The following is a 71,791-nucleotide window of genomic DNA, read 5'->3' as shown; positions in this document are numbered from 1 at the left end:
CTTGTTGAATGTTGGGGACAGTAGGGCGGTTTTAGCTCGGAAATCGGAACAAAATGTTCGGCGGAACTTGGATCGGATTAGTGAGGATGAGCCTTCATTTGATTCATCAAATGCTTATGAAAGTTACAGTTTAAAATATTTGACTGCACTTCAGCTCACCATGGATCACAGCACACATGTGAAAGAGGTAAATACATTACCTAATTGGAGTGCATTTTGTGCTTAATTATCTGTTTTTATGGTTAATTTTGAGACTAATTAAAGTCCTTTAAGTTGCAGGAAGTACAAAGAATAAAGAAAGAACATCCAGACGATGCTTCTGCGATAACAAATGACAGAGTGAAAGGTTATTTGAAGGTCACTCGAGCGTTTGGAGCTGGCTTTCTCAAACAGGTACATTTTGACTTTATGCTTAACAAGAATACATGACACTGGTTCATTACTTGCTTAAGCAAGTCAGAGTGTTACTACATTTGGTTTAGTAGAAGTAATTTAGACATACATGTCACATGTATGAGAACTGTTTGTGGTCACAGAAATGCAATTATTCGTCCTGTCACATAACTTAATTATTTGTTCTGTTGCAGCCAAAGTGGAATGATGCACTGCTAGAGAGGTTTAGACTCAAATATGTTGGGACTGCCCCCTACCTCACCTGCAATCCATCCCTCTACCACCACAAACTCAGCCCGAGAGACCGGCTCTTAATATTGTCTTCTGATGGACTCTACCAGTACTTCACTAATGAAGAAGCCGTCTCTGAAGTAGAATTGTTCATCTCTTCATTTCCCGATGGAGATCCTGCGCAACATCTCATCGAAGAAGTGTTGTTTCGAGCAGCAAAGAAAGCTGGTGATTAAAGCATTTTTCTCTCGATGAACAACAATTCAAAGCTGCAACTCTTTTATTGAAACCTTGAACTTAATGTGTATATTGGGGTTTTGCAGGAATGGCATTCCATGAGCTGCTAGATATCCCACAAGGGGAACGCCGACGGTACCATGACGATGTTTCCATCATTGTGATTTCGTTGGAAGGAAGAATATGGAGATCATCAGTGTAAATAAACGTGAAAGCTGCAAATAAGATTTCTTCAACATGTCTGAGTGGCCATGGCGCGAGCTGTAAACTCAATTCTATGTTCTAACCCTTGCCAATCCAAAGAATATTCGTGTTCGGCTTGCATTTAATTGTTGAACTATTAAAAAAAAAATCATAATGACATATTAATCAAATATTAACGACATTATCGATCAAATATCAACAAACACTTTAAAAAATGATCATTTAAACAATTGAGATTTATTTCATTATTTCATCCAATAGTTTTATAACAAGGGATAGTAGTAGCCAACAAAATCAACATAGATTTCATCAATCTTTTTCTGTTCATGATTCCCTGACAAAGGAAAGAAAACAGAGTTGTTGGGGACAAGAAGTTGAAGAAAATGTTGATCCTCTCATGGACACGAAAAGTCAACATCATACACAGTAAGAATCTTAGGATTAGGAAAGATGGAGCAGTTGATGTGAATTAAGATTCTTAATCATGTTTGTTTAGTTCAAATCCAAATCTAGAACTTGTACATACATCATAATCAACACCTTTCTGAGCTATTCCAAAGACCTGGAAAAGAAGAAGCGTATTGGGTTAGGTATTTGGCTGAATATATGACTCTCCTCCATCTCCCGCCGTTTCTGGTTAGGTAAAAATATAAAAGATTTATGTGGTTTCCCCCCCCCCCTTTAGATAGAGATTCAAAACTCTGTTATGCTATCGCATGTGGTGTTGAGAGATTTTTTACTGTGTTCAGAACACAAGGTGGTACACCATGTATTAGTATACAAGTAATGAAATACTTATGTTAAAAAATTAAGGTGAAACATAAAATTCTCATCCATTCATATAATAACAGTGGTGTACCACCCGTGGATAATGAAATTGACCATACTTGGCTCAGACCATTCATCTTTTAATGATGATGAACCCTTATTTTACTGTACAATCAAAATTGTTTATTTTCTTTATCACCATCTTAATATACCTCTAGAAAATTTCATTCAATTTGTAAACCGTTTAGTTATTCATTTGTGTTGAATAAATCGATAGTTATGGTAACAAGTATCATTTTTATTACTATATATCAATTTATTTGATTCATACGGATGATTAGACAGTCCCCAGGTCAAATGATTTTTTAAATGGTTTTAAATGATACTAATAGTTTTGAATATAATATTTATACGGTGAAATAACGTTCCATGGTTATTGAATGAAGAAGGTTGAACCAAGTGTTGTTTAAGTGAAAATAGTATTTAACACATCAAAATTGAAAATTCCTTGAGGGACAACGTCAATGTAACAAATAAAGAAAAATACATTAAAACGCACTATTGGCTCATTCGTCATCCTACTGTTAAGCTAATTTCTATAATTTGACGTGACACCGTCCGATCGAGAAAAACACTTTTAAAAATCAGATTTACTAAAAATGCTATCGTTTGTCAAATAAAAAAAAAATATCGATCTTAAAAAAATATTATAGGTCTATAAGAGTGTTTGTCAGTTTCACAGTCTAAGATTTTAGTTTTGATTATCTGCCAATTCCTATAAAAAATCTTTCAACTATGTTTAAAGAAAAAAGATTAATACAAATCTTCTGGAGAGAAGTAGAAGTCGTTTGTTTAGTTTTCTTGTTGTTGTTTTTTTTTTAAATTAAAAAATAGAATAATTGGTGGTTAGTCACGGTTATCTATATTTTTTGAGCCCAGAAAGGTTATTGAAAATTTCATTATGTCCGTAACCATAATCAAACAAACTCACGAACTTAGGAGCCACAATTCGCGCCCTTGCTGTGGTTAGTTTTCTTGTTTGAATTGCATGAAAATGACAGCACACGTGGAGATGAAAACCATGGCGAATGACAGACAAAAAAAAATAACCTTTTACGCGTTTTTTCTCTTATTATTTATGTTGCATTCTGACTTTGCTTACTTTCAAAATTCTAAAGTGGTCCTTTTCAAATAGTCCAGATCACGGAATTACGATAATTCACCAAAACTTTTGTGAAATTAAATTAGCAGTTAATTTAACACTTTGAATTTGAGCAAGTCAGTGGATAGGTTTATAAATAAATGATATAGTTTGGTTTTGAAGAACTAAAGTCAGAGATACAAACTGAATTATTTTATCAGTACGGTGTTTTTTTTTTCTCTTTTTTTTTTTTTTTTGGGCTGGACGTTTATATTCTACTTTCTTGTCAAGCTGCTATAGTCTGTCGGTGAATTGCCTTAACGGATAGGTTCTATTTTGAGTAAATTTGCATTGAGAGAATGTTGGATTATTACTACAAAACAAAGTGTCATTAGCAAGGGTTAAACGCTGTAGAAAAAGTCATTTTTCCGTCGCAAATACCTATTTTTGACGAGAAAAAGCTCGGAAATTGTCCCATTGGAAATACTTGTTCCGACCAGCTGTAAAAAATAATTCATTTTTAAAGCACATGACTCATTGTTAACAGTTATATATATATGTCAGAAATGAATAATCAAAATGGCAAACTTGTTTTATTTTCGAAATGGAATTGTGGTCACAAATACTTAGAGCAAGTCCACCCCTAAAGACTTTGTGCCAGCACCCAGCGCATTTATCCACTCAAGTGAATAGTAATAGACCACAGTGAACAGTAATAGGCCAAAGCATCTCCACCCCTTAAAATACGCTGGCACCCAGCCTATCTAATATTATATTATTTTATTCATATCAATTAATTTTTTATCATTTAATTTATTTTTTCTTTTTTCTTCTTTCTTGCTTTCCCTCTCCGGTCCTTTCTTTCTCTCTCCCTCTCTCTTTCCCTCTCTCTCTATCTATTTTCTCTCCCTCTCTCTCTTTTCCAGCTCATTCCCGTGAGCTCTCCTTCTTCTTCCTCTTCAAAATCTTCAACAAATCAAACACAAAATATCTCTGCAATCAATGAAGCCGAGAGCTTGAGCTCTCCTCATATCTTTCTCCCCTAGATCTCTCTACAATATCTCTGCAATCAATGGTTGTTTCATGAATTGAATCCCACAAACCCCAAATGGAGGTTGAAAATTAAATGGGTTTTTAATTTTCTAGGTGAAATCTCCATCGACGGCCCCAATTCTCTCGACCATCCGGCCGGAGAGGGCGTCGAAGGCCCCCAAACGCCATCCCCACCGCCCTTTGCTCTGAATCCTACAAATTGGCCTTCTTCAAAACCTCCTTGACCCGACCTGGCGCGGAAAAAAAAAAAAAAAAAGGTGGTTGATGTCACACTGGCGTCAGATAGGCCGGTCTATGGGTCTGTCAAGAATGAGCTGGTCTGTTGCCTGGCTTGGGTTGGGTGCCAGGCAATTGGGCGGGCTGGAGTGAATTGACAGGGTGCCAGCCTGATTTTTTGGCTAGGTGCTGGGCAAATCCACCTCCGGTGGAACTGCTCTTATATAGTTGTCGAATTAATTTTCAAATGACAACATATGTGTTTTAAACAATTGTGTCAGAAAATGTTTTTCCAACAAAATAATCTTTATTTACGAGAGTGGACAATCATCGCGATTACAATTACCGACCATATGTTTTTCATGTCCTTTGCTCTTCGCATCCTCCTTCAATGCTTCTTATGTATCTTGGGCGCTGAATCTAAATTAGCCTAAACAAGATGATGGTTTTGCTAATTCTAAGATCTCCTTCCCTCCAAAATGCAAAAAATCTGGGCCGTACACTGTGTTCAGTGTAAACGTACATGTTAGCATCATTAATTAGTGCCATTAATTTATCTACTCTAATTTGTGTTTACTATTTCCTTGGAAATATTTAGAAATTGGCAGGTTCATCCATTTTGTTGTGTGAAAACTTCTGTTATGATTAGAGATTTTGCTTATGAGTTAAGTACTTAAATGTTTTTTGAAGATTTTCAAAATAAATATTTCTAAACCTTTACCTGTTAGTTATTGGTTATCCTTAGTGAGACAATGACTCCTGTGAAATTATCTCTCTTGCGTGAGTTGGTTTAGAATAGGAATGTAAATATTGTGTAAATATTAGAGTCTTTTATTAGGAAGGATATTTCTTATGTTCTTTTTTAGTTTACCTTGGAGAACAAGGATTGTATGTATTATATTCCCAGTTATGCAATACATAAAAATTAAGGCGTAAAATTCTATTTGGTATCAGAGCCAAGCTGTTGTAACCCTAGAAACTGTAAAACTTTTTTTCCTTCCGCTGTTGTGTCGGTCGAATTGGTTCCTACGCAGTTGTTGCAGAAATCGGTTCAGGCCGTGTATCCTAGTATTGTAGGCTGTGATCTTGCTGCTGCTTCAAAGTACAAATTGTGCCGTGTGGATTTTTCCTATTTTATATCGTGATTGGTTGTTGCTGCTGACCAAAATAAAAGGGGATTTTGATGCTGCTTGTTGCATGATTGCAGCATGTAAAGGTACTGACCAAATAATAAAATAAAAAAGGGATTTGCTCAACTCTGGCTACTTGCTGCCTTGGGCAGTGGGTGATAACCTTTAGCACGACAATTACGTGGTCTTCCCTTTCCCCGTGGTCGTGTGGTCTTGTCTGTATTTCCGTGAGTGGAGTTTCAGAAGCTATAATCAAGCCTCAGAAGCAGTAATTATCGTGCCTTCTTGCTACAATTATCGTGTATTGGGATAATTGTCGAGTATTTGTGGTTGCCTTGTAATACTGTTTTTTGTGTTATTACAATGGTAAATATTGGTTGGATTTTGGATTCCGGTGCAACGGATCATATGACGTATGATAAAACCTTATTTCAATCTATGACACGTCCTCATAGAGAGTATGTGGCAACTACCAATGGTTCTAATGCTGCTGTTGTTGGAGCAGGAACAGTGTCTCTTACATCCTCTATTTCCTTATATAATTGTTTATTGGTTCCGTCATTGTCCCATCACTTATTATCTGCACCTCAAGTCATTGAACAATTGGATTGTGTTGTATTAATGTATCCTTCATTTTGCTTGCTTTAGGATATTCAGAAAAAGGAGATCATTGGATGTGGCACTAAGAGAGAGGGGCTATATTATGTGGATGACGTGGTTCCTGGAAGAGCTAATTTGGTTCGTGCATCACATAATAGTAATCTACATAAGGTATTGTTATTGCATCGTCGTTTGGAGGCATGCATCGTTTGGTTATTTGAAACATATATTACCTGATTTGTTCAGTTGTATTGAAGACTTAGAATTGAAATGTGGAGTATGTATTTTAGCCAAAAGTCATCGTGCTTCATTCCCTCCAAGTATGAATAGAACATTTTCTCCGTTTGCGCTAGTACACTCTGATGTGTGGGGGCTTTCCTCTATTAGTACTACTTCGGGAATTAAATGGTTTATTACATTTGTTGATGATTGCACTTGTATGACATGAGTTTATCTGTTGAAACATAAAAGTGATGTTAGTATGATTATTCGATCTTTCTTTCATATGGTGGCTATACAATATTCTTTCGTTATTAAGAACTCTGAGCTTTTTTTTTTTTTTTTTTTTCTTTCCGAGATCAAGGAATTCTCCATGAGACCATTTGTCCTTATACCCCGCAACAAAATGGGGTGGCTGAAAGGAAAAACTGTCATATTTTAGAAACTGCTCGTGCATTGCTTATTGGCGCGTCCGTACCTAAGAGTTTTTGGCCGGACGCTGTTACATATGCTGTGTATGTCATCAATCGCATGCCATTTTGGGTTGTAGAATTTCGTACTCCACTCTAAGTTTTGACAGAACATGTTCCGGTTGTCTCTACCAACACTCTTACTCCTCGAGTGTTTGGTTGTGTTGTTTACGTTCATATCCATAAGATTCATCATAGTAAATTGGATCCTTGTGCTCTTCGGTGTGTTTTTCTTGGCTTTGCATCCCAACAGAAAGGTTATAAATGCTATCACCTTGAAACCTGCCACATGTATGTCACCATGGTGTGTTTGGGTGGTTGGATGTCCAAGACGTGCGTCCTTTAGGGGGAGATGACAATACTGTGCCAAGGGAAGAATCAGGGTCTCAGTTGCTTCCTTCTGAAGATGATATAGATGGGCAGTTTGCACCGAGAACCCCTGTGCTGTAGGTGGTGTTCAGCCAGCTGCTACAGAGGTCGAGCTAGTCTCACCACAAGCATCTGCCGAAGCTAACAGCCATGAGATTTATGCCGAAGCTTCCCCCTCTCTCCAGCTCGATCATGGCATCGTCCAATACTTCTTCTCTGAATATCCCTGAGGTAAAGTGATGCTCATGTAACTAATGATGTTATAAGTACATATAAACTGCCACCAAGGCAAAATTGTCGTATACCTTCTGACAGGTTCTCTCCAGAAGGAAAAGTAAAGTATCCCATAGAAAATTATGTGTCGTGTGAAAACCTTTCACTTAAACGTCAAGCTTGGGTAAACAATATGGAGTCAATTCAAGTGCCAACTCGAGTAGAGAAAGCTTTGAAGAGTCGAGAATGGGTGGAAGCAATGGATGAAGAGATGAAGGCACTGCAGAAAAATAATACATGGGAAGTAGTGGAGTTGTCGAAAGGGAAGAAGCCAGTTGGGTGCCGATGAGTTTTTACAGTTAAATACAAAACTGACGGTTCACTCGATAGGTATAAGGCGCGGTTGGTAGCAAAAGGATATACTCAAACGTATGGTGTTGATTACCGAGAAACTTTTTCTCCAGTAGCTAAGATGAATACGATACGAGTTCTTATCTCATTAGTTGTAAATTTGAATTGGCCATTGAAACAGTTTAATGTAAAAAATGAATTTCTTCATGGACATTTGGAGGAGGAAGTGTATAAGGATTTTCCTCCAGGATATGATAATGGATGAAAAACGGGAGTGTGCCGATTGCGGAAGTCTCTTTATGGGCTAAAGCAGTCACCTCATGCATGGTTTGGAAGATTCACTCAGACCATGAGAAAGAATGGTTATTATCAGAGTCATTCTGATCATACTCTATTTGTGAAACGGAGGAACGGTAAAGTAACAGCTTTAATTATTTATGTGGATGATATGATAATAACTGGGGATGATTAAGATGAGATTGTCAAATTACCTTGCGGCCGAGTTCGAGATGAAAAGTTTGGGTGACTTAAAGTATTTTCTAGGAGTTGAGGTTGCTCGTTCGTCCAAATGTATTTTCTTGTCTCAAAGGAAGTATGTTCTTGATTTGTTAAAGGAAACAGGTATGCTTGGGTGTAAATCTGTGGATACGCCTATTATGGAGAAACATCACTTAGAGATTTATTTATATCAAGAACCAGTGGATAAAGGCAGATATCAGAGGCTGGTAGGAAGACTAATTTATTTAGCTCATACCCGCCCAGATATAGCCTATGCAGGGAGTGTGGTGAGTCAATTTATGCACTCACCAAGTGTGGATCATATGACTGCTGTTATGCGTATCTTGACGTATTTAAAGTCGGCCCTAGGGAAATGAATCTTGTATAAAAATTCTAGTCATCTAAAAATTGAGGGGTTCACTGATGCTGATTGGGCAGGTGATGTGACTGATAGGTGTTCTACTTCTGGATATTTTATGTTCGTTGGTGGAAATTTGGTTACTTGGAGAAGCAAGAAACAAAAATGTGGTGTCTAGGTTTTCTGCAGAGGCCGAATTCAGAGGTATGACGCATGGAGTGTGTTAAGTTCTTTGGTTACGTAAGTTGCTTTGGGGCCTTGGTTTCAAACCAAATGAGGCTATAGAGTTGTATTGTGACAATAAGTTGGCATAAGAAATTGCAGAGAATCCAGTAAAACATGACAGAACGAATCATGTGGAGGTTGATCGACATTTCATTAAGGAAAATTCATTATAGCAAATTCATTAGCTGCACTTCGGTATAGTGCAACATCCACTATAGCAAATTCATTAGCTTCTGTTTCTTCCTCACATGCAACTTTTCTTGACTGCATCATCTTTGAGACCAATGACCAGCTTCGTGGCTAGGATTTTGGCCCTGCGATGAAGGACAATAATGATCCAAAAGATGTGAGAGTGATTGCCTTGACATCTCCTAACTTGCTAACAATGGCAACGGTCTCATTGTCCTTGTTGAGGGATGAGCCTTTGAGATTCTTCATCGCCTTTTGGATTGCCTTTTTCACCATCTTCCTAGACCTCAAGTATTTCCTGACCTCACTTGTGAGTGCTCCAGATTCATCTCCTCACCTTCTTATGATCGATTGAAGATCCTGTACTCATTCCTTGGTTTGTGACAGTGCATCCTTGATAGTGCCACAAATATCTAATAGTTTGAGAGAGCCATCTAAAAGTTCATTAGCGCATTTCTCGTTCTGCTCTTATGCCAAGGCTTGTTGGGTGAGGGGCAACTGAAGCAACTTCTCGACGCAATCATGCAAGTCTTGGAGGCTGCCTAGCTTGTGGCTGATTGATGATAATGATGTGGAGATGTCCTAGGAAGACCTCAATCTACACATATGTTCGTCAATTTGAGGGGAAGCTGTTAGATCAAGTGTGGAAAGCCATTTTTTCTTTGTTTGTTGCGAGAAGAGAGAATAGAAGACCTTGAAAGTTTTGGTTAAGGAACAACTGAGATTGATGTGTTCCTTTCCATTTGCATTTGCTTAATATATAGTGTTGGTTGAGGGAAGGGGAAATGGAATCTCATCCGCTTCAGTCACCAGCCATACGCAACATGATTTCGATTTGGATCTATATGATGTTCCCCAGGCAATGTCTAAGCAATGTCTCTCCCAGCACTAGCATACCAGCTCATGAACAGATTCATTTTTCATATTTAATCCAAGAGTATGCTATTAAAATCGAACAATCATTCAATAATTACAAATGAAAATGCATGCCATTGCACGATTAACATTGATCATGTGTCTGCGAATACATTAAGAGCCAAAAACTATGCATCTGCACCATCATTCTCATCAGCTACAAACTATAGTTTTCTGATTAATATATGTGATTACCATATTCATATTCTTTTCATGGTTGCAGGAGAAGGAGCAGGCTAGATCTGCAATATCGATTAATTTATGACAATGCATTGTGCTTGCATATGGTAAAATAATGTTATGTCGCAGACTCGATGAATCGGATTGTCTTCTAAGTAGAAGAAAACCAGAACAATAATCGGAGTCTTCCATGCGAGCATCATTTAAAATTTCGTCCTAATAGATTTGTTATTTTAATTCATTTTCTAATATTCTCCTGGAGATAAGTAGAGATAGGGTTAGGTTTGACATCCATTTGAATTCTCCAGAAAACTTGATGTGGGAAAAATATTGTATCTGGAGCGAATTGTGGAGAAAATCTAAAACGTATATAATACATGTACAAGTGTGAGCCTAAAGAATTATGGATGACCAATCCGGTACTAATCGAATTTTCTAATCTCGTCAACATGTTGAGAAGGAAGCTTTGGTTTTGATCAAATGCCGAAAAAGGTGTTTGTTTAAATCTTCTAGATCATGTATGCAGGACTCCAAAATTTTCAGTTGGTGTTGTCCATTCTCAATAATTTTATCAGATTCTTGGAGACAAACAAATGAGTATGAGACATTTTCAAATTCATTTGCATTTGTATCTTCTTCTTTGCATACTGACCATCTCGTCGACTTTGACTATGTTTTCGAACCTCAGATAAAACAAAAAGTGGATTAGAACACCGTCTGAGTAAATGCTTCCACCTCTTTCAATTGGGATTTTGAGGGATTCTCTGAAATTCAATGTGTATTCAATCAAGATTTTAAGATAGTTTATTAAAATCCTTAGAAATCTGGAGGTATTCAATTAAGATTTTAAAGGAGTTTATAACATTCCATGTGTATTCAATTAGAATTTGATTTTAAAGAATTTGAAAAAGTTATGGAATTTGAGGGAATTTGAGAGATTTCGTAGTGTATTTTAAGTATCCACAAATCTTACCTCTCCCCATGAGATTTTGAGAGAATTGAGTCAAAATTTTACATGGAATCTCACAAATCAGTTAAACTCCGTAATAATTTATGGATTTATAAATCCATTGAAATTTCTCAAATTCTCAGTTAAATAACCCCCCTAATTTATGTGGACGACGAAGAGGCGGTTTCAAAAGTCCTATCAGTCTCCATAACTGCTCATCAAACTGTGAAACCAAAGCGTGTTTTGTAGAGGGAAAGCTATTTGAGCGCGCATGGCCACTTGGTTTCATCGCAACCATTTTTTCTTGTTGAAACGTACAATTCAATCTAGTGATTACCTTCGTTGCATAGTAGGAGACAGGAAGAATCTCTTCCTTATTAGATCTCAGTTATGTCCTTGTTGTGTTTCCCTACAACCAATTCTCCAACCCACCACCCATTTGTTTAATCAGTTCTTCCACATTTTATATTGCAGAGCGATCCACAAAATATGTGGTGGACAAGCATAGCTGGTGATAGGTTGCTGATCTGGTGGTGGGGAGACATCGCATAAACATCGCTCATATAGTTTCAGGATCCAGATCGAAATCATGTTGCTACTCAGTTGGGTCAGCTGTAGATAATACGCCTTGCTCGTCTCCTAAACTTTGTAATATATATTGAGTAGAGCCAAAGGTAAGGAAAGCAAACTCAAAGCCCTAATTGAACGTTAAACTTCAAATTAATAGGCCTTGTCTTTTCCTACATAACAAAATGGCTGCCTACCACACTCACTCAAACAGCTTGCCTTCACGATCACACCTTTTTGTTACAGAATTCAACGAGCAGTTATGTAGATTAAAGGCTTCACCATCATCATCCATAAGCCATAGACTTAGTGGGCTTCAAGATTTGAACGAGTGCGTCAAAAGGTTTCTAGTTTTGCCATACTCTCAATAAGGCTTGGCCCAGGATTGTGGAGACAAATAGATTAATGAACTGCTAGATGCATCTTTGGGGCTCTTGGATGTGTGTGGAATCATTAAGGATGCCTTGTCGCAAACAAAAGAACGTAAACATGAACTTCAGTCGATTATGCATGGAAGATGAGGAGATGACATGAGCTTCATGGCTGAGGATAGGAATACCTTACCTCTGGAAATTAAGACCAGAGACAAAAACAACGAGAATACTCCAGCAGCTGTCAACATGTTAAAAGAATCAGATGTAGTCTCTGTAACTGAGTTTGAATCTTTCTTGTCGTCTAATGCTGGATCGAAATCAAAGTCAAGCCATTGGTTTTCCAAGCTAGTGCAGCCCAAAAGAGTAGCTTGTGAGGAAGTTGCGGATACAAATGAACTCGAGAAAGTTCAATGTTTGCTTGAAGAATTGGAGGCAAAAATTCAAGATATATCGAAGAAGGAATCGAGGGACTATTTATGCATTTAATCAAAACCAGAGTCTCTCTTCTCAACATATTCAACCATTAGGCATGAAAAATATGATGCAGTACAGTAGGATCCAATTTTGTAGAGATTAAACATACTTGTATATGAATTCAGATCCAAAAGCAACACAAAATATAAATGCTCTTTTTCAATTCTTTCTCCATCCTTTTTTTGTAGAGTGATAGCGTTAGTGGGTTAAATAGTTAATTGTTAGAAGGAAGAGAATCGGTGAGGATTGAACCCGCACCAGTTACTCGTCAATTCTTTCTCCATCCTTTCATTACTCCTTACCAGTTACCAACTTACCAACATAAAACAAACCAAAAAAAATAAAAAAATAAATAAAAAATTCACTTCGTGTCCTCTCTCTCCCTCATCTCTCTGCTACATGTCGATCCATCCATTTCTAAAATTTCCCAGGCACTTCTCTCTCTTCCCCTATCTTCCCCATCTCTCTGGTGACCCTCCCATTTCTAAAATTCTCTAGGCATCTCTCTCTCGTCCTCATCTTTTCCCCATCTTCCTCTGCAGTCGACCTACCCCTGATCGCGAGACCACCATCATCCCTGTTCTTTGGTCTTCATCAGGAACGCAAGGCTTGTCAAGTAAGGGCTTGAAGACAACACCTATGGGCAACCATCACCATCGCAAGGGCCGCAAACACTGATACTGTTCTCATCTTTGGAGTTTAAGGCTATTACCGGTATAAAAGTTAGATTCCTGATGAAAACCATTTCCAGGAATCCAAATACCTCCTACTCGAGAATCAAACTCTGGCCATTTCAGGAGTTGAATTCCTGAATTTATGCGGGTCCCATAATTATTTTGATTCCCGATGGTTTGGTAAACACTGGAATGGTTGAGGATATGTGCAATTCCGGTTCCACCATTTCATTCCCCTTTGGTAAACATGCCCTTGGTTCCCCATCACCAGAGAAATAGAAAAACAATTATTATGACAAAGTACATAAAGGATAAAATCATACAATTGGGACGAGAAAAAGAAAGTTACTAGGATTGCAAGCGTGAGAATCTGGAATTAAAGCAATACAAACATAGTAACAGCACAAACTTGTCTAAGAACTATCACTACTATGTATATATGTCAAGGGAAGTGAGCAAACAAGCAAAGTAGGAAGAAGGCCATTAAGCACACAACTTTAGTCATTCACAACAAAAAATTATAGAGAGTACGTATCAAAAGTAGTAAGTACAAAATTGAAATTGATATTAATAATATTGAATATCACAAAACAAGTAAAGTACATATACAAATGAACTTAAAACAATCGATAAAACTCTTATCAGATTGGTTTCAAGGGCGTCGGATTAGGTTAAAGATGCTTCCTTGTAAAGAGTTTCAACCAAAGGGACTAACTTATCTTAAGGTTGGTAAATCGAAACTATGCAAAGGATGGTAGCAGAGCAAATTCTAATTGATCTTAGCGTCTAAGGAGATAATCCTAAAGTTCTAAGGTCTTGGTTTCAAGTGATCTTTTGGTAAGGCAAAGGGGATGAAACAAGTAAAGGCAGAGCTTTTGTTTGAAAGCTTGCAATATGTTTGTTGAATAATTTGAGTGTCCATTGTTCTTCAGCTCCTTCAATGCTTCTTATGTATCTCCTTGAAGCCGACCTAGGTTTACTTTCCAGAAAGTAATGCACCATCAAGAAAGTAATCCAAATTTGAGGCGGTGAATCCAGATTAGCCTAACCACGACCGTGCTTATGAGTTAAGTACTTAAATGTATTTTGAAGATTTTCCAAATAAATATTTCTAAACCATTACCTGTAATTATTATCCTTCGTGAGACAATGTGGAATCCCAAGTGCCCTCAATCATTCATTTTCGTAACTCCTGTGAAATTAATTACCTCTTAGTTAATTCTTTTTATCTTGTAATTGAACAACAAAGTTCTTTTTTGCACTAATTTCGAATGGATATTATGAAAAGAGAACTATTGAAATGAGCAAAAGGAGAAGTGGAAATTTGAGAGGAAGAGTATATCATTTTGTATATTTTGATTGTATATAAGTATGTATGTTTTTCAGGTACAAAATCGTAAAAACCTAAACATCTAGTGATTTAAGATGTTGAGGAGGGAGACTCTTGTTTTGATGAGTTGCCTAAATAGGCACTCAAGTCCTTCGTCCTGATCTTGAATGCATGACTCCAGCTTCTCAAGCTGGCTCTGCGAGTTATCTGCACTTCGGTGTAGTGCATCATCCACTATAGCAAATTCATTGGCTTCTGTTTCTTCCTCACAGGGAACTATTTTTTACTGCATCATCTTTGAGACCAATGACCAGCTTCGTGGCTGGGATTTTGGCCCTGTGATTAAGGACAACAATGATTCAAAAGATGTGAGAGTGATCGCCTCGACATCTCTCAACTTGCTAACAATGGCAATGGTCTTATTGTCCTTGTTGAGGGATGAACCTTTGAGATTCTTCATTGCCTTTTGGATTGCCTTTTTCACCATCTTCCTGGAGCTCAAGTATTTCTTGACCTCACCTGTGAGCGCTCCAAATTCAGCTCATCGCCTTCTTATGATCGATTGAAGATCCTATATGCATTCCTTGGTTTGTGACAGGGCATCCTTGATAGTGCCACATATATCTAATAGTCTGAGAGAGCTATTTAAAAGTTCATTAGCGCATTTCTCGTTCTGCTCTTATGCCAAGGCTTGTTGGGTGAGAGGCAACTGAAGCAACTTCTCCACACTATTATGCAAGTCTTGAAGGTCGCTTAGTTTGTGGTTGATTGATGATGATGATGTGGAGGTGCCCTCGGAAGACCTTAATCTACACAAATGTTCGTCAATTTCTTGAATGATTAGGTGTCGCCTACAGGGGAAGCTGTTAGATCGAGTGTGGAAAGCCATTTCTTCTTTGTTTGTTGTGAGAAGAGAGAATAGAAGACCTTGAAAGTTTTGGTTAATGAACAATTCAGATTGATGTGTTCCTTTCCATCTGCATCTGCTTGATATATAGTGTTGGTTAAGGGAAGGGGAATGGAATCTCATCCACTTCAGTCACCAGCGAGACATAACATGATTTCGATTTGGATCTATATACTGTTCCCCGGGCAATGTCTAAGCAATGTCTCTCGCCACACCAATATACCAATTCATGAGCTGAATCATACTTCATTTAATCTCAGATTACACTATTAAAATTGAACAATAATTGAATAATTACAAATTAAAATACATGCCATTACACGATTAGCATTGACCATGTGTCCACGATTAGCATCTGCACCATCCTTCTTAGCGGCAACAAACTATAATATTCTGATCAATGTATATGATTACAATATTCATCTTATTTTTATGGTTGCAGGAAGAGGAGCAGGCAAGTCTGCAATATCTATTGTTTATGACCATGCATTGTGCTTGCATATTGTAAAATAATGTTATGTCGCAGACTCGATGAATCGGAGTGTTCCCTAAGCAGAACGAAAACCAGCATAATAATCAGAGTCTGCCATGCGATCATCGATTGTATTCTACGGATGATTAATAAATCTCTGGTGTGCATTCTTTTGTTTGGATCAAGGTATCCTCGGCTATGCCATGTCTTAGTTATCCAAACCTTTAAGGCCATTTGGTTTCTGGCTTATTTATGTGGATGACAAAAAGGCGGTTTCAAAAGTCTTATCAGTCTGCACAACTGCTCATCAAACTGTGAAACCAAAGCGTGGTTTGTAGAGGGAAAGTTATTTGAGCGCGCATGGCAACTCAGTTTCATCGCAGCCATTTTTTTCTATTTGGAGAAGAGAAGGCTTTGCAGTTGAATGTACAATTCAGTCTAGCTAGTGATTTACATTCATTGCGTGGCATCTGCTTAATAATTAATATATACAACATGATGATGACTGACTACTCAAATATCATAGTAGGAGACATGAAGAATCTCTTCCTTATTATATCTCAGTTATGTCCTTGCTGTGTTTCCCTACAACCAATTCTCCAACTCACCACCCATTTGTTTAATATGTTCTTCCACATTTTATATTGCAGAGTGATCCACAAGATATGCGATGGACAAGTATAATTGGTGATAGGTTGTCGATCTCGTGGTAGGGAGACATTGATAAACATCACTCATATAGTTTTAGGATCCAAATCGAAATCACATTGCTACTTAGTTGGGTCAGCTGTGGGTAGGACGTGTTGCTCATCTCCTAAAGTTTGTAATATATATTGAGCAGATGCCGAAGGTAAGGAAAGCAAACTGAAGCCCCATTTGAACTAAACTTTCAAAGTAAAAGGCCTTGTTTTTCCAACCTAACAAAATGGCTGCCCACCACACTCGCTCAAACAGCTTGCCTTCACGATCACACCCTTTCATTCTAGAATTCGATGAGCAGTTATGAGGATTAAAGGCTTCACCATCATCATCCATAAGCCACAGACTCAATGGGTTTCAAGATTTGCTCGAGTGCGTCGAAAGGTTTCTTCTTTTGCCACTCTCTCAACAAGCCTTGGCCCAAGAGTGTGGAGACAAATGGATTAATGAACTGCTAGATGGATCTTTGAGGCTCTTGGCTGAGTGTGGAATCATTAAGGATGCCTTGTCGCAAACAAAAGAACGAACACATGAACTTGAGTCGATTATGCGCAGAAGACGAGGAGATGACTTGAGCTTCATGACCTCTAGAAAGGATGTCAAGAAGGCGATGAACAAGGCCTTGAAGGTCAAGGAAAGCAGGTCCACAGACAAAAACAACGAGATTACTCCAGCAGCGGTCAACATGTTGAAAGAATCAAATGCAGTCTCCATAGCTGTGTTTGAAACCTTGTTGTCATTTATTGCTGTATCGAAATCAAAGTCCAACCATTGGTTCTCCAAGTTGGTGCAGCCCAAAAGAGTAGCTTGCGAGGAAGTTGAGGATACAAATGAACTTGAGAAGGTGGATGTTGCATTGAACTCTCTTATTAGTGACAAGTCAAGGAAATTTGATTACACAATCGAACTCGAGAATGTTCAATGTTTTCTCCAAGAATTGGAGGCAAAAATTCAAGATATCGAAGAAGGAATCGAGGGACTATTTAGGCGTTTAATCAAAGCCAGAGTCGCTCTTCTCAACATATTCAACCATTAGGCATGAAAAATATCATGCAGTTCAGTAGGATTCAATTTTGTACAGATTAGACAAACATACTTGTATATGAATTTAGATCCAAAAGCAATATACTTCTTTTAACACAAAATACATCTACTCTTTGTAAATTCTTTCTCCATTCTTTTTGTGTGTAGCAATAGCGTTAGTGGGTTAAATAATTAGTTGTTAGAGAGAGAAGAATCGGTGGGGATCTAACCCACACCAGTTAGTCGTCAATTCTTTCTCCATCCTTTTGTTAGTTTTCAGTGTACTCATTGTTCATGTTTGTTAAAATTGCATAAATAAACTACAATAAAAAGTAATCAAAACCCCATAAAAATAATACAAAACAAAATAAACATTGCAGTAATTTCAAAGTTTAAAGCACGAATGTTGAAGGTATATAAATTGCTGGTTGGTGGAAATTGTATAAAATTTCTGCAAGTTGTTGATCAAATTCATTGTAAAATCTCACATAAATGGTGATGACGTATAACATTTTCTATTAACTTTGAGCACAATACATAGTTAATAGCTGATCTATTATGTCACCTAGTCTAATCGCCCTCCCATTTCATTGTATATATACTTAAGAAGACACTAAAGAAGAAGTGTCGCCTTTTCGTGGATACATAAGGTGTCAATACATTCGTGCCCTTTGTTTATTTTATCACCATTGTTAATGAAACGTACATTTAACACGGTTTGCCTTCGTAGTAGCTCAGAAAAATTCTACGAAAAAGTAGTAAAGTTCTTAATAAATTTGAGAGTTTTAACGAAACAATCCTGATACTATTCATTTTTAACGAAAAATCATATTTTTATCTTTTTCTGATATTATTCACTACTTTTTTATTTGTCATTTTTATTAAAACTAAAACTTTTTTGGACTTTTTGTTAGTTTTCCTAATAGATTTACAAAAGGTCCTACAAAATAAGCATTGAACAGAAAAAAACAGTTTTGTAATTCAAACCACCACAAAATTACTAAAGAATCAATGTAATGTGGTGTTGGAAAATTTAATAACAATATTATTATATTAAATTTATTAATTGAATGGAAATTAGAAGTGGAGTCTTTTGGTAGAAAGATATGTCTACTTAAATGAAGTGTTGCAACTTTTGACTTTTCATGAATATTCACATGCTTTCCAAAGAGGTACATTCTATAAATAGGAAGCCCCCTATAATCATTTAAGAACTTTTATTAAATATTAGAGAGTCTGATTGAGTTCATATGAGAGAGTTTTCAACACAATCGTGGTTCATGGAGCCTTGTGGTTTGGAGTGCTACTATTACAAAGACGTGGTCGTTGTATCTTGGAAGACATGCACCGATCAACCATGAGCACCGTAGTAGGGCGTAAACTTGTTTTAAGGACAAATTGTCTAACACTTGCCTCGACCGTATTTTCAGGTTTTTCTAATCCATTATGTCATGTTCGTTTAACATTAGTTACTTATGTGCATGCATTACTTTGATATATAATTGCATGAATTATTTCTTGTTTTTCCATATGATTTAATATAGCAATTAGACCGTATTTTTCCAACAATCTTAAGACAAGTTTACAATTTGATTGTTATGTTTGTTTGAGAATTAAATGATGCATGATATAATAAGGCTTGGTCCTAGAGGCATAATTTCTTCTTGTTTAATTTTGTGAGAGAATGGTATGGTATCTAATCTTTGCAAAAAAACTATGATTTTGTTTCCATATAGTCATGTCAAATTTATTTGGTTTGGTTGCTACATTAATTGGTGCATGATTCGGCTGTAGACAATATTTTCCGATCACATATTATTTCGAAGAACGACAATTATGTGTTAATTCTTGTGTTTGATATATTTGTTTGTTGAACTCAAATCTATATGTTCATATTAAATTGGACATGTCTTTTCTCACTTGGTGCATGGCGGCACGACCGTTTTCATATTAAATTATGAGTTACAAAATGCAAACTTTAAAAATTTGATCATTTTATTGTGATTAAATTCGTACTCTGTATAGGAATCTTATCAATTGGAAATCTGGGTATTAAAATCCAGTACATTCTTCTATACAAGTCTCACCATTTGACAACGGGACCTCTTGATTACAAGTGGAGGGATGAACAAATTCTGGTTCAAGAATGGATGAACCATTTTGACACAGCAAAATTGGTTTGCAGAATCTGGAAATATTGTATTTTTCAAATAAAAGAGTTTGGCATTTAAATCAAAGACCAAAGATTGTCTGAGGGGATGCAATTGTTAGACTTGCATACGTCAAAATCTGAGTGACTCTTAATGAAGAGTCGTGACTCAAAACACAAGTGGTGGTTAGCGAAAGGATGCAACCATTTGACAATTCCATATACATGTTCCCATAGGAATTTGGGAAAAATTATGTGTGCGTTAGTGCGAAGTTTCGGAATAAAAGCATATTTACGGGGGACGGTGGTGTCTCGACATGCTGATGCAAATTCATGTACTGTAAGAATTGCTAGGATTGGTATGCTATCAAACTTCACTTATTCATTCTTCTAACGTAGTGCAAATAGTGAAATAATACAAAACGTTGAAGAATTGCATCAAGCTTTTCTCCACAATAGTGTGGTGGTTTAATCTTGTATCTTTTCATATATTTTAAAAGGTTATATGGACATGATTCATTCATGTGTACAGTCGTCCAAATTTAAAAGAAGTGAGCTATATTGTGGACACTAAAAGTATTTGAGTAAGTGTAGAAAGGCATTTGTCCTTTTTAGGACTAACCTGTATTAAATACACTACAAATGTATTTGAAATGTGTTTACAAGGCATTATCCATGAGAACTTGGAGAGTTCAAAGTGCTAAGAAACATGAAGGTGCCTCTTGTTGTGCTAGGATAGCACCAAACCCGTTGGAACCAACTCAAGCTAACCCACAGGAAATTTATCAAATGAAAATGCAAGAACAAAATATAAAAGACACCAAGATTTTAACGAGGTTCCTCAACAGTCAGTGTAACTGGAGTACGTCCTCGGAGCAGTAGGAGCTCACCCAATAATCCACTATCAACCAAATGGGAGTTTACAAAGTGTTGGCAATCTCACAACCCAAATAACCCAATACACCCAATAGCTCTCACACACCACAGAAACAAATAGAGAAAGAAATATAAGGTATAATTTCTTCTCTACACATATAGCTCAAAGCTATTACACAACAATAACTATGATGGATGATTGCTAATAAAAAAGAAGAGCACATTCTTCTTCTTTTCAACAAAGGGTTGTTGCACCCTTTCTAATTTTCTGATGCTCTGCAGCTTGCACTCATTTTCTCTGCAGCTCTCTTCTCTCTTCTGCTCAAAACTGAAATTGAGCTCTCCTTTTCTTCTCTATCTACCGAAACAAAACAATGACTTATTATTTAAACCAAGCCATCACTTTCGGCTAATAAAAAACCACAAAAGAAGAAAAAACATCATCATGATGCCTCCTCATCATGATGTCTTTATAATTTTATAACCAAAAGTTTTTTCTTTTCCTTTTTTTAATAGCCGAAAGTAATTGTTGTTTGGCCATAATTTAACAATCTCCACCTTGGCCAAATTTCGAAAACACCATGATAAGCCAACCAACACAATCAACACAAAAAAATCACTCCCAAACACTAGTACGAGAACAACTCATACCGAGCCAAATGCTCCAAAACTCCTACTGCTCAACGCCTTCTTTATATAGGCATAATGTGAGCCAAGTTCAAACAATGAACAAACTTGGCTACACCAACAACCTTAGTCAACATATCAGCGGGGTTGTCTTTAGTTGGAATCTTCTGGAGAATGATTTCCCCTTCACCAACAATTTCACGAACAAAGTGATAACGCACATCTATGTGCTTGGTCCTCGCATGATGAACCTGATACTTAGCCAAATAAATGGCACTCTGACTATCACAATGTACCTCCACCTGCTTCTGATCAACCCCCAAATCTGTAATCAGCCCATGTATCCAAATGGCCTCCTTTATAGCTTCAGCAACTGCCATATATTCAGCCTCTGTAGTAGACAAGGCAACAGACGACTGCAAAATAGACCTCCAACAAACTGGCCCTTTAGCCATAGTAAACACATAGCCTGTAGTAGACTTCCTTCCATCCAGATCACCTGCATAATCTGAATCAACATAACCAACTGCAAAATGACCAATACCAGAGTCATCTCTCTCAAAGCATAAACCAACATCTCGAGTACCATGGAGATATCTCAATATCCACTTAGCTGCTTGCCAGTGCTCTTTACCTGGATTATGCATATATCGACTCACCATGCCAACTGCATGAGCAATATCCGGTCTAGAGCATACCATTGCATACATCAAACTACCAACCAAATTTGCATATGGTATATTTTTCATTTGCAGCTTCTCTTTATCATTTTTAGGACATTGTAGAGAACTTAATTTAAAATGAGGAGCCAAAGGGGTACTAACCGGTTTGGTTGAATCATGAACTCCAAACTTCCGAATCAATTTCTCAAGGTATTGTCTTTGATTCAAACTAACCAAACCCTTCTCTCTATCTCTAGTGATCTCCATGCCAAGGATCTTCTTCGCTTCACCAAGATCCTTCATCTCAAACTCATTCTTCATTTGCTTCTTCAATTTTTCAATCTCTTCAACATTCTTTGAGGCAATCAACATATCATCAACATATATCAACAAATAAATGAAAGACCCATCTTGCAACTTCTTGAAGTACACACAATGATCATATTGACTTCTAGAATAATTTTGGCCTCTCATAAATTTATCAAACCTCAAATACCATTGCCTTGGAGATTGCTTCAAGCCATAAAGTGATTTCTTCAATTTGCAAAACAAATTTTCCTTCCCTTTCACTATATACCCATCCGGTTGACACATATAAATCTCTTCATTCAAATCACCATGTAGGAAAGCCGTCTTCACATCAAGTTGCACAAGCTCAAGATCATACTGTGCAACAAGAGCTAACATAATGCGAATTGAGGAGTGCTTCACAACCGGAGAAAAGATTTCATTGTAGTCAATGCCCTCCTTTTGTGCATACCCTTTAGCAACTAATCTTGCTTTGAATCTCACATTGCTTTTCTCATCAGCATCTTCCTTCTTGGCATACACCCATTTGCAACCGATAGCTTTCTTGCCCTTAGGCAATTTAGCTAACTCCCAAGTCTTGTTCTTCAAGAGAGAATTCATCTCATCACCCATGGCATTGCACCACCTCTTCTTCTCCTCACTCTCAATGGCTTCTTCGAAATTAGATGGAATATCATCAGTGATAATAGGAAGAGCAAAACAAACATAGTCACTATACCGAGCTGGCTTGGTAATTTGTCTCTTTCCTCTGTTTTTGGCAATAGACTCTTGAGGTGAAACTTGCTCTTCAACTTGAATAGAATCTTCAAGTTCAACTTCTTCAACATCCTCATGGTCTCCCACTTCTTCACTTGTAGTGGCTTCGACATCAGCGGAAATAGGATTTGAAGTACCAGATGCAACTTTCTCAAGCTCCACCTGTTGGACATCTTTCACATTCTTCTCAGAGACTTTGTACATACTTTCTTCATCAAATGTCACATCTCTACTAATTACCAGTTTCTTCATCTCTGGACACCACAACCTGTAACCTTTGACACCACTACTAAAACCAAGAAAGATAGCCTTTTTGGCTCTAGGATCAAGTTTATTTTCAGTTACATGAAAATAAGCAGGTGAACCAAAAATACGAATATGATCATAATCAGAAGAAGGTTTTCCAGTCCATACCTCCATTGGTGTCTTACCCTGAATAGCAGCTGAAGGTAACCGGTTGATGATGTGACATGCATAATTAACTGCTTCTGCCCAAAATGACTTGCTTAAACCCGACTGGGACAACATACATCTAACCTTCTCAAGCAAGGTTCGATTCAATCTTTCTGCAACTCCATTTTGTTGTGGAGTTCCCCGAACACTGAAATGTCTCACAATTCCTTCCTCTTTGCAAACTTTAAAGAAAGGATCGGATGTGTATTCACCACCATTATTCGATCTCAAAATCTTAATCTTTCTCCCAGTCTGGTTCTCAACCATTTTCTTCCAACCCAAGAAAATGCTCAACACCTCACTCTTGTGCTTCTGTAGACCCAAGACCTTCTTGAATAATCATCAACAAAGGTCACGAACCAATGTCTACCACTCAAAGAGGGAGTCTTTGTAGGACCCCAAACATCTGAATGCACATAATCAAGAATGCCCTTCGTCTGATGTACAGCAGTACCAAACTTCACTCTAGTTTGCTTCCCCAAGACACAATGCTCGCAGAAATCAAGCTTACAAGTCGTGGCACCTTTTAGAAGACCTTGTTTCACAAGCCCTTGTAGAGCTTTCTCACCGGCATGGCCTAATCTCATATGCCACAATCTAGTAGTATCTGAATCAGATGTGCCCATATTTTCAGAGACTACATATGCTTCACCTGTCACAGTGCTTCCCTGCAATAAATACAAATGGCCACATCTAGGAGCTTTCATCACAACAAGTGCACCATAAGTAACTTTCAATGTATGTCCATCTGAATGAAACCTGAAGCCCTTGGATTCCAGAGTACCCAAAGAAATAAGATTTTTCTTCAAATTCGGTACATACCGAACACCTGTCAACTCTTTAACCATGCCATCATGCAACTTCAAACGAACTGTACCAATCCCTTTTGTTGTGCAAGGATTATCATCTCCCATGAACACAACGCCACCATCAAACTCTTTCAAGCTTGAAAACCAATCCTTGTGAGGAGTCATATGATGAGTACAACCCGTATCCAACACCCACTTAGTAGCACAATCAAATAATGAGGAAGTGGTTAAAGCAAAATCAGAAAAATCTGTTTCAACCTCAGCAACATTAGCTTCAGAACTTTCTTTGCCTTTGGTCTTCAATTTAGGACAATCTTTCTTCCAATGACCCTTATTATGACAAAATGCACATTCATCCCTTTCCAAAGGTTTTCTACCTTTAGAGTTTCCTCTAGGTCGAGACTGTGATTTTTTCCTGCTAGAAGATGACCTCCTCTCCGATGATCTACCTCTAACAAATAAAGCTTCAGAGGTACTATCATGATTTTTATCTCTATGCCTCATTTCATAATTCATCAAGGCATTTGACACATCTTCAAATTTCACAGTTTCTTTACCATGCATAATAGTGGTAACAAAATGCTCATAAGAATCCGGCAAGGAATTCAACAATATTAAGGCCTTATCTTCATCCTTAATATCCTCATCTAAATTTAACAAGTCGTCAATCAACTTATTAAAAGCATCAAGGTGTCTAATCATTTTTGTACCTTCTTTGTATTGGAAGCGGTAGAGTTTTTTCTTCAAGTGTAGCCGGTTCTCTGCACTCTTCGTCATATACTTGTCTTCCAATTTTTGCCACAACACACTTGCTACCGTCTCCCGCATCACAAAATACTTCTGAGTTTTTGCAAGGCACAACTGAATTGAAGAGCAAGCCCACAAATTTAATTTCTCCCATTCTGACTTCGACATGGCTTCTGGCTTCTCTCCCAAAGCGGCAAGTAGATCTTGTTGAGCCAACACATCTTTGACCTCACATTGCCACATCCCGAAGTTGTTTGTGCCATCAAACTTTTCCACTTCGAACTTTGCATTTTGCACCGTAGTTCTTGCAAACCCGGAGGTGCTTCCAAAAGGATTCTCATCTTGCCCGTCTGACATCTTTTGGCAACTAGACAGTACCCAAGAGCAACCAGTGCTCTGATACCAATTGTTGTGCTAGGATAGCACCAAACCCGTTGGAACCAACTCAAGCTAACCCACAGGAAATTTATCAAATGAAAATGCAAGAACAAAATATAAAAGACACCAAGATTTTAACGAGGTTCCTCAACAGTCAATGTAACTGGAGTACGTCCTCGGAGCAGTAGGAGCTCACCCAATAATCCACTATCAACCAAATGGGAGTTTACAAAGTGTTGGCAATCTCACAACCCAAATAACCCAATACACCCAATAGCTCTCACACACCACAAAAACAAATAGAGAAAGAAATATAAGGTATAATTTCTTCTCTACACATATAGCTCAAAGCTATTACAACAATAACTATGATGGATGATTGCTAATAAAAAAGAAGAGCACATTCTTCTTCTTTTCAACAAAGGGTTGTTGCACCCTTTCTAATTTTCTGATGCTCTGCAGCTTGCACTCATTTTCTCTGCAGCTCTCTTCTCTCTTCTGCTCAAAACTGAAATTGAGCTCTCCTTTTCTTCTCTATCTACCGAAACAAAACAATGACTTATTATTTAAACCAAGCCATCACTTTCGGCTAATAAAAAAACCACAAAAGAAGAAAAAACATCATCATGATGCCTCCTCATCATGATGTCTTTATAATTTTATAACCAAAAGTTTTTTCTTTTCCTTTTTTTAATAGCCGAAAGTAATTGTTGTTTGGCCATAATTTAACACCTCTAAAATAAAGTGAAAAGTTCTCCTAATTAGAAGGGCTGGTAGGCTAAAAGGCTTGGCAAGTGAAGATAGACGAATAACTTATCTTTCACATATCCTTACTTCTTAAAGTATGAAAGTGAATTATTAATAGCATTAAAGCAATGTGTGTGAATTGTGGGGGAGTGACTTAGCTAATTTTGAGAATGAAAGATAATTAAAAAGAATGTTTTACGCTTATAATTGAAGTTTTAAGGTATTGAAAGGTTGGAGATCTTCTAGCAAATACCTTAAATGTGGGGGAATGTACCTGAGTATTAGCAAATTACTTTGTAAGTCCTAATGTATGTTTTGAAGACTTAACATTGAAAAAGAACTACTCTCGAAGGAAATATTTTTCATGCATGGATATAAAGTTTGTGATAACCATATAATATGAGTAGTCAACCTAGTGGTACCAATTTTTAAAGGTTTGAGTAGAGAGTAAGTTGTATCATCAAGGGGAATGGTTTAAATAAAGCCTACGTCTTAAGAATCGTCATAATGGCAACCCAACCAAGCTGACTAGAGATCCCAAGATCTAGGTTCAAAGGGAGATAATTAATCTCCCACCCATGTCCTATGATGGAACAGTGCTATCTGCAGCGTATTTAGGATAAGCTTTGCTTTTAATGATTCATATACTTGGAAATAACAAGTGGGGCAGTGCAAGATTCTTAATGGGAAGTCACCTATCTTGAGTGAGGAATGAGGCCGTTCATGTGAGAATTTTTTTGAAGGGCTTAGTTCTCTAAAAGCACTCATGAGAAACCAAGAATTGTTTAGGACCAAAATGAACACAACCGAGCAACCACATGGTGTCTGGAAGGGTATTGTGTGATTACTATTGTCTTGATTTACACAAACAGCTGAGTAGTTCAAGATATCGCGCTCACTGATTAGCCAAGTAAATCTAATAGTAATTCACTACAGAAGGTTCAAAGCCAAAAATCACCTATCTCGATGCGGTACTTTTCCTATTGAATTATCTCTCTAGTGTTTGCATTGTCATTTGCATAGCGTTGAGTCAATTTCCATTCATGTGGGGGATTATTGGAAAATTTAATAATATTATTATTATATTAAATTTATTAATTGAATGGAAATTAGAAGTGTAGCCTTTTGGTAGAAAGAAATGTCTACTTAAATGAAGTGTTGCAACTTTTGACTTTTCATGAATAGTTACTTGCTTTCCAAAGAGGTATCTCACATTCTATAAATAGGAAGCCCCCTATAATAATTTAAAAACATTTCATCTTACATACATATAGTGCATTAAATATTAGAGTCTCATTGAGTTTATATGAGAGTTTTCAACACAATCGTGGTTCATGGACCTTGTGATTTGGAGTGTTACTATTACAAGGACGTGGTCGTTGTATCTTGGGAGACATGCACCAATCAACCATGAGCACAGTAGTGGGGTGTAAACTTGTTTTAAGGACAAAGTGTCTAACACTTGCCTCGACCCTATTTTTAGGTTTTTCTAATACATTATGTTATGTTTGTTTAACATTAGTTACTCATGTGCATGCAGTACTTTGATATATAGTTGCATTATTTCTTGATTTTCCATGTGATTTAATATAGCAATTAGACCCTATTTTTCCAACATGTGGAAGTTGGTATATATAGATTTATTTTATTAGTACCCCACGTAATGTTCAATGCACCCCACATTAAAATTTAATATCAAGTGGCTTATGTTCCCTATCAAATAACAATTTTGACCTTATTATGTTTTTAAAAAGAAAAAGAAATTTCTAAATACACCTTGAAATCACTTTAACGTATTATTTATCTTCTTCAACTATCAAAACCCCTCTCACCCTCCACTCCATTGTTGAACAAAATCCTAACCAATGAAACTAAAAATACGTTGATTGAGAAAAATTATTTTTGACGAATAGAACATGATATCAATATTTCAGAAGCTTCACAGGAGGTAAATTTCATATTTGTCATTGATTTTATTTATTTCAATGACATCGATAATTATTTAAGCCTGCTTTTGCTTTCCATACTACCCAATTTCATAGGAGGCCAACCCAACAACGCCTTTTCCATTCTTATTCATTTTCCAAGGTTTACTTTTGCTATGTTAGGTTCCTCCCACTCGGCATTTTTTAAAGCATAAATCCTTTTTTGTTAGCAAAAGGCTTAAGAGATAGAGAAAAAAGAGATTGGTTGTGATGACCCAATGAAATTCAAGCTCAATAGACCGGGTAGTAGGCTTCTCTTTTTAGAGCATGTTTGCATGTCGACAACCCTGCTGAACTGAGCCTCTTCTATTGAAAAAGTAAATTCCATAGGAGGCCTTTCTTTCTTCCCAAATTCCTACTTGTGATTCCACGGGAAACCATACTACCCAATATTTGTTTAAGCCTAATATTTATTTCCAATTTCCAGAAAACCGTATTACACAATGCCACTACTGCTACTAATCAACAATTTTAAATAACTTTCACCTTGAGGTGTATGATTCTTGGTGAATAAGACTGAAAGTTTACTACCTTCTATCAAAGCCGTACTTGGCGAATAAGACTGAAAGTTTACTACCCTTAGTTGCTCATACAAAATATAGGTTTAATGTCTTTCAGGTAACAGAATATGGTATGATTAGTTATATCAAGCAGAGAGTTTCTGAACGTTCAAGAAAACGCATCGATCATTTTCAGCATTGCATCCAAACAAAATACTAGTGACAGAATTATTACTTAAATGCATCTCTCTTAGGAACTTCTCTAACAGTTAATATGCATTATTTTTTCTTTGTGCTATCAAGTTTAACCTCTAAGCATATACCAATTCTTCGGCCCTTTTAGTAATTGATAGCCAGAGGCATATATCCATTATGCAGTCACTGTTTTCAAAGTTGAATTTACTGCAATATAACTCATTCCATTCAATTGGTGCCTCTCAAGTGTCTATTTTCTTCTCTCCACATCAACCATGAAGAATGTTAGGGTTTTACTCCTAGATCAATGGTCGGCCCTTGAGCTTTTTTGTGTGAAAAATGGGTGATTTAATTTGGTGATTTAATGGATTAATTGGGAATTAATCCATTAATTTGCCTAATATATGGGAGGTTATGGAATAATTTCTTTGTAGAGGATATAGAGTAAAGATGGATGAGATAAATTTGAATTTGTTACCTATTTTTTGGTTGATTCTCCACTGCTTGCGTGTAGGAAACTTGGTGTGTTTCAGGGGTAACTTTGTCCTTTTACCCAAAAATCCACGTGTCGCCTCTTGATTATTTTTGGGTCCACAAATGCCCCCACACCTGCTGGGCTGCTCGTAGAAAAGGGCAGTAGGTGTAGAGATCTTCTTGCTCTAGGAAACTTAGGACTGCTTCATTTTTTGATGTAAATTCCCTCTTTAATATGAAATTAGATCCTTTTAGGAAAGGGAAATAAATTTCTTTCAAAGCCTATTTAAGTCCACCTTAAGTAGGTTATTAAATCAACTTTGGAGAGTGATTTATTCTACCCTACAAGAGAGAGAGAGCTTAGAGGATATTTGTTCCCCCTCCTCTAGCAATCTTTTACATCTTGCCCGTGCAAAGGATCGTCTTTCGTTGCTTTCTTCATCTTCTCTGGGCCGTACCGATGCAAGAAAAACTTAATTCGTCTTGTCTTCTTCTTAAGTGGTGCTGCCACGGGGCAGTCGTCGAGGTGATGCGGCACGTCAGCTGGCAGGGGCCAGGAGTCGGTTTGGCATGGGCCAAGGAAGTGGTTAACAAGGGTCATTGCTTGCGCTGCTCGACTTGATTAAAGCCAAAGGTTGGCTTGGCATGGGTCGAGGAAGTGGCGTGGCATAGGCAATGGTTTGGGCTGCCATGTCTGGGCTACTTGCCCAAAATGAGGAAACTGCTTGAGTTTGATTTCTTTGCTACCGTAGATGAAACAATCAAGGATAGAGTTGTCAAGATCGGAACTGCCGAAGATGAAGTGTTAGATAAGCGAACTATTAAGTGCAAAAAATGGTTGCTGCCTAGTTGATCTTCAAGCATTCGATCTTTTAAACTATGTGACCTTTTCGCATTAGAGAGCTTACCCATGTGGGTGTCGGGAAATTAGTTTACCCTCTCACACTGGAGAGCAATTAGTTTAATCTCTCACACTGGAGAGCAAACCCGTTTGGGTGTTGAGGAATTGGTTTACCCTCACGCACTGGAGAGCAATTAGTTTAACCTCTCGCACTGGAGAGCAGACCCTTTTGGGTGTCTGGGAATTAGTTTACCCTCTCGCATTGGAGAGCAATTAGTTTACCCTCTCACACTGGAGAGCAATTAGTTTAACCTCTCGCACTGGAGAGCAGACCCTTTTGGGTGTCGGGGAATTGGTTTACCCTCTCGCACTGGAGAACAGACCCAAAAAGGGTTTTGAGCAGTTGTTGTGGACAATAGTTGAGCCAGGCTTATGAATAACTTCTTAAATCTTCATTGAGAATAAAGAAATAAATCAATTGTGAAACCGGATATTCTTTGGCTTGTGAAGCCTTGTTCGTGGAGGTGTTTGAGTCTTCGAACTTATTTTGGAAAAAATCCAAATGTGGTTCAGGGGTGATGGGAACTTCCCCTGCTTGTGTAGGCCGTTTTGTTGACCTGTCAAGATACTCGTCGCATCGGCCTTCATTTGTCAGCTTCTCAAGGTACTGCTTCCACTTAAGGCAACCGTTGGTAGTGTGGCCTGGTCCTTGATGGAATGCGTAATATTCTGTATGATCTAGCCTGGTAAGATCACTTTTCATGTGTGGCGGTAGTTCGAACCAAGGTCCATTCTTGAGCTTGCGGAGAATTTGGCCTATTGGAACTGTGAACTTGGTGAATGTTTCAAACGTTGAGTCTTCTCTGGTCAGGGAACGTTCCATGTGCTTCTTTTTCGACTCGTTTTTATTAGACTGCTTGGCCTCGTCTCATAATGCATGATTTTCTGCCAAAGTATACAAAGCTGCTAGGGTCAATTATTCTCCTATGATTAATTTTTCGAATAAAGGATGTTCGGTGGGAAACCCATTTCTGAATGCTGCCATTGCTATGTCTTCATTGCAGCCAACAATCTTGGCCTTCTCCACCTTGAACCTCTTGACATAGTCGCAAATTGTCTCCCGAGGGTCTTTTACGATGCTAAAGAGATGGTCGGATGTCCTTTTGATTGAGCGGTTAGATGAATACTCTTTAGTGAAAACAAAGGAAAGTTCGTTAAAACTTCGGATCAACTGCGGTGGTAGAGTGTGAAACTAGTCTTGCGCCTCGCTTTGTAGAGTTATGGCAAAAATTTTGCACATAAACGCATCGTTGTTCCTGTAGAGGATCATGGTATTGCGGTAATATTTGAGATGTTGATCCGGATCTTCGTCTCCCTTGTACGGAATGAAGTGAGGCATAGTGAACCCGCGAGGTGGATCTATCCACTCGATCTCATTCGTGAATGGTGACATGTTTATGTTGATCATGTCTCATTGAAGCGCATCGTCAGCAGCCTCGTTTCATTGGAAATTACGCAATCCTTCAGTTAGGAGCCTATTAACTTCTTCTTGAATTTGCCTCTGATGGGGCAATGAAATTTTCGACTACCTTGGTCGTGACCTATGGGTTTGGGCCGCTCTTCCCTCTGCTCAACTCATCTATGTCGCGGCTGCAGTGCATGTGGCATGTTCCTGGCAAGCGAACGGGCTGTTCGCAGACTGCCGGTTGAACTTGAGTCGGATTGAGTGATTGCTTATTTCCGTTTGCCATGCTGCCTCCTCCAATGTGAAGTAGAGAATACTCCTTACGAGCCTGGTTGTGAATGATCATTTCGCTTGGAAGGTTATCCATGTTGATAATCGAAATATGACCTCAACAGTGAACGTATGCTCGTCCATGGGCTTGATCGGGAATGCACATTCCTCTGCACGCTAAAACAAGAGTATTCGCTATCCCAAGGACCTAGGCGGAAGCGTAAACTACTAGAACGCTCGAATCGTGGCTGGTTGATAGGCTGCTTGCCGGGACGTTGGTGGAGAGGTTCATCTGCTCTTGTCCTACTTAGGGACACATCGTCTAGGGCACGTTGGATCTCGGTGCGTTGCAAAAGTTGATTCACCAAGGTTGTCTGTTGTGCAAGGGTGCTCATTAACTCTATGACTTGTCGAGACAAATGTTGTTCGCCATTTAGATTGGAAGAGCTTGGAATGAATGTGTTTCCTTGAGCAATGGAAGTGCAGCAGGCTCCGGGCGCGAGATTTAAATTTGGAAATGTTAAATCTACGGTGAAGCGTGGTGAAAATGCCCATGGCTTAATGGTTAGCCTGTATGGTTGAAATAGTCTTGGGCCGATTTAGGCTGCTTGGAGTGCTACAGAAGCAAGCTGGGTTGCAGGAGCAGGCTGGGCCGCGAGAGCTGACTGGGCCACGAGAGTGGGCTACTCGGCAAGAGTAAGCTGGGTTACAAGAGTAAGTTGGGCCGCGAAAGTGGGCTGCTCGACAGGAGCAGGTTGGGCCGCGGGAGCAGATTGGGCCATGAGAGTGGGCTGCTTGGCGAGAGTAAGCTGAGCCACGAGAGTGGGCGGCTTAGCGCGTGATGCTCGCGAATGTGAGGCTTGGGCTCGAATTGGCAACGCATTGGGCATGGAGTGACATGGCTCGGGCCGTGGCTTTGGTGACGTGGGCCTTGGATAGCACGGCTTGGGTCGTAGTGATGGAGCCATGGACCTCGCCACGGGCGATTGCCGTGGTGGCCACCACGGTGGTTGCCATGGTGGAGCCTTGTGGTGGTGGTGGTGCCGCTCCCCCTAAGATCATGTTTAGTCTCGTGGATCGTCGCGGTCTCATTTCTTGAATATTGGAATTTTCACTTGTGGAATTTTTTAAATTTCTAGCCATTGTATTTCTCTTTTACGTTTTATCAAAGAATCTTGGCAAATAAAAAATTCTAATAATAAGAACAGACGAAAAATACAAGTGGACTAGAAAATAGAGAAAATAGAGAAAAAACCTTTTTACGCGAGAGTCTTCTACAAATGTGAATCTCCACTCTCAATGAAAGCACCAATTTGTGGATGCAAATTTTCTGCTTCTCCTTCTTTGACAAAATTACACCTACAAAACAATTAACACCTTTGGTCAAGGCCAAGAGCCTCACGCGCCCACGATGAATGGGGGGGGCTTTGGCCAAAAAACCTTCAATGCCAAAGTTAGAAATTAGAGAGAAAAAGTGTTTAGAGAATTTTTGGGAGTTTTGACATATATATAGCACAAGGAGGTGGCTGGCCCTTGAGCTTTTTTGTGTGAAAAATGGGTGATTTAATTTGGTGATTTAATGGATTAATTGGGAATTAATCCATTAATTTGCCTAATTAATTTATATGGGAGGTTATGGAATAATTTCTTTGTAGAGGATATAGAGTAAAGATGGATGAGATAAATTTTAACTTGTTACCTATTTTTTGGTTGATTCTCCACTGCTTGCGTGTAGGAAAATCGGTGTGTCTCAGGGGTAACTTTGTCATTTTTACCCAAAAATTCACGTGTCGCCTCTTGATTATTTTTGGCTTCACAATATTGAATAAGACTTGCGTTTTTCTCATGGGGGAATGCACGTATCCCACCTTCTGCAAAGAATGTATTTCCATTCTATAAACTCTATAATCAGAATCGTTCAACTTGTTAATCTTCATATGAAGATCATCCATATAAAAAATTGTTCGAATAGAAGATAATTTGTCATGAATATATTACTTAGTATTCACACCGTCGATTTGTTCCATACAATTGGATGACAAAAAAAAAATTATCTAATTGGATTTGGGACATTGGATGCGGACGCACATTATGTAGATAATCCAATTTGGAAAAGAAAATAAATTATGAGTGAGATATTGTCAAACATTTTTGTTATTTTTTATAAATGGTAATCAAATAAAATATCATTTTTTGCCCCAAAAAAAAAAATGAAATCTCATTTTATAATTTTCACATACATCTCCTTGCTCAATATACGTTACGTCTAAGCAACATCATGTTTCTACTATAAAATCTAGCCAGTGTCCTTTCTTCTCAATATCCGTCTGCAATTTTCTGTTAGCCTTAGTCCTCTCTCCCAGTGTGGATCTTTTCCAAAATGTCTTTCCCATTTGAGAAAATGATGCATTGGCACTCGACGAATCTGAAATGATGTAAGGGGTATCGTAACAATGAAAACGCTCATGATCAAGATCGTATATGATTGAGAAATACTGAGGGTTTTCATCAGGTACGATATTTCCTAATAACATTTGAGGCAAGAAAAGTGTTGTTGATAACACAATTTTGTCACATGGGAAGGACATTTTGGACAAGATCATACTAGTTTCCCTGAGCAATTGTGAAGCATGGAGATCTCATATTGCACCGGTTTGTGTTTCTAAAGTTAGATCAAAATAAAGAGTCGGATGCCCAAACTCTTCAAAACTCTTTCAGAAATTGGTATCATTCACCTGCATCCAATGAAAAAATCGTTTTTTTTTTTTAAGCATTTGTAGAGCTCCTTCTGCTTTCTGCTGTTTTGAACCCATGATTTTGAAAAATAAACACTTTTTTTAATTACCAAATACAATAAAAGCCCAAACTCTTTTAAGAATTTTTTTTTTTTTTTAAGCAACCTCAAACCAGCCCTTAGTCATATTGCACCGATCCTAAAAGTAAGTAACTACTACTATGTTTTCCAATACATGTTTGCATTACATTTTTCCATCCACCATCAAATCCTAAAATCTATTCAATTGGAATTTTGAAGGATTTTAATTCTTTTAATGAATCTAGAGGTATTCAATTAGGATTTGAAGTGATTCTCTGAAATTCAAGGTGTATTCAATTAGAATTTTAAGATAGTTTATTAAAATCCTTAGAAATCCGGATGTATTCAATGAGGATTTTAAAGAAGTTTATAACATTCCAAGTGTATTCAATTAGAAATTGATTTTAAAGAATTTGAGAAAGTTGAGGAATTAGAGAGAATTGGAGAGATTTTGTAGTGTATTTTAAGCATCTACAAATCTCACCTCTTCCCATGAGATTTTAAGGGAATTAAATCAAAATTTTATAGAGAATCTCTATAAATCAATTAAGGGGGTTGTATTCAATTGAGAATTTGAGATATTTTAATGGATTTATAAATCCATGGATTTTTATGGAGTTTAATTGATTTGTAGAGATTCCATATAAAATTTTGATTCAATTTCCTCGAAATCTCATGGGAAGAGGTGAGATTTGTGGATGCTTAAAATACACTGCAAAATCTCTCCAATTCCCTCTAATTCCTCAACTTTCTCAAATTCTTTAAAATCAATTTCTAATTGAATACACCTAGAATGTTATAAACTTCTTTAAAATCCTAATTGAATACACCCGGATTTCTAAGGATTTTAATAAACTATCTTAAAATTCTAATTGAATACACTTTGAATTTCAGAGAATCACTTAAAATCCTGATTGAATACCCCTAGATTCATTAAAAGAATTAAAATCCCTCAAAATTTCAATTGAATACACCCCCCTAAATTCCATAAAAATCCATGGATTTATAAATCTATTAAAGTCTCTCAAATTCTCAATTGAATACACCCCTTAAATTTGATGACGTGGCACATGTGATTTTGAGTGATAAAAATACGTATCGTGGCTTGCCTAGAGATGTTCCAAATACTAATTTGCACCTTAAAAGTCATTTTCAAACGACTTAATCACCTCTTAGAATTCAATTCTTGTGTCTCATTTTGCCCTCCACCTTCAAGTCCGTAACAGATTCGTTAAATTTGATGACGTGGCACATAGAGATTCAATTTTTTTCTGAAATGTAGCCATGAGGAATTCACATATAACAGGTCTCCAGTCTCCATATTCCACTGCTAGAATTTCTTTTTCGGGAAAGCAAAGTACAAAAAATCACCACATTGAAGGCACGATGCCTTTCATCAGGTTAATATGGACTCCACAAGTTTACAAGAGAACATCATATAATTTCTCTCCTAAGAACTTGTAACATGATGACAAGTATAAACTGTTTTTCCTGTTTCTCGACACCTTGTCTCTATTTTCTTTCCGGTCTGATAAACACCTTCCTTCTCAATGTCTACAGGAATAGGAGCACGCTCTGAACATTAAACAATAAAGGGAAGATTTCCGCCAGGAAGCAAAGATCGAAAGTCGGGAATAATCCACCAGAATGTTGGAAGTTTTCTTGAGTTCAATCAAAACGGTGAGAGAGCAGTGAGATTCATATGATAGCAGGTGGGATTGCATGGAAATGGGCAGTCAATTTGCTTTACCACATTCCGACTAAAGTACCAATCACCCACAGACTCCGCAATTGTCTATGAAAGTTCAAATCAGTCAGAAACCAAACTAGTTTAAAAAAAAATGACAGAAAACCATTTGTTTTCCGATAAATGAGATAATTCAACTTTCCTCACCTTATTGTTTATTCGTGGAGACGTGGGTGAATGCCATGTCTCAGTTATATCCGTCTGGCAATGAATATAACAGGAATTTATGAACAGTCCTCCCTCCGTATTTTTTTGGAATTCATTCAGTGCTTTCAGCATAGAACCACGGAAACCTGTATGAAATAAGTTGATAGGTTAATCTGCCACAATATTCCGTTTACAATTACACTTCATTATAGAACCAATTGCAAAGACCGATCTATGGACTCTCTTTTTCAATTGACAAGAAGCCTGCAGTTAGTGGAGCTACAAAGTGCATGTAAGATGAACCAATGCAAAAGATATCCTGTTGATGTTACTAATGCCTGGTGCTGCAACTTGCAACTGTAAAAGATGCAAGTTTATGTTCCGCAAACTCTAGGATTCTTAGGGTAACATTTTTCGTAGGATATTTTACATGTAACATGATGAGAAGACGCAAAACTTCCTTCTCACCACAGCATGCAGTGTGCAAATATGCTGGTTTATAGTCAACAAAAATCTATAGATGGTTACAATCAGCCACTTGAGTTAACAGTTATAGTGCTTGGACCAGCATTAGGTATAAGTGATTTTCCTGGACGGTCAGGCATATAATTGGGTCACCGGATGCACGTCAAATTACCTTGTAGAATTTCAAGCTGGTTGGAATTGCAATTGTGAATGTTCAGTTTGCACTTTTTCCAGTAGCCATGTGGATCTGCTGCTTCAGGTATCAAGACATGTTGTACCTAATGGTTATACGATTAGGAAATGAGAAAAGCATGTGAATCAAATTCTGATGACAAGTAAATGAAGCTTGGGTTCTGAAGAAACTTGCCTGCCAAAAATCGTAAGCTGAGTTGACAAGGAACACTGGGGTGTTACTGTGTTTAATAATTTCTTCAGGAAAAAGGCACTGGTGTAGAAGTTCACAACAAATAATGGGGTATTTGTGTTATAATTCATAACTGGGCAGAAAAATAAGAACCAATAAAATCTGACCATTTGGCATCATCATATAGAGGAAAAGAACAACTACCTTAGCTGGTTCCATCTTCGAAATACAATCCTTGTGCAAACTTTTTGCTAAACCCTGACAGCGTGACGGAAAAATAAGCAAGAGAAAGCAATGAAGGTACTTTTTAATGACTAATGTCCTAAACATGTAGCTTCCTGCTAGACCTAGACCTTAGTGTCAGTGAAGGTACTGTTTAGTAATTTAAATAGCCTCAAATGACAAAACAGTTAATTTTCAAATAATTGATATAGACAAACTCAAGATGAATGAAACGCTTTCTCATATACGATGCGTCAAACTCCCAAAAAAGAACAAGCAGATGGACCTATATGAAATTCAAAAACATATTCACTAGTTTTTACATCTAATAACTAACGTCAAACCTGACAGTATCAGCATTTGATAGTAATTCAATTTCTACAAAAAAAATATAGGGTGATAAAAAAGCTAAAGATTGCATAAGAGCTAACCTGAAGGATGGCAACATCATTATATAAAGACCTCATAGTCCGATGCTGGAGAATATCTTCCCTGAAATGTAGGAAACAGAAAATGGCTTAAAACTTTCCCTCCTTCTCTATCTTCCTCTTGTATTTCTTTAAGAATTCACTATCCTGAGCTCAGAGGATGCACTAGGGAAGAAAAAAGGGAAAAGCATCATAAAAAAAATTCTAATGTAACTTGATAGGAAGAATTTCAGTCATGTCAGAAAAGATACGGTAATGTTGGTATTCCATTTTGATAGGTCTCGTATCCTGATGTATGAAAATCAAATAGTAGAATCAGGCAAATGAAATTTATGATTTAGGAGAAAATAGATTGAAAAGAAAATATGATTCTGGAAGCGTCCACAAAAAAATACAATCCTTGTATAATCCTAGAAAGATTTCATCTTGAACAGATTCACTAAAAGTTGTAGGTGCCAACGGCACTAATACACAAAAAACATACTCATCGAGGAAAAAACCTCCATCAGCAAGACATTTGACAGTTGCATCTTTAGGCAGAAGACCTCGAAAGTCATCACAATGTATAAGAGTCGCTAACCCACCGGCAGAGCATCCTGAAAGAAGGGCCTGCAGGAGTGCCACTCATACATATTAGAAGAAATAAACCACCCAATGTTAAAATCTGGATGAGCAGCTTTAAATTAGTTCATGGTGGAAAACAATACATTTTTTGCGGAGAATGTTATTACAATTGCTGGACCAATCATATCATTATAATACTAATAAAGCCAGCTCTTAGAGCAAGAGTGAAAAGGACATCTTGTACAGTCATAGTAATCGACACATGCATAGATATTTACTGATGTTTAAAAGCTGTGAACTGTAGTTCATATTGTTCAAAATTAGAGCTTAACCGAAGTAATATACCTGTTTCACTTTTGACATGCCAATTGACAAGAGTTCATCGATAACTGCTTCCCAGATGAGTTGGCCCCTAAAGAAAAGTTCCGATCCATTCTGTGAAATAGAAAAGCAGCCACTGTTAAACTAACAACTTACTTTCTTCCATTTATAAAATTAAACAAGGAAGAAAATCTCCAAACACAATGCACCTTAGACTCATTTTCCGGGTGGCCAGCCAAGGACGCCCCATCACAGTATCGGATCCTGACTTTGTTCCAGTTAAAGAACTCTAGAGAATGCTCCAACAATGAATTGAATCACATCAATTTTATGGTCCACAACTTAAAATTGAGCTAAAGTTACAAAACGAAGCATTACGGAATACAAATAGCAGCCGAGTAAAATCAAGCTTACCAGGATTTTGCGATGGATGAGAGCTCAAAATCCCGGAAAAGGAAACTTGACGATCCATGTAATTAGAAGACCCTAATGGAGTACCTTTGCGCCAAGAACACGATTCAGTTGAATTGCACCAACCTCCACCCTACATTTTCGATTTTTGACGCAAACCCATTACGCAATTCTCCTTTCTAAACATAAAAATCTACTAGCATATGCAAATACACTGAAATTAAATGAAACAAATATATGACAGATATGTAAAAAAATGCGTAGGGATTGAATTTTGACCTCAATGTGAAGCAGCCAATTGTTGGCGCCGGATCCGAAGCCCTTCCTGAAATGGTAGCCAGGGGCAGTCCCATCCAAGCAAACTGCAAAACCAATATCCAAACAATTGAGGGGGGAGAGAGAGAGAGAGAGAGAGAGATTGGAAGGCAGAGGGTTGGGATTAAGTACGGGCGCCTCTATCCTTGGCGTTTTTGAGCAAGGTCAACTCGACCAAGTCGGAGGCGGCGGCGTTGGGAAGAAACGGGCTGGAGATTCCGGAGTCTAGCTTGTCGCGCCAGGAGTTGGAGAGGAGAGTGAGAGCGAAGGCGATAACGGTAAATCCGACGGCGGCGATTGCCCAGTCCTTTTTGGCCCACCTTCGCCACCATGGCAGGCTGCGAAGCCTGGGATTCGCCATTGACCCCACCATCAATTAGCTGACTGAAAAATTAACTGCCAGTCAAATGGACACTGAAAAAGTTAACCGCCAATTTTCAACATGACAAGAAGCTTTTATTTTGTTTTTGTTTTTTATTTTTTAATTTTTAATTTTTTTACTTTTCTTGCAAGAAACAATGTTTTATTCTATAAATCCAAAGAATGAGGTAGGGCATTATTATCATTTATCAACAAAAACGAAAAGGTAGCGCATTATTTTCACACCAAAAAGAAAGGTAGCATTATTTTGAAGAAAACAACGCTTTGCAAAATTATAAAAAAAAAAAAATGCTAGACCATCCATACGTAAACGATTATCAACTGTTAATGCATGTAAATAGTAAAATAACAACTCACAAAAAAAAAAAAAATTATTGGCAGTTTGAAAAAAGATCGCACAATCCAACCAAATTGTCGTCTAAGTTACACAGTTGCATCGAAAACCAAAAGGCCTTTTTACTCCTCCGGGTAGAAAGAAGCGAGAGCAACTATAAACTGTTCTTTTTTTCTCTACACACCCTCATTTCAACATCTACAGATCAAATGCTAAGTCTGCACAAGAAGGGTTAATTTTCCACCAGGGTATACTGAGGTAGTGAGGTTCGAGTTGCGAGTATCCCAAAAAAGTAGAAAGCGCTCGAGTTCAAATGGTAGCAGGCCGGATTGCATAGAAACGGCAATCTGTTAGCTTCCCCGCAGAATCTGCAATTGTCGATCAGAAATAGCAAAGCTCAAAACAGTCAGATACCGAGTGTAGTTAAGAAACTGACAGAAAACCAATAAATGAAAGAAAAACAGATTTTGATTTGATGACGACAAGCAGCTAAGCTTATCGTATAAGGCTGGGATGATAGAATTTCCGTCACCTTATTCGACTTAACAAGAAAACTCACCACATGATCTCAGCACTTGAATACAAATGATAAAACTTTCCTCACCTTATTGCTTATCCTTAAAGATTTCGGCGAATGCCATGTCCCAGCCATCCATGTCTGGCAATGAAGCAAGAACTTATAAACATTCCTCCTTATTTTTCTCGAGTTCATTCAACGCCTTCAGCAGAGATCCTGGGAAACCTGTACAAAATGAATCGAGTTAATTTTGCCAAGGTATTTCGTTTACAACTATTCTTCATTACACAACCAATTAGTGTCCAATGAATGAATCATATTTTCCATGAAAGAGGCCTCAAGATAGTGATGCAGCAAGTGATGCCTGCCGATTGCATTTGAAATTGGTAGAAAGACCGTAAGAATCCTAGTTTCAATGTAATATAACAGGAAGACCCTGGACAAAAATGTACCTTTCGACTTTCTCCACCGCCGTGGCTCGTCAGTGTTTGAGGTTCGAGATTGCAGAGAGACCCGGCTTCCATGGCTTGTATATCAAGCTGCCTCCGGTTTCCCTGGCTTTCAACTTGAGACCTTGCTAGCTCGTGGCGCGTGAACAACGGAATATCACTGTTGAGTTGACCACTTGTCATTTTCAAGCTAAATCAATTTTAGGTGAACATGTAATGGGCCAGTTGGTCAAGGTAGTGCATTTATATTTTTGCACTAATTTCAAAAATCAAACTTGGGTTTCGAACGGAATAACGCTATTTAGATGCATTGTTGGTACATGAGAGTCCTGAATGTAATAGAGAGTGTCGGCTATGTGATCAGTTTTGTGTGTCTAAGTATCATTATTGTTTCAAACGTTAAAACTATGGAGCAATGAAAAATATGATTCAAATTCATATGGGTAAGGAAAAACAAAACTTTTCATTTATTTCTATAAATGAATTCAGCTTATACAATGCTGCAACAGAAACTCAATACGGTTTCACCGACAAAAAGGAAAAGAAAGCATGGATCACACGTACACCATCGACATCGCCATGCCGGAATCTGATTACTATGAAAGTTTTGAATTTCTATGGGCCTGAACAACTTTTTTGGAATCTATCGGTGAATCTAGCCAGTAGCTACCATATAAACCGTTGGGTCCCTGGCTCATGGGACCAATGGAATGGTCGATACAAGAACATCATCATTGTGAAGACGTTGACGGTTATGTACAGCACCCCCACGAAGAGCCAAGTTCGATAATCATCAGTCTGGGAATGTAGGATCAAGAAAAAGAATGGAATGGTATAATATCTAAACTCAATCAGCGGTGCGGGAACCAAAACTGCAGCAGTAGCCAAGAAAAATGCCAGCACCCAGATCTTCCTCTGAAACTTCCCTGCCAGAGGGAAATAAAACAAGTCTTAGGGAAGAAACATGAGGAGGATTGAAAGGTATAATGAACAAGAGCTGTATACCAACCCAATCTAGTGACGATGGAAATCCATGAATAAACATAAAGTGGGACTAGGAGGTACTTCATTGACCAATGAGCTTTGATGACCTTCCGCCAAAGATAAAAAGGATAATGCCGATTGTCAGCCAGAAGATAGGGATGAGCTATGCTGCAACAGTCAAGAAACTACATGATGATGTGTTATAATAAAGTTATGAATGAGTATCTATGATGCATTGGATATGGAAACAGCAGAGGAAACATTCACCGTTCTTGAAATTGGAGAAAACGTTAAAACAACACTTGATAAGTTGCTTTTCTCAAATATCACTTAAAATTTGACCTTCATATTAGCTGACCTATTTCCTCTTCCGTAAATTGAATGCAACTATTATTCTAAAAGCATTGAGCGCATATGCTAAATAAGCCTCACCTGAAAAAATGGACTGCGATGAAGCCAGCGCCAAGTGCCAAAGATATCTGAATGAAGGTAAGGAACTTGTTCTTCCACATTGACCGGAATAAATCTACAGTTTGACTCAAGCTAAAGAGCATAGGAGCCATAGCAAGGGCAGAAAACAGACCAAAATACATGATCTGTGCAAAATGTGGAGAAACTGCATGAGCATCTTTTGCACCTACAACAATTGGACACACTATGAGACAACAGCGATCAAGGCCAATTCATTGCCCACAATTTGTAGACAAAAAAACCAAGCAACAAAAGGAGTTGTCGTACCTAGAACCACACTCCCATTCCACCGAACAAAGGCAATAAAGGCTGCTAATACTAGAATAAAAGGGCTAAAAGAAACCAAAAGTTCCAACTTCATGTGCCATAAGTTTGGAAAGATTGCCTCAATTTCATCAAGAAAACCTGCAAAAGAATACCATGTGCTATGAGCATTGAGAATAAAAAATCCAATGCAGGGTATGAGCAACCAAGTTGGCAAGCTACGTGAGGACAAACCTAATTTGCAAGTTTGAAAAGAAACTTTTCTAGTCGAGATTAAATGTCTTCCAGTATCCACTACAGTGGTTGCCTTCCGCTTTCTCAAGTTTGAGCCTAAAGTAAAACTGTTTGAAGGAGTTGGCTGACCTTTTATCCTAATTGTGTCGTCTATATATATCTTATCTTTATGGTCAGCCATTGTAATATTTATAACCTCACTGCAACAAACAAAAAGCATCCATATAATATTTGTTTGCCGAATAACAACTGCCACGGAACCAAGCTGCATTACCAACATCAAACCAAGTTACCGCTTGAACAGACAAAACATTTAGGCATAGCATACGTGTGCTTGCATCAAAACCATACAATGACTTATGGAAGAGATTTAAGTTTTTACCAATGCACTAAACCAGTACTTCTTCTTCAAACACGCAAGATGCATAGCAAGCACTGCAGCAAGTGACGCAACATCTGTATAATAGAGAAAACTGAAGAACCAATGAAGCGGGTAAATGGCTAGCACCACCGCATAAAGTGTTGCTTTTCTTTCATCAAGAGCCGGTCTCAAGTGAATGATTATGTCATACACAATAACGCTGCAAAATACCGCCAAAACACCATTGAAAGAGCGAAGAATGGCTGTGGAGCAGCCTTCAGAAAACGACGTGGCCGCTTTTACGACTGACATGCCTGGAAACAAATACGCAACATGAGCTAGTGAAAGATAGTACCTGCAAAATTCAAACATTGCCCATGTTAAATTCTTTGCTAAATACTAAATACTGTAATACAACATGATTCTTAAGTTCTCTAGCAAAAGCCATTTAATTTGTTAAAAGTAATTAAAACCTGTTTTTCGCAATTACAAACCAGCTGGTGGGATACAAAGTTCAAAACAACTTAACAACAACAAAAGAGTAGAAAATTAAGAAATGGTAGAGAACATACAGGCCAGGAGGAGTGGTGATCATGGGATCCCAGCTTCTGAAATTGCCATTGCAGTACTGTTGTGCTTGAGGCACATGGAATATCTCATCCTGCAGATCATAAATTTATTTACCAACTCCAAAAAAAAAAAAAAAAAAAAAAATCATACAACCCAAAAATCTAAAATACAATAAAAATCACATTGAATTGAATCGATGGAAGTTGGTGTCTTGGGTGGGATTAGGGTTTTACCATGTAGGGTTCGGGAACAATGTGACTGACGAGGATGGAGATGGGAATTACCCACAGGCTCACAATCGCGGCTACGGCAATCCTACCCATATTTCTCTGCTGTTCAGAATCAAATCCAAAGGGTCTGTTTGGTTCCATGGATTCGGCGGTGAAAAATGTAACCCAACATTTCGAGAGAATTCCAATTTCGAATTTCAACTTCCTTTTCGCTGATCGTCGGAAGCAAATCTAGTTAGGCGAGTCCTTCCTTCGATTGCCACTCCTGTCCTGAGAATCCAATTTTGATTTGTCCTCCCCTCCAAAGCCCTTATCGTAAATTTGGGGATTATTGCATTTGATAAATAAAAAAAAAGGGTAAACTGTCGGTTTACCCCCTGAACTTTCACCTCACTTTCGATTTCCCCCCTGAACTTTTCTATTGGAAAATTAAGGACTCAAACTAATTTTTTTAGCCAATTTGCCCCCTACCGTTAGTTTTTCATATATTCCATCCATATTTCCGTTAAGTGAGACCATGTGCATAACATGTGAGGATAGTTAAGTCATTTCAATTTAAAAATGATTAAAAACTGAAAATAAATAATAATAATAATTTTCCCTCTATTTTTTCCCGCTAATTCCTATCCTCAATTTTAATTTTCCCTCTCATTCCTATGCATGAGAAATAACATATGGTGTTATTGTCTTCATAAGTAGCTAAGTTAATCTTTTTTTTGAAGCATGTACTACCATTTTTATTTTCTCTAACAAATTAATAATTTGACAAATGCTTATGGTGTTATTGTCTCCAAAGCAGTGCATTAATATAAGAAACATGTCCATAAAAAAGACTAGGGTTTCTTATATTAATGCACTGCTTTGGAGACAATAGCACCATTAGCATTTGTCAAATTATTAATTTGTTAGAGAAAATAAAAATGGTAGACAATAACACCATATGTCATTTCTCATGCATAGGAATGAGAGGGAAAAATAAAATCGAGGATAGGAATTAGCGGGAAAAAATAGAGGGAAAGTTTTGCTTTTTTTATTATTTTTAGTTTTTTAATCATTTTTAAGAGTGAAATAACTTAACTACCCTCACATGTTGTGCACATGGTCTCACTTAACGGAAATATGGATGGAATATATGAAAAACTAACGGTAGGGGGCAAATTGGCTAAAAAAATTAGTTTGAGTCCTTAATTTTCCAATGGAAAAGTTCAGGGGGGAAATCGAAAGTGAGGTGAAAGTTCAGGGGGTAAACCGACAGTTTACTCTAAAAAAAAATCAATCTGACTAACAATTGTGGTTTGTTTCGCACCAAAAGTCAGTTAATTTACCTAACTTTATTCGTTTTTTTTTTTTTTAACAAACCTAACTTTATTTAACTGAATTAGATTGGTTAAAATAGTATATCGAATCATTTTTCTCATAATTTGACGAATTTAGAATAAGCTATTGAAAAGAAAAAAAAATTAATGAAAATGACTTCAAAATTTTATATTTTAACAAAAAATCATCTAATAACTTTATTTAACAATAAAGACAAAAAAAAACTTAAAATATAAACATGTGTGCCCAACCCCTCTTCCCTCCCCTGCTTCCTCCCAAATATAACTAAATAAGAAAAAGTATATGAAAATACATATACATATTATATTATATATGATTTAGCTAAATGCAACAACGATGACACCTATTTTTAGGCCTTTGATAAAGTAAGATAACATAAACACACGTCTGATACTATAATCTCGTAAGATGTATTTTCATGTATATAATAAATAATATATATATATATATGTGATATATGTAGATTTCATTCGTACCTACTTAAGGCAAAGGAGATAATATACATACTGTTAAGTTTCATAAACTATGTAGTACCGTTAAGTTTCATACACAGTGTAGTACCGTTAAATTTCACTAACAGTGTAGTACCGTTAAATTTCACTAACAGTGTAGTACCGTTAAATTTCATTAGCAGTGTAGTACCGGTAAGTTTCATAAACACTGTATTAAGTTTCATAAACAATGTAGTACTATTATGCTTCATAAACAGTATGTGTGAGGACGTGTGGGTCCCATGCGTCAATTTTTTTTTTAAATTTAATATTAAAATGATGTATTTTTCATTAAAATTTAAGTTCTTTTGTCATGTTTATTAAAATTTAAGGATTTTTTTATTAAAATTTAAGTATTTTTCATTAAATAAAGTTATAGTATGATTTTTAGATAAAATAAACTTAACCTAACCCCTTTTCATGTAAGTTACCATCCCAATCCGGATCTCCTCCCTCAGCCACCACCACCTGATGATTTTGTACAAACAAATTATTGGGTTGTCTAGCCTACATGGCTACATCCCTTAAGATTTGAAACAGTTTCCAAGTTAAATACGAAATGCGTGCTATGAGTAGTTCATCCGAGTTTTCAAGATTTATAAAAAAAAATTAATGGAATACCAAACAGGACCTTAGTTTTTTTTCATTTTTTTTCCATTCGTTCAACCAGGAAACTCTTACCACTGATTAGTCTCTTTCCGGTTACAACGGAAGAAGTCGAACCCTTTACAAACGTAATCCGGGTTAGCTATCTATCAGCCGTTCTTCTTCAGTGTCCCAATTGAATAAAAGAAAGAAGCAAGGGACCAAATGGTCGATAAATAATTCCCATCATTAGCACATGAGAAATTTCATAAAGAAAACTAATGAAAAAAACTTGAAAACTTTATGTTTTAACGATAAGAACAAAATATAGAGTAAAGTAAATAGTACCTGGATTGACTTTTTAATGTAAAAATATGGTTTTTCGTTAAAATGAACAGTATCGGGAGTTTTTCGTTAAAGTTTCCAATTTCATAAGCAAGAAAAAATGAGATGAAACAGAATCAACATTCTACCAAGAGACTTGCAGAGGGATTAGTCAATGATCACTGTGAACACAAACATATTCAGCAAAATTACAGATAATCCAGCGGCAAACCTACAAAGTCATCGTCCAGACATTTTAAGTAACATAAAGCGAAATAAAAACGGACAACAAAACCAGAGAGCAAGAATGCAAGCAGCATTTTCTTTCCATTATCATCACTCCGCCTATCGTTGATTGTTCTCAGAAGCATTTCCTGTGCACGATTGAGGGACCGGATTCATCGTACTCAGCTTTGGCAATCCACATCTGCACTCAAACAGAATCGGATTTCCGATAAGAATCTCTTTGACGGGCAGTTTGCACAAGAAAACTAAGTAAATGTATCGAGAAACAAACCTGCTGGAAGGTACTGAGGGAAGCTAAGATAGAGCCTCCGATCCAGACACTGTACTTTCTCTCTGGTGGGGCAACCACCTTGATCTTCATGCTGCTTGGGGCCAATGCAGTAATTTCCTTACTCATTCGGTCAGCAATTCCAGGGAACATGGTTGAACCACCACTAAGAACAATGTTGCCATACAAATCCTTCCTGATATCGACATCGCATTTCATTATGGAATTGTAAGTGGTCTCATGAATACCAGCAGCCTCCATTCCGATCATGGATGGTTGGAAGAGGACTTCTGGGCATCGGAAACGCTCTGCCCCAATAGTGATCACCTGACCATCAGGTAGCTCATAGCTCTTCTCAACAGAAGAGCTGGTTTTAGAAGTTTCCAATTCCTGTTCATAGTCAAGAGCAATGTAGGCCAACTTTTCCTTCATGTCCCTCACAATTTCACGCTCTGCTGTGGTGGTGAATGAATAGCCACGCTCAGTCAAGATTTTCATCAAGGCATCAGTCAGATCACGACCTGCAAGGTCAAGCCTCAAGATGGCATGTGGGAGAGCATACCCTTCATAAATAGGGACCGTGTGGCTGACACCATCTCCAGAGTCAAGAACGATACCTGCACACAAGCACGTAGGAAACATGAATCACAGTTGAAATGGCTTCTGCACTAGCAACCTGGACTTCCATTCAAACACAAACCCAAAATATCATAATTTTACCATAAGCATTTGCTGATCTAAGCAAACCCAAAATGATCTTTTTACCCAATATCATTCTCAGAGATAAAACTATATCCCAAATATTTCAAAATCACTCATAATATATTCCAAACTGCATACGCCTATCTTATCTGCTGTGAACCCATTTAAAGGTAGTTACCTATCATACCTTTTTTTTCTTTCGATAATTTTAGGTTGAACCATAAAATGCTTGTTTATCAACAAGGCCAAAACAATTTATGCAACATAAAAACAATTTCATAAAGTAAAATGAGTTATTGCAATATCTCATCTGATTGAATAGCTTACCAGTAGTACGACCACTGGCATAGAGGGAAAGCACGGCCTGGATGGCTACATACATAGCTGGAGCATTGAAGGTCTCAAACATGATCTGGGTCATCTTTTCACGATTTGCTTTAGGGTTGAGAGGTGCTTCAGTGAGGAGAATTGGGTGCTCTTCGGGTGCAACACGCAGTTCATTATAGAAGGTATGATGCCAAATCTTCTCCATGTCATCCCAATTGCTCACAATTCCGTGCTCAATTGGGTACTTGAGGGTTAAGATACCACGCTTGGACTGAGCCTCATCCCCAACATATGCATCTTTCTGACCCATTCCAACCATAACACCAGTGTGTCGTGGGCGGCCAACAATGCTAGGGAACACGGCTCTTGGAGCATCATCTCCAGCAAATCCAGCCTATACAACGATGATTCAATCAAACTAAATCCACTTTCTAACATCTTAGATTCATACCAGTTAAAATACATACAGATTGATATTCTATTATACATCCTAAAGGCTGGGCCGGAAATCTGTTTCGCATACCTTAACCATTCCCGTTCCATTATCACAGACAAGAGGCTGAATGTCCTCGCTGTCCGCCATCTTCTACTTCCTGCAAGCAAATAAACAGCATCGAATTGTAAAACCCAAATTACCCACAACACAAAATTTAAAAACCCAAACTATCCACAACACAAAAATTAAAACAATATGCATCACATTGAATGGAATTATCACTTGTCTCAGACAAACAGAAGGCTACATAGAAATCGACATTGATCGCCATTGGTGCACATACAACAGAGATTGAAGTTAACAAACACAAATAGATAACATCAAATCCACTCCAACCCAGTTCCCAAATAAGAAAATCAAAAACCAAAAAGCATAACTATAAACAATAGACTAAAATCAAAACATAATTCATAAATATTTATCGGCTCTACCAAAATATGCAACAAAAACAAATTATATTTTTTTTTCAAAAATTAATGAAAAAATCAGCAATGCAAACCTCTCATCACCTACAAACAAACAGATCAAGGAAAAAATCTACCAGAATTTACACAGACCGATCAAACATCAAACATCACAACCCAAAACCAAATGCATCAAAAATCGACCACCAAACAGCAAAATCCCGAAATCTTGAGCACATTACACGATTACAACCGGATCGAAATGTAGAGAGAGAGGGAAAGAGGGAGAGAGAGTCACCTGTTTCTCGAAACCCTAGAAAATTCGAGATATGGGGTTTGAGGTTCGGATGAGTTGCAGATGGTAGTGATGCTGCCCGCCTTGAGGGCCTTTGGTGTTGGTTCGAAATGGAAACAAAAAACAATAAAGGCGAGGACGTGACTGGCGGACACGAAAACCCGAGCGGAATAAACAAAAATTGGAAATCCACAAATTTGCCCCGAAAGTAAATGCGACTTAAATGCACTGCAAATTCGGTCCCGACCGAATCCCCACCATTCATTCTTTTGTAGGAAGGGACTGGATCTACGGTCCACGTGACGCGTCACTTTGATCTGGGCCTCTTGTGGAACCAGTTGTTCTGTGGCATCCGGTTTTAGTGGTGGGGCTCTCTTCCATCTTTTGTGGTGATTATCTGTTTTACCCCTGATTTTTTTATACGGAATTTCAAATACATTCTTCAAATGATATGTTATAGGCCCGGATTTTTGACGTATTTCGGTTTCATTCGGTTTTGTGTTTTTTTTTTTTTTTAATAAATGATATTATTTACCTAAGAAAGTGGAGGAGTGAGATATGACTCACAATGAGTTAGCAATAACGTGGTTCAAATTTATCTTTGAAGAGAATCGAACATATAACCTCTTATTTACAAGTGAAGATAAATAGTTTAATTTTACTTTTACTTTGACGATCAACCAAACTAAATCAAAGAATTTCAAGAATGATTCGGTTTTGTCAGTTTGGTTCGATTTAGTTAGGCTAGCTCGATTTGGGTTCATGCTCGTTTAGAGAGGTTTCAGATTCAAAATCCTAAAAAGTCAATTTTTTCTCAAAATTAAAACAACTAAAAGCAAACACCTTGGTTAAAACTTGGAAACGAAAGAAGAACATGTGCAAGAATTTCAAAATTAATTTTGTGCAACAAGCATAGAATCATTCACTCAAAGAGAACTGTGAAAAATAAATATAAAGTAACTAGTCGGCTTGAATCGAATCAAGTCGAGTCTAATTTCTTTGAATTGGTTTAGACTATTCAGTCTCTAGTCTAATTCTCGAGTTTTTTTCGATTTAAATGCTCACCCCAAAAATGCATATGGCACCACACAACTGTAATTTACGTGGTATTCCTTGCTAGATCATATATGAAAAGATCCCATGGTTGGTGGTGGAGGAAAGAAAGGTTCGGATAAAGTGCTAAACTCATTTAACGTTAGTGTTAATTAATATTATTACCTGCATACAAAAAATGGTACAAGTAATGACCTAATTTTCCATATTTCTTACCCTTTTAGGATGTTGGAGGGATCATCGGGCCTGTTATGGATGCAGATACAAATTTTTGACATAGTGGTGGTGGTTGTTTCATACTTATTTCAATTTGCAATATGACCCTCTCATGTGAAAGATGGTTAAGATTAATAAAGCACATATTAAGGTCCATTTGGAAATTTTCACTAGGACAATTGTGCACATTTGGATACCTCCTATTCACCCAATTGTAATTATTGTCACAGTAAACTACTCACTTTATTCACAAAATGTCAATCAAAGATCAAATGAGAAATTCAACTACTCTGATTATGATATTGGTATGGTGAAAGTGTTAGAATATAAGGATGAGAATGCATGTTATAGTATATTTGGTGTTGAATTGCTCTAGACGTTATAAGATCTTAGTTTTGTGCACTCATTGTTAGATAAGGATTTCTTATCAGTGTTCCACTTGAATTCTAATAGGAGAGACAAGTAGATTGAACGTGTGTATACAGTAGGTCTCTACTCTCCCAAAACGCACACTTGATTTTGGACTAAGACCTATCGTTAGTGCAAGCATTATGGTTTTGTAAGAGAGGAGAAGGTTTGGCATAGGTCTTTGCACACTTGATTTTGGACTAAGACCTATCATTAGTGCAAGTATTATGGTTTTGTAAGAGAGGGGAAGGTTTGGCATAGAAGATTGGTGGCATGGGCTATTTTGACGTCTTTTATAATTTCTTTTTGACTGCTTTTACATGTTAGTTTGGTTCTTGTGTTTATCAAATTGTAGTTTTCGTACTTGTATGATTTGTGGATCATGAGCTTAATCTGTTGGGTTATGTTTTTGATAAGTTAAGTCTTATAGAAAGAATTTCAATCACAACTTAGTGAATGTTAAGAGGCCATGAATGTAGAACTTGTCCCTAAAAAACAGGCTTGTATGGAAAGGGTGCCAAAAGCACGCTTTCGTACCCAAAGTCCTCTCGTTGGCCCCCTCTATCGACATTAATTCGGCGATAGCTAACTCTTTCCTTCCTTTATAGCTACTTCACTCACCTTCCAGTTTATAGGTTGCACCACGTTCTGAAGAGTTTGAACTTAATTGCGTGATGAAACTAGACTCTAATACAAAATTTTAAGAGCTCATGAGTAGAACTAGCCTTTAGAATACCAGTTGTAAGATTCCAAGAACTACTAATATGCAATACTACCATATCGAGAACTAGTCATTTAACTAATATCAATTGCAAAGTACAGCTAGGGTTTTTCTGGAGTAGATCTTGATATGGAGAACGAGGTACAGAAAGTCATGATTATGGAAGATGTGTTGGGCTGGCTGGGATCTTATTTCCTGATAGAAGAGTCATGACTATACGAGCGACACAACATAGTGGGCAATGGTCCCAAATCTCCATTCGACACATAACACGTGCATGCATGCTTTCATACATTGATCGTTCACAAAATAGGCAATTGGGCATGGAGAGATCAAGCTATGTGAGAACTTTCATGGAGGATCAGTTAGGCAGTTAATTTGTTAATTATTATTCTTTTGTCAAAGTAGTTTGTTAATTATTGATAAGTAGTGAGGTTCATGATCAATTGATTAAGGGAGTTTTAACGAAATACATCCGGTATTGCTCACTTTGAACGAAAAACCACATTTTTACATTTCCTTGGTACTATTCATTACACCTTTATTTGTCTTTTTTCATTAAAATTAAAGTTTTTTTTTTACTTTTCGTTAGTTTTTTTATTGATTAATCCTTGAAAAGTAATTTTATATAGAGCTCAATATTCCTTAGTCTCAGTCAAATCTCTATATATCCTACCGACCACTTTGTTTGATTTGATGACTTTGGAATTCTAGAGTTGTTGGTATTATGTTATAGTATTATACAACACACATGCATATAAGTATTAAGTCACTTACACGCACATATAAATGAATGTGTGCATATGTTAATGTTAGTTGCTTGCACTTAAGCAGGTGTCAACTGTTGATGTTAGTCACTTACACGCAATGAAATATCTACATATTCAATCTACCTACCAATTGAGACTTTGTTTGATTTGATGACTTCGGAATTGTAGGGTTGTTAACATGGTACCATCCATGTTACAGGATATGACACACATGTTAATCAGTAGTTACACGTATATAGGTGATTGTCAACTATTAGTGCTAGTCACTTACATGCACGTAATTGATTATTAGCTGTTTATTATAGTTGCTTACACACACACATAAATATTGTGGATGCAAATTTTCGTCGTCTTCTCCTTTGACGAAAATGCACCTGCAAAATAATAACACCTAAGATTAAGGTCAAAAGCCTCACGCGCCCATGATGAATGGGAGGGCTTTGCCCGAAGAATCTCTTATGCCAAAGTTAAAATTATGAAAATAATGTGTCTAGGAGTTTGCGGGTAACAAATGTCTTAGCTTTTTAGTAGAAGAATAGGGTTATTTATAGGGGTGTGGCCAGCCCTATTTGGAGAATAGTGACTGGCCATATATGGTGAAATTGTGTGAATAATTGCAAGGTATTATGTGAAATAATATCTTGCAATTAACATGGTAATTAATCCTAAATTAAAAAGGAAAATTGTGAGTTACCTTTTGAATAAGGATTTGATAAGGAGTGATGAGAGTGATTTGAATAAATACCATTTTGATCACCTTTGACTCTTCCTTGATTGAGCTGTTATTGTCTGTTGCATGCGCATGGGAATCTCGGCGTGCCTCGAGAGTAATTTTGTCATTTTCACCCAAAAGTTCACGTATCACCTCCATAATTTTCTTGACCATTTTTTGCTCCACAAATATTGTCAGCTATAATAATAATCGCTTACATGCACATATATAGATACCTATCGTGGAGCAAAAAATAATCAAGAAGCGACACGTGGATTTTTGGGTAAAAATGATAAAATTACCCTCGAGGCACATTGGGATTCCTACACTCGAGTAGTGGACAATCATCCCTCAATCAAGTCAAAGGTGCCCAAAATAAGTAACAAATTCAAAGTTATTTCATCCATCATCATTCTATATTTTCCACAAGGTAATTATTTCATAACCTTCAAAAAATTCCATATAAATTGAGTTAATTGGCTAATTAAGGAATTTATTCCTAATTAATCCATTAATTACCAATTAAATCACCCATTTCACATAAAAATACCCCAAAGGGCCGGCCACATTTTCTCAAAAAGGGGACCGGCCATGCTCTATATATTGAACCCCATTTTCTCTAAAAACCTAGTTCCAACACTCTTGCAAAACTCCCAAAAACTCTCTAAACAATTTTCTCTCTAAATTCTAACTTTGGCATCGGAGGTTCTTCGGCCAAAGCCTTCCCATTCATCGTGGGCGCGTGAGGCTTTTGGCCTTAACCAAAGGTGTTAGTTGTTTTGTAGGTGCAACTTTGTCCAAGATCAAGGAGGAAGAAATTTGCATCCACAAATTGGTGCTTTCATTGAGAGTTGAAGTATACACACTCGTACAAGACTCTCGCACAGAAGGTTTTTCTCTATTTTTTCTTGTCCATTTGTATATTTTTCGTACGTTCTTATATTAGAATTTTTTATTTACAAAGATTCTTTGATAAAACGTAAAAGAGAAATACAATGGCTAGAATTTTATAAAATTCCACAAGTGAAAATTTCAATATTCAAGAGATGGGACCACGGCAATCCACGAGGCTAAATGTGACAATAAGTGGAGTGACACCACCACTATGAGGCTCCACCATGGCAACCACCGTGGTGACCACTACGGTAACCACCCGCAATGAGGTCCATGGCACCACTATCACGGCCCGAGCCGCGCCATCTAAGCAAGCCCAAGCCGTGTCATCCAAGGACCACGGCACCAAAGCCACAGCCCAAGCCATGTCACCCCAAGCCCAACGTGAGCCCAACGCATTGCCAAACTGAGCCTTGGCCTTGCACCCACATGCGCCACATATCGAGCAGCCTACTCCCGTGGCCCAACCTGCTATAGCTGAGCAATCCACTTTCGTGGCACAGCCCACTCTCGTGGCCCAGCCTGTTCCTACCGAGCAACCCACTCATGTGGCCCAGCTTGCTCCCGTGGTCTTCCAAACAGCCCAAATCAATCCAAGATTAGTTCAACCATCCCGGCTTCAAATTTTCGGACCGACGATCGAACCAGGAGCATTTTCACCACATTTTTCTGCGGATTTGACATTTCCCAACTCAAATCTCGCACCCGGAGTCTACCACACTTCCACTGCTCAAAGATATGCATTCCTTCCAAGCAATTCTAACCCAAATGGAGAACAAAACTTGTCTCGACAAGTCATAGAGTTGACGAGCGCCTTCGCACAGCAGACGACCTTAGTGAACCAATTTTGCAGCGCACCGAGATGCAATGTGCCCTAGACGAGGTGTCCCAAAGTAGGACAAGGGCAGACAAAGAACCTCTCCAGCAGTGTCCTGGCAAGTAGCCACTCAACCAGCCACGAACTTAGCGTTCGGGCAGTGTACAGTCCTGATTAGGCCCCCAAGATAGCGTATACTCCCATCTTAGCGTGCAAATGAGCGTGTACTCTCGACTAGGCCTACAGACGAGCATACATTCACGGTTGGGGCCACACTCCGATAGTCAACATGAGCAACCTTCCAGGCGAAGTGTTCATTCGTGGTTAAGCCTGTAAGGAACATCCTCCACCTCACATTGAAGTAGGCAGTACGACGGATTGAGAGAAACAGTCACTCAATCTGGTTCAAGTTCAACAGGCAGCCTGCGAAGAACTCACTCGCCTGCTAAGAACACACCACACTTACCGCATCCGCGGCATAGACGAGCCAAACACATGGAATAGCAGCCTAGACAGGCAAGTCATGGCTGGGGGCAGCCGAGAGCTCCACTACCTTAACAAAGGCAAATTCAGGAAGAAGTAGAGAGACTATTAACCAAGCGATTACGCAATTTCCAAAGAAATGAGGTCACCGACGAGGCACTACGACGGAACATGACCAACATAAGCATGTCACCCTTCACGGATGAGATCGGACAGGCAAAGCCTACATGCGAGTTCAACATGCCACATTTCACATCTTTCAAAAGGGATAAAGACCTGGATAACACTTAAAGTACTATCGAAGCGCAATGATCCTTTATTGAAACAACGATGATCTCATGTGTAAGATATTCTCCACCACTCTACAAGGCGAGGCGCAAGATTGGTTCTACACCTTACCGCCACAATCCATCCGGAGTTTCGACGAACTTTCTTTGGTTTTCGCCAAAGAATATTCAACATATCGCTTGATCAAAAAGAAGTCTGACCATTTGTTCAATGTCAAGAAGAACCCAATGGGGTCGTTTCACGACTATGTGAAGAGATTCAAAGCAGAGAATGCAATGATAATCGGGTGCAACGACTCGATAACTAAAGCAGCCTTCCAAAAATGACTTTTAGCAGACTACCCGTTATTCAGAAAATTGATCATGAAATAAGATCTAACTTTGGCAGACTCTTTCACTCTGGCAGAGAAGTATACACTTTGGGACGAGGCTTGCCAATGCACATTCAAGGACTTGAAGAAATACCCGACATCACCTCCCTACTATCCAAACCAAAAACAGCCAAGGACTTATTCGTATGTTTGACGGTATCAAAAACAGTAATAAGCTCTACCATCATGCAAGAAGAGTTGGGGGCCCAACTACCTGTATTCTACAGTTTAAAAGCTCTCTTCGATGCTATTAGAAATTCAAAAGCCAACTTTGATGATAGTTGTTGTAACCCGGAAGCTCAAGTTTTACCTTCAAACGCATGCAGTCATCCTCATGAGGCATTATTTCGCCCAATCCAGACACACGATGATAAAGGCGTAAGACCCTGGCGAATGCAAAGTTTTCTAACAAACGCAACAACTCGGCCCAAAAGACACGCCAAGGGCATACGAACACTGAAAGGACATATTCGAAATCAAGTTTTGTCTTCATCGTCCCAAAAGATTCTACATAGGAGCATCATGTACCGGCAGTTGAGCACCACCTCCTGTTATGCATCACACGACCCTAGCCGACCCTTGCTCCATAATTTAGCTCTAGAGTGGTCCAATACCGGCAGTTGAGTATCTATTGCTACGTGTAACATGGTCTTAGCTCCACAACTCCCTACCAAGCATTCACAACGCAATAGAGCGGCCCAACGAGGCCCCGAAAAAAGCTGAGTACGCCCTAGCCGTGCCTGTTCTACCCGATGGAGACTTTTGGTATTTACATGTCGACAGTGCATCCAACTACAAAGGTTCGAAAGCAGGTGTAGTCATTGTCACCCCAGACGATTCGATACCCGAACAGGTGATCATTCTAGGCTTCAAAGCATCCAACAATGAAGCAGAGTACGAGACCCTACTAGTAATCCTCTGAATAGAAAAAGACTTAGCAATGAAAAAGCTGGCAATTCATTCTGATTCCCAGCTAATCACTAGCAAGATTACTTGAGGCGTTTCAGACTTACATCATTATTCAAGTTCCACAAGCAGACGACGCTCACGTGGACGCACTAGCCAACCTAGGCTTCGCCTTCGATCACCAACTCAAACTCTCTATTCCATTGGAGTATCTAGACGAGCCAAGCATAGAGGCGAAGCCAGCAGCCGAGGTGTCACAGGTTAGTATAACTCCATGCTGACAAGATTCCATCGTAGACTACCTGGTCAATGACACATTCCCCACAAAAGATTGGAGTCTAGGAAGCTCTAAATCAAGGCAACACACTACTACATGTGGAACGACATTCTCATCCGAAAATCCTACACCGGACCACATCTCCGCTGCCTAGCACCCCCCGATGACTTGAAGGTTCTAAGCTCAATCCACGAAAACGCTTGTGGAAATCACTAGAAGGCTTTTAACGCAGGCTACTACTGGCCTACCATGCACCAAGACGTTAAGGAGTTAGTACAAAAGTACGACTGTTGCCAATGCTACAAGCATGTACCAGCACTGCGTGTCAGCGAGCTACACCTGCAGACGAGTCCTTAGCCGTTTATGCAGTGGGCAATCAACCTGGTAGGACCTATGCCACCTACTACTAGGGGCAAAGGCATGATAATCGTGGCAACCGACTACTTCACCAAATGGGTAGAAGCAGAGCCCAAGATGACCACAACTCAGATGGACATAGAGCACTTCATATGGAGGAACATCATTTGCTGATTTGGCATCCCTCAATCCATTGTCACCGATAACAGCCCACAATTCGTGGGCCAAGATGTGGCAAAGTTTTTCCAAAAGTATGGCATTAAGCAGCAGATGTCCATACCAAGATATCCTCAAGGCAATGACGGGCCGAAGCATCCAACAAGATGATCCTCAACTGCCTCAAGAAATCCTTCACCAACAAGAAGGGAAAATGGCCAAACGAACTCTCTGGATGTTTATGGGTATATCGTACCACCAAAAGACGAGCAACCGATGAAACTTATTTCTCTTTGGCATTTGGCTCAGAAGCAATCATTCATCCCAATGTCATTAAGCCAAGTATCACCGCCCTACTACTAAGCATTGAGCAGAACAGTAAGGAGATGGCCATAAGATTAGATCTGTTAGAGGATAAGCACGAGCAGACCATCATCCGTATCGCAGCCTATCAGCAACAACTCATTTCCAACTACAACAAAAAGGCCAAGATCCAGCAGTTCCAGCCCGAAGATCTAGTCATAAGAAAAGCCTTCATCACTGCTCGCAGAGAAGGCTCCAAAAAGATAGATCCCATAAGGGAAAGTCTGTACAAGATCAGCAGAGTAGGCGACAAAAGTAATTACACCCTCGCCATCATGAAACGATAAAAAGATCGAAAAGCAGTGGAGCGCCTACAATCTAAGGAAGTACCATATGTGACCTCCAGCTACATCAAAGCCCAAAGACTCAAGCAACTCAACGAGCACCACCTCATAAGCCGAGGACTATCCAATTGTTATGCAGTTCCTACCTTACAGCTAAGTTCTCATTCGTTTCACTTGTTTTTCAATGAGGAATTCAGAAGTAATCACAACTTGGCCCGGCTGCATGCTTACAACAACTGATCACTCCTGCACTTCAAAAAAAGACCGCGCCCTTCATAGGGACTTATCGCATGAATTACGCCCCCTGAGGGACCAACCATGCTCTCCAGACATGGATGAGCTTGGATGCCCTAGTATAACTAGATGCATGATGGCTTACGCCGGGATTCCTAGAAGTAGCCACAATGGTCTTTTTCAAGGCTTAGCTAACTGAAGAATTTTGGGTCTTTTGGCCTAATCTGCGAGGAATCGGGCCCTAAAGACGGAGGGGGCACATTACACAGTACGCCTTACAGACGGCTGCCCTGGAACCCTAAAGCTGTGTTACTGTGTGCACTAAGGTAGCCTACAGTTTCCGAAAGACTGCCTACGACTTGCCCTTCGAGCAGTAAAACCACAATAGACTTATATAATCGCACATTATTATGAAAGGTTAAACAAGCTAGTGTGCATATACGAAACTTTATCCACTGCCAACATGCTACATAGTCAATAAGCCTCAGCTCTTCCAAGTGCAGAACAACTTACACTAAGTCCTAAAGTGTTGTGATACTTGCTATGCAACCTACAAAATTGGAGAAAGTCAAAGGTAATAGCCTAGTGATTATGCAGACTTGTTTACTTTTGTAAGTAAGGCATCCGGCTACCAACCCTATGGCTTACAACTTTGCAAAGTTCTACACCAACACTTACGGCTGCATAAGCTACGCGGGCCTGTTTGCTTATAAAAAAGTAGCACGCCTGCCACTAGTTTATAAAATCTAAAGGTTAAGGCATGAACAAAAGAAGTGAAGATGAAGAAAAACGAAGGAAGCATGTTTATAAACAACTAGCAAAGGCCGAAGGAGTTCAAGCAAAATAAGAGCTACAAGGAAAAACAAAGAAAATCCTAAAGGCTACTTATAAGACTACAATTCAGTAGCTTGAACATCCCATGACTACCCGGTCACCACACCTTCAGCAGTTCCGACGCTCTTAGCAGTGGCATTATCCAGCGCTTCACCCCCGGCTGCTTAAGCCTGGGCACCAACTTCTCCAACTACTTCACCAATGGAAGCCTCAAAAGTAAAACCAAGCAAGTCTTCCGGAGAAATAGAGAAGGTCTTGAAACCTCGAGCTCATCCTTATCACCCTTCAACTGCTCATCCTCCTTGAGCAAACCAACATCGATGCGCTGCAACTCATCCACTTCCTTTTCCAGACTTTCGTTGATCTTCAATACACCTTAAAGTTCTAACAATTGGGCTTTAAGCCTATCGACGATTCTCTTAGTGAATCACTTGATTATAAGAAGCAATCAACTTTTTATCCCTTGCATAAATAGCGAAATAAAGCTCAGAAACTGCAAACTTAAGATCTTGAATCTGAGGTATGTAACATCCAATCTCCTTCTCTACACTTTCATACTTAACTTGGATCACGTCAAGCTTAGTCTTCAAGTCAACAATATCTTGGCAAGCGATCTCAAGCTGTAGAGAAATGGGGGTATAAATATTAGACCCCTTCAAAGCAACGAGCTCAAAATCCAACCTTTTAATCTCCTCGGTCGAGGAATAAGCTTCAGCTGCCATAGTCTTCGCCACCTCCTTGGCAACCTTACTATATCTGCATCATAACAAGTAGAGCAGTCGTTCTATATTAGGTCGTATGCTTCGCAAAGGAACTTAGGCAAATAAACCTTTCTAAACGCCATCAACAAACTTGGCACAAGCGTCCATGTCTTCAAGTAGATCTGGTTTCAAAAGCACACAGATCTCAGTAGCCTCCCTAGAAGCATGCTTAGTGAATTTCTCACAGCTACCCATGCGAATAGTCTCCTCCTTCCCAGCAGGTGAATCAGTCTCAGCAACAAAGGGAGTGGGCCTTAGCGCCACTTTAGCAGCAGAGTCCACTTTATCGCTATTCATAATAGCAAGCCTTTCTGACGGAAAACCGAATTTTGCTCCCAACGGACGTCTTAGCACAAACTTGGGTGTTGAAGGCATGACAAGACCTCTACACTGAGCAATACTATCAACAATCATACATGCCATTCTCGACATGGCAGGCGCCACATGCTCAGATTTAGCAACCTCATTTTTCTTCCTATTGGAAAAAGTCATGTCAATCACAAGACTCTCGGCAGTAAGCGGTCCCTCACAAGCAGTGGAGGAAATCTTCAGTTTTCTTAACCGGCATCTCTTGAGCAGGCAGGGAAAATCTCTTCTTTCCACCTTCATTCATAATAGGCTCCACGACAACGTTTAAACGAGCCAATGCATCCGCCTCGATCCTTTTTACATTCTATCTTGGGAGCAGCCCACCTTTCTCCCAGCGAAACTAAGCAGTCAACGCCATTCATGGTACTCAACAAGGGAGCTCAACCCATACTGGCTTTTTCCTCATTTTTTCTTTCAGACTAGCAGGCAAGAGGCCTGCATGCCCAACATTCTAGCAGCCCATGAAGCCCACGACCTTTTCATTTATCTCAATCGCCGACCTGGCCCATATTAGGACCAAGAGCCTAAAGGACAAGAACCATGCGACTCGCCTAGCACCGCGCCCCAGCCGCGCAAGCTGCCTTGGCACTAACCAAGCCAAGCGGCCCAAGCAGTGGTCCCTGCCACAATATCTCCTTGGCCCATGTCAAGCGGACTCCTGGCCCCTGCCAGCCAACATGCCACACCACCCCGAAGGCTGCCCTGTGACAGCATTATCCAAGAAGAAGACAAGGAAAATTAAATTTTTCTTACTTCGGTGCGGCGTAAAGAAGATGAAGAAAACAACGAAAGACAGTCATTTGCACATGCAAGATGTAGAAGATTGCAAGAGAAGGGGGAACAAATATCCTCTAAGCTCTCTTATAGGGTAGAATAAATTACTCTCCAAAGTTGATTTAATAACCCACTTTAGGTGGACTTAAATAGGCTTTAAAAGAAATTTATTTCCCTTCCCTAGGAGGATCTAATTTCCAATTAAAGAGAGAATCAACATTAAAATAGGAAACAATCTTATGTTTCCTTAAGCAAGAATATCTCTACACCTATTGCCCTTTCCTGTGGGTAGCCCAACAGGGGTGGGGGCATTTGTGGAGCCAAAAATAATCAAGAGATGACACATAGATTTTTGGGTAAAAATGACAAATTACCCTCGAGACACATCGGGATTCCTATGCGCGAACAATGGACAATCATACCTCAATCAAGTCAAAGATGCCCACCAAAATAAGTAACAAATTCAAAGTTATTTCATCCATCCTCATCCTATATTTTCCACAAGTTAATTATTTCATAACCTTCAAAACATTCCATATAAATTGAGTTAATTGGCGAATTAATGGATTTATTCCTAATTAATCCATTAATTACCAATTAAATCGCCCATTTCACACAAAAATACCCCAAAGGGCCGGCCACATTTTCTCAAAAGGGGGACCGGCCATGCTCTATATATTGAACCCCATTTTCTCTAAAAACCTAGTTCCAACACTCTTGCAAAACTCCCAAAAACTCTCTAAACACTTTTCTTTCTAAATTCTAACTTTGGCATCGGAGGTTCTTCAGCCAAAGCCCCCCCATTCATCGTGAGCGCGTGAGGCTTTTGGCCTTAATCAAAGGTGTTAGTTGTTTTGTAGGTGAAACTTTGTCCAAGGTCAAGGAGGAAGAAATTTGCATCCACACCTATTAGCCGTTGATGTTAGTGAATGGATGGTGTTGTTCATATACTCATTTTTACTTCCCATACACCCCTTATTGATGCGAAAATTATATAAGCACACAAATTAAACCCTCTTTTGACAATTGTAGTATATATATATAAGTAGAGATCGTTCTTAAACCGGGGATTATGAGGGATTGCTAAACACTCTAAACTAACTCAAATAGATAAAACTATGCTTTAAAACACTTAACTAGACTCAAAAGACTCAAAACAAGTTCACAAGACTCAAAATAAGCTAAAAACACTCAAAACTGCCTAAAAACACAATCTGGGCAGTTTTTTACTCCAAACACAATTTTGGACGAATTTTGGTTTTTCCTTGACTCAAAACACTTAAAAACACAATCTAAAACATATTCTAACTAGTTAGACACTCTAAAGTAAAGGGGGGGGTTTGGTTTTGACGAATTTGAAAACAAAACAAGTAAATTACAAAACTAATGAAATCTGCACAAATTTGGGTAAAACTACAAATGATAGGCTAGCTAGGAGGTTCTTCTCCACACATGACACACTTGCAAACAAAACGATTTACAGTTACTTTTCAATAAACCATGAATTCTTAACGCCCCAGATTAATCGTGAATTGCACTAATTAACCCTCAGATTTTCCTAATTTCATTGAATTGGATGATTGCATACAACAACCCAAAGCATTCCCCACAAGTTCCCTACATGAATTATATAATAGAGATACAAGCAAGAATCATTAAGTTCTATGAAAATCATAAGCATTGACGAAGCACTTGTAACTATGAATTGCATGAAACTTATGCCAAGAATTTACTTAACGCGATTGTGACTAACAACCTTCACTACTTGTGAATATAAGTTCATAACGATTAGGTGAAACTCCCTTATATCCTAGCATCAGATTTATGCATGAAAATTAAGCGTGCACTCTCAACCAACACACACAAATAAGTTTTAATTCAAACGAATAAGTAAATTGAATTCACAAATTATGAATCACAATTGAAAGTAATCAAATCATATTGCAAGCATGAACATGGTTTCGAATTCCCCCTAGCTAAGAGAGGTTTAGTTCCTCATACTCATAAAGCAAAGATAAACAAATTTAGACATTGAAAACAAAAGAACGAAAACATCTAGACACTCCAGCGATCCAAATTGAACAGCAAGCACGTCTACGAACTTCCCTCATTCCTCTTTGTTGCGGCACAAGGTTTAAGGTCAAATTTTGGGGGTTATGAATGGTGTAGAAAGATGGGGTTAAGGCTAGGATAGGTGTATGGTGCGGCAATGGGTGTTTTAGGTCAGGAACTATGGAGAATGGTGAGGGATGGCTGCGGCAGAGAGGGAATAATGGTTTCTAGCGTGAATTGTGAATATGGAAGGTGGTGCTGCGGCAAAGAATGAAACATGAGTATATATAGGCACATAAAACCCTAGAGAAATCAGATTATGACTTGGACTTAGCAGAAAATAAGGATTAGGGCCCAAACAATCAGAATCCAAAAGGGAAAAGGTATAAGAGGTGCGGCAGATATGGATATGGCTTCTAGAAAGCCTTGCAAGGCAAGGAAACGGATTCTATAAGGGTTTAGGTGCGGCATAGATTTTTAAGTGTTCTAGAACCTTCATTTCATGTCCTCAGATGCTTTAGGAAACCTTCAATGTTGCGGGAACTTAGGCCTTTTAGGTTTACGAAAGATCAAACCAAAATAGGAAACTTAGGCTTAACTTTCCTACTTCAAGTAGGAATCCTTGTTTGAGTGGGAATCTTCATTCTTCTAGGAATCCATCTTCAACTAGGAATCTTACGTTGATTAGGAATCCTTCGTTGGTTAGGAATCCTTCTTCAATTAGGACTCCTTCATTGATTAGGAATCCTTCTTCAATTAGGACTCCTCACATCTTCAAATCATCAATTTCGTCCATTCCTTTCGCTCCAAGCATGTGATATCCAATCCAAGCTCAATTTTGCTCAAGAAGGCTCCAAAATACACTTCTTTGCATACTTTGCCCTTAAAACCTAAAAACACATGAAAGTGGCTTAAAAGACTAACTTAACTAAGAAAACACAACGTAAATGCACAAGAACAAGCTAACTAAGTTGCATAAATATGCTCCTATCACTTATTAATTTATGTCATTTAATCTTCTTCAATTCTTCAATCAAACGGCCAAAATTTGAAAAATGTGTATAGAAGGCAAAAATGGGCGTGTGAATAGCACCATCATTATGAATCTCACAATAATACAAGTATATGCCACAACAATATTGTAAGGGTGAACTGCCAATTTAATCCCTGAATTATCACCTGAGTGAAAATTAGGTCCCTAAACTATTTTATCAGAAAAATCAATCCAAGAATTATATAAATCTGCCAATTACATCTAGGGCTGGGCACTGTTGGAAATGTGCCCTAAAACCAATAATGTGATGATACTTTACGGACATTTCACATGTTAAACTAATCTAGTTTAATATCAAGGGCAAAGATTATTGTTTTAAGCCATCTCATATAAATGTTATATGCTTAAACGATAAGTCCAAGGAATATGTAATTAGGAGAATGTAATTTAAACAAGTTAGATTTATGAGACCATTCTCTTTCGTATACATATCTTAAACGTTCTTGATCATAAGATTGCCAATTGGGCATTGACAGTCCGTTAAGATCAGTACGTGCTGTGTCTTCTCTCATGGAGAGTGACTGGTCTCGAGTCATTGGTGTGACTGACACCAAGGCAAGTACGTAGGTGCTCAATAAGGAATGAGTTCACTGAACACGATCAACGAAGAGTTCTCATACTCATGTCACAAGAGAACTCATGGTTGGGATAATGCAAAGTAGTCCTTTGACCTGAGGCATCATAGTTGTCTTGTGGTTAGGTCCTTGATCTTTGATTATGTCAAAGTCACTCCATTCGTGGGTGTCCACGGCATAGTTGGGGTTAAGCCACTTAGCCATGGAGGCAAGTGAATGCGCAACAAGGGATCTCTAACCTTCAAACCGTTTGAGGGATAATACTCTATGATATGATTAAGAATCTCTGGCCAGAGTATGAATGAGATTTAGGAAGTCGTTCCAAATCACATTCAAGATAATCATATAAGTAAATGAATCACATTGGATAGTAGACATGAATAAACTATCAAACCAAACAATGTGGTCAAGAGTATTGTATTAGAGAAAGACCGTATTGCATTGTAATCCTAAACTGAATAGGTTCTCCACCTCTTCTGATTAGCTTGGGTAACCATGATATGCTGCTAGGTATCACTCATGGTTTGTGGAAGCCCTAAACGTGTATAAACACTAAAGGGAGAATTGAAAGTAAGTTTCAATTCACAATCGATTTGAAAGAGTTTTAATCGCCCACTGCCTCGCTAAAAGGAACCTAATGGATCGTACACCGTGTAAGGTAGAGATTGAAGAAACAACGGAGATGAGTAAGAATAATTAAATGGTTAATTATTTATGGCAAGGATTAATTAATATGTTAATTAATCAAACGAATAAGTTCGTTAAAGACCTCGGGATAGTATTGGACCTTAAGGCCCAATGGGCTTTGAACGTCAAGTCCATTGACTTAAGTTGTATGACAACTTAATGAATAATTATTCACAAATGCCTAATAGCCTAATAATACCCTAAGGCCGGCCATTTAGAGGAATGGTAGTGAACTTGCTTTAATTACAAGTTTGCCACTCCAATGAATAAAGGTATAAATATGACTTTATAGCCAAAATTCATTTAGGGTTTTTTGAGGAAATTGGAGAGAATACAAAGCTCTCCTTTCTCTCTAAAGAGGCCGGCCACCCTTGGAGGGATTAGCTAGTAATTTTTCTCCTCCAAGGTCACTCATCTCTTCTTCACATCTTACCTTGGTGTGGAGACTTAGAGGTTCTCAATTTTGGGAACTTGGATAAACCTATTCTTCCATCCAAATCCATGGATCTAAGAAGCAAGGAATGAAGGCCCTATCTCTTGGGTGATTATCCTTTGCTTTTGCAAAGAGGAATCTACAAAGGTATAAATTTCTCAACTCACTTTCTTTTGAGTTGAGTCTTGGTTCACCTAACTACTAGGCTTTGAATTTCATGGGTAATGTTTTGTTTTGAGTGCATGCAAGCATGATTCCGCCTTTAATTTGTTAATTGCATGCTATAGATGTTGCTCAAATGAACTTGTTTTTCACAAAATTTCCTTCAGGCACAGGTCGGGCTGAGTCCAATTTTGAAGGTACTGGACCGGACCCGGGTTTAAAAGAAATGAGCTGGGGCGGGCTAGATAATGAAATTTCAGAATCATAAACCAGACCTAACTCGACCCGTTTGAAACGGGCCAATTCAGGTTAGGTTCACAGGTCTAATAACATTTTTTTTTAATTAGAATAGGTTTTTTTTTTTTTTTTTTTGGTTAAAAGGTTCAACTTTTATTACCAACACAAAACTTACAAGCACAACTGGAGGCCCAAATTTACAACAGCCACAAAACAACTAAGAACCTCCAAAACACCAACAAAAGAAGAGCCCAACCCAAGAGTTGAGCCCAAAACCAAAACACACACACACACAGAAACCTAATCGACTAAATCCTCTGTCGCCGCCAAAGCCTTTCCGCCGACCATGAACCAAGCCCCTTGCAATTGCTGAAGACAAATCCCAACCAAGCCCTATAAATAGAAACATAAATAAATTGGAACTATCACAAAACATGCATATATATTCAAATTCAATTTAATTCAACAATAGATTTGAAATTGGAACATAATAGAGGTCAAGATTTAAGAACCCAACAAAATTCCTTCGAGTTTTACAGAAAGAGAGATTGATTTAGAGAAAGTGAGTGAGAGAGACATAGCAAAATCAAGGAGCACTAGATCATTGACCACAATTGCATTCCCATTCCCAATTTCTTGCATGCATTCAGAAATTAAAGCCACACAAAACAAAAAAACAAAGAAATTAACTATAAATTGACAGGAAAAAAGACGAGAGAGGATTTTAGTGACCATGGATCGAGATTTGATGATGATGGCGACAGACGGAGCTGATGATGATGGCGATGGACGGAGCTGATGATGATGGTAGCGGAAGGAAGTAGGACGGTGGGAGCGAGTCAGGATGAGAGATATCGACGTCTTAGTGAGAGGAGAGGAGCCAGGAAGAGAGATTGAGGGAAAGGGAAACTGAATAAATGGATAGATGATTATGAATGACTCAGATTAGGACATGCTAGAAACGGGTCAGGCCGGAAGCCTGTTCACTCCTATTTTAAGAACCGCCCCAACCTATGGGTTCTAGACCCATTTGTCCACCCCTAATTACATCCCTAATATTAGATTCAAGGGTACTATATTTAATTTTTCGTCAATTTAAGTCACGTTACTTGTATATGATACACATTTTAGGCGAGATTGGTAATTTTTCATAAAGAAATAGTGTATGGAGTTAACTTTAGACGGTAAATTAGATGTTAGATTCACAGTCTATATGAAATGTTAAGGGCTTATAGACGATCAAATGACGGTATTACACTCTAAAGTATGTCAAGTGACTTACGTTGACGAAAAATTTGATAAAATAGCTTTGAATGCTATATTAGGGAAGAAATTAGGAACTTATTTTACTGAAAAAATAATTCAATAACCTAATTTTCACTAAAGTAATAGATCATAAACTAAATTAGCACTCATTCATATTATAATAGAAAACAAGAAAAGTTGGGTCATACAGCTAGCAAGCCAGGCTGGGAATATCCTGGGTAGGGTTGTGATTGGCAGCTTGTTAATAAGAAATAGCAATTAATAATGCAAATTTCAATGAAGATTCGTAGGGTTAAGACTCGAGAGTGAGTGAGAAGGGTGTTGAATCTGGAGCATGAGAGGTGATCATGGTTGGCGCAACCTGGCGTTGGGGCCATAATCATGATGAAGAATATGCATAAACCCTTTACAATATTCCCCATGCGAGTTTGTGCCGTCTGCAGTCTGTACACTGTTTTGTTTATATTTTGTATTTTATTTTTGTACGTGACTTCACCTCCCATCATTACTAAACAAGCAGATGATCTTTCTTGCCATCTTAATTAATTGCAACATTAAAAAACACTTGTGATTCTTTTTTTATACAACGATATATTTTATACTAAGGGAAGATAAATGTTCGGCTAAGCTACTTAATGGGTAATCTAATTTGATATCAAACTCATCATTCAGAAAATTCGAATCTAAAACCTCTCACTTATAAATGAAGATGAATACCACTTATTGCAACATTAAAAACAGTTGTGATTCTTATTCAGCCTTAAGAACTTGGGACTTGGATTGTCTGCCCTCCTATTTCGGTGCCCTCTCTGTGCCCTCCTGTTTTATGTGGTCACGGTTAAGCCACGTCAACATTTTATATTATTTTTTTATAAAAATAATAAAACAAAAAAAAATAGTAATATAAAATGTTGACGTGGCTTAACCGTGACCACACAAACAGGAGGGCACGAGGAGGGCACCGAAATAGAAGGGCAGACAATCCAAGTCCAAGAACTTGATCAAATTCTTGAGGTACACGTCTAATGAAATGACAACACTTATTCCTTCAAATTTTGCAAGAGATTTTATTTTGTTTTATTTTTTGACAATCGATATTATTATTATTATTATTATTATTATTATCATCATCTATACTATTATTAAGAGAATTCTCATTGTCAAATTTTTGCCCTTTTTTCTATTTTGCCCCACTTTTGATACACATTATTGACAAAAATGAGGGTAAAATTGTAAAATAGTAATTTTTGTACCTTTTGACAAAAATGACAACTATATCCCTATTTTTCCTATTTTTATACTTATTTTTCTAATTTTACCCTCACTTTTGATACACAATATTTATATAAGGATGATAAAACAGTAATTACGTAATATTAAAAAAATATGCACTTATTAAGAGAAATTGTTCACATACATACAAAGTATATGCTCTCTGCTAGTTATTGATGAAACAAACAAATTAACTAGATAAAGAAAAAAAATTGGAATGAAAATGAAACAGAGACTAGTGAAAGATTAGGCGAGCCGAACTATAAATAACGGCTTCGTCAAACTACTATAGACAGTTTCTTGAACAAACAAACTACTAGAAAACTTCATTTTAATCCTCGGCAAAGATGACTTTTTGATTAAAACCATGAGTAAGATCAAAATCTAATTTTAGTCCCTTGATACATTAATAGCCTCATTTATTAATTATATTTTGATTTTTTAATTATTTATCTTTTTCTTTCTAATTTTTAATGTATTAATTTTATTTCATTATAATTTTTATTTTCATTTCATTCATCGTAATATATTTTGTTGTGAACATTTAAATAAACTAATTTTTGTTATACAATATATTTCGATGTACTTTATCTTCTTCATTTAGGTTTATTAAATTCATTATAATACATTTCGGTGCATACATTTAGGTACACACATTTCGGTACATACATTTCGATACAAATATTTAGGTACATTAATTCAATATAATACATTTTCACTACTAACATTTCGGTGCATACATTTCGGTACACACATTTAGGTACATTAATTTAATATTAATACATTTCGGTGCATATATTTAGGTACATACATTTCGGTACTAACATTTAGGTCCATTAATTGAGTCTTTCAAATTTGAAGAATGTTAAATAAAATTAATAGATTAAAAAACTCTTTTTTGGTCAAAAAATAAATTAAAATTTGTGTATTAATAAATTGAAATATTTAATGGGAGACATTAAATAAAATGCACATTAATTATTTTGAATTAAGGACATATTAGGGACTAAAATCAATATTTAATCTAACACCAGGTTTTTTTTTAAATTTTAATCTTTTTGAAGGATTAAAGTTCAAAAACCCCAAAAACTACCTTATATACAGAATAATTCTCTTTTCGAAGGTGTAGAATAAGTAAGTGTTCTACCATTAGACCTAGAAGTATGCTATAATATGTGGGTGGTTTCGATACTTCTATGAGAGATTAAGACTCATCTTTGAGATCTCGTAAGAAAGACTCATCTTTGAGATTAAACTGAGCATCTGTTTTAACAAAGCGAAAACTGTTAAAAGTATTAATTTTACATAGGGAAAAGAGTGTACTTTGCATGTGTTTATAAGTAATTGGGTTACTCTTTATATTGTCAGTTGGTTTTATAGTGAAACCTCAACTTTCTCAATAGTATCAGAGCAAATTGACTCATGTGTAAAGTCCAATGGTCACACATGCTTTACACACCAAATTTGTCTTATCCATGTGTTAGGCTTGAAAATTATCACATGTGAGGGGGTGTGTGGAGAGTATTAATCCCACATCGAGAAAAGAGACCTTGCATTTGGTTACAGGTAATTGAACTACTCTCCATTTTGCCAATTGATTTTATGGTAGAACCTCAATTTTCTTCAAAACATATGTGCCATTCATTAAACCAAATTATCATTGACACATGACTTACTCGTGTTTTATGTATATAAGAAGTGTAAATTAGGAGGTGTAGAAGTAGAACTCATTTCGTGAAAGTCTTACTCGTCTAATTAATGAGATTAAGCTGCGCATATCTATCTAGAAGGTAAAGACTGAATGTCAAACCAAACTCGACACATGACTCATTCACATTGTATGCAACATGAATTGTAAATTTTATAGGGTCCCCTGTAATTTATCATCATCAACTCATTGGATTTGGAATGGAAGGTTACCAAATCCTAACCTCTCTATTTTTCATGAGTTTTGGGAAGGAATCCTAAGCTATAACAGCATCACCTTGTATCTTTTTAGCTCCGGGATGGTCAATAAGATCTACCCATTTGCTCATTTAGTCAATGACTAGGTTGAAATTTTATTCGGTTAGGCTAATGGAGAGAGGTGACCCATTCTCCCTATTTATTTTCCTTTACAAATACTAATTACCCTTTATGGTTATGGATATTAGAAACTAAGAACCAATATGTATAATTTATGGTGGGACTATTTCAACTTTACTTTAGCTTTTAATTTACACGTTATAATTTGAGTAGTTGACAAGTTTAATTGATTCAAATTT

The 71,791-nt window shown here is 37.9% G+C and overlaps 5 protein-coding genes, 1 non-coding gene and 2 pseudogenes across 7 annotated transcripts in view; 4 read left to right on the top strand and 4 right to left on the bottom strand.

Moving 5' to 3' along the window:
• Positions 1-1,185, top strand: part of LOC103413907 (probable protein phosphatase 2C 4) — a 2,806-nt gene extending 1,621 nt beyond the window's left edge. Inside the window, exons 1-4 of the mRNA XM_070809738.1 lie at positions 1-187; positions 280-393; positions 588-852; positions 948-1,185. The exon at positions 1-187 is cut by the window's left edge and continues 1,621 nt beyond it. Coding sequence (XP_070665839.1) covers positions 1-187; positions 280-393; positions 588-852; positions 948-1,063 — 682 coding nt within the window. The 3' untranslated portion in view covers positions 1,064-1,185. The remainder of the gene's footprint in view (positions 188-279; positions 394-587; positions 853-947) is intronic.
• Positions 1,186-11,661: 10,476 nt separating this feature from the next.
• On the top strand, positions 11,662-12,377 carry LOC139189872 (uncharacterized; annotated as a pseudogene).
• Positions 12,378-14,410: 2,033 nt separating this feature from the next.
• LOC139189871 (uncharacterized) lies at positions 14,411-15,485 on the bottom strand (annotated as a pseudogene).
• A 1,468-nt stretch (positions 15,486-16,953) lies between these two features.
• On the top strand, positions 16,954-17,442 carry LOC103423505 (uncharacterized). Its single transcript, XM_029089850.1, has one exon. It carries the CDS (start codon positions 16,954-16,956, stop codon positions 17,440-17,442), a length of 489 nt encoding a protein of 162 aa, XP_028945683.1.
• A 10,685-nt stretch (positions 17,443-28,127) lies between these two features.
• Positions 28,128-28,232, top strand: LOC114820293 (small nucleolar RNA Z107/R87). The gene has a single exon (XR_003767784.1). It is a non-coding gene; the product is annotated as a small nucleolar RNA Z107/R87 (small nucleolar RNA).
• A 7,547-nt stretch (positions 28,233-35,779) lies between these two features.
• LOC103430440 (pectin acetylesterase 5-like) lies at positions 35,780-39,899 on the bottom strand. The gene is made up of 12 exons (XM_008368575.4): positions 39,604-39,899; positions 39,436-39,518; positions 39,160-39,289; positions 38,955-39,034; positions 38,770-38,859; positions 38,345-38,469; positions 37,864-37,924; positions 37,415-37,468; positions 37,214-37,291; positions 37,019-37,124; positions 36,382-36,527; positions 35,780-36,282 (listed from the first exon to the last, which is right to left on the bottom strand). Exons 1-12 carry the CDS (start codon positions 39,842-39,844, stop codon positions 36,160-36,162), a joined length of 1,317 nt encoding a protein of 438 aa, XP_008366797.2. The 5' UTR covers positions 39,845-39,899; the 3' UTR covers positions 35,780-36,159.
• Positions 39,900-41,596: 1,697 nt separating this feature from the next.
• LOC103430439 (dol-P-Glc:Glc(2)Man(9)GlcNAc(2)-PP-Dol alpha-1,2-glucosyltransferase-like) lies at positions 41,597-44,628 on the bottom strand. 2 transcript variants are annotated; one of them, XM_008368574.4, is made up of 8 exons: positions 44,270-44,628; positions 44,039-44,127; positions 43,488-43,821; positions 43,106-43,370; positions 42,875-43,012; positions 42,569-42,773; positions 42,162-42,304; positions 41,597-42,078 (listed from the first exon to the last, which is right to left on the bottom strand). In XM_008368574.4, the coding sequence occupies exons 1-8, from the start codon at positions 44,405-44,407 to the stop codon at positions 41,819-41,821; spliced, it is 1,572 nt and encodes a 523-aa protein (XP_008366796.3). In that variant the 5' UTR covers positions 44,408-44,628; the 3' UTR covers positions 41,597-41,818. The 2 variants fall into 2 exon arrangements, with proteins under 2 accessions (XP_008366796.3, XP_070665092.1); XM_070808991.1 differs by having other exon boundaries at positions 44,039-44,153; positions 44,270-44,408.
• Positions 44,629-47,147: 2,519 nt separating this feature from the next.
• On the bottom strand, positions 47,148-49,986 carry LOC114819919 (actin-like). The gene is made up of 5 exons (XM_029089583.2): positions 49,746-49,986; positions 49,071-49,140; positions 48,548-48,941; positions 47,522-48,135; positions 47,148-47,431 (listed from the first exon to the last, which is right to left on the bottom strand). Exons 2-5 carry the CDS (start codon positions 49,128-49,130, stop codon positions 47,366-47,368), a joined length of 1,134 nt encoding a protein of 377 aa, XP_028945416.1. The 5' UTR covers positions 49,131-49,140; positions 49,746-49,986; the 3' UTR covers positions 47,148-47,365.
• Between the last annotated feature and the right edge of the window lie 21,805 nt (positions 49,987-71,791).

This window comes from Malus domestica, chromosome 12 (genome assembly GCF_042453785.1).
Source record: "Malus domestica chromosome 12, GDT2T_hap1".
In the NCBI taxonomy this organism is placed as follows: domain Eukaryota; kingdom Viridiplantae; phylum Streptophyta; class Magnoliopsida; order Rosales; family Rosaceae; genus Malus; species Malus domestica.
The sequence above is the reverse complement of the archived record's forward strand: the minus strand, read 5'-3'. Positions and strand labels throughout refer to the sequence as shown.

Bases quoted from the DNA above. Each gene is read 5' to 3' on its own strand.
- LOC103423505 (XM_029089850.1), top strand. From the start codon at position 16,954: ATGCGCAGAAGACGAGGAGATGACTTGAGCTTCATGACCTCTAGAAAG.
- LOC103430440 (XM_008368575.4), bottom strand. From the start codon at position 39,844: ATGGTGGGGTCAATGGCGAATCCCAGGCTTCGCAGCCTGCCATGGTGG. The intron at 39,290-39,435 runs GTCAAAATTCAA...TCGAAAATGTAG, and splicing joins ATTGGCTGCTTCACATTGAG to GGTGGAGGTTGGTGCAATTC. The intron at 39,035-39,159 runs GTAAGCTTGATT...AGCATTCTCTAG, and splicing joins TCATCCATCGCAAAATCCTG to AGTTCTTTAACTGGAACAAA.
- LOC103430439 (XM_008368574.4), bottom strand. From the start codon at position 44,407: ATGGAACCAAACAGACCCTTTGGATTTGATTCTGAACAGCAGAGAAAT. The intron at 44,128-44,269 runs GTAAAACCCTAA...TATGATCTGCAG, and splicing joins TTGTTCCCGAACCCTACATG to GATGAGATATTCCATGTGCC. The intron at 43,371-43,487 runs GTAAAAACTTAA...TTGGTAATGCAG, and splicing joins AGTACTGGTTTAGTGCATTG to CTTGGTTCCGTGGCAGTTGT.
- LOC114819919 (XM_029089583.2), bottom strand. From the start codon at position 49,130: ATGGCGGACAGCGAGGACATTCAGCCTCTTGTCTGTGATAATGGAACG. The intron at 48,136-48,547 runs GTAAGCTATTCA...GCTTGTGTGCAG, and splicing joins TGCCAGTGGTCGTACTACTG to GTATCGTTCTTGACTCTGGA. The intron at 47,432-47,521 runs GTTTGTTTCTCG...GTTTGAGTGCAG, and splicing joins CCCTCAGTACCTTCCAGCAG to ATGTGGATTGCCAAAGCTGA.